Here is a 65,715-nt window from a genome sequence, read left to right on the forward strand (position 1 = left end):
CAAGAAGGTATCATCAAATCAACCTCAGTAAAGCTGATCCTTGAACAAAATCGAATGGAAATCGAGGGTTAATTGAAGAAAATCGGCATTTCGGTACTGTTCAAGGGTGTGCGGCCGTAGACTTCCATTTTTTCCGTAAAATGAATTTTTTTTTTTTTAAAAATCAAAATTAAAAGCTTAATAAATTGTTAAATGGGAAAAAGTCGATGTTTATTGAATAAAATTTTGTGTTTTCTTACTTAGCTTGGTTTGTGAAGAACAAAGTGGTTGGACTTAAGTTTGCAGATGTTCATAACTTGGCCATCTTTCTGGTTGATCCTCCAGAAGCTCACTCTAAATTCAAATCCATGATCCATGGATTGAGAAGATGTTGTCTGTCTACTGCTTTTACTACAAGTCTTGTTATTTATTGGCAATTGATAAGGGAATTCTGGAGCAATGCAGTTGTACGAAAAGATGAGAAGAGGACAAAGTCCCTTGAAGGAATCTTCAAAGGAAAGAAAATCTTGGTAACTGAGCAGATCCTTCGTGAGGTTTTGCAGATTAATGACGTGTCAGAATTCCCAACCAAGATTGATACGGATCAGGTTCAAGAAGTATTGAATTAATTGGGATGCGAAGGGGTGTTTCCTACAACACTTAAGAAGTTGTTCCCTTCTTATTGGAGATTTTTAGCTCATGTATTTGTGAGTTGTATCTCTGGTCGAAAATCAGGAGCTGATGAAATTTCTCTACTCAACACTGGCGCTATCACAGCATTTGCTTCAGGAATGGATTTCAACTATTCAAGGTTTATTTTGAATGAGATGATTGTGAACATTGAAGGAAAATCAAGGGATACGTTTCTTATGTATCCAAGGTTTCTTCAATTAATCTTCAACTTCAAACATCCAGAGATTGAGAGAAGTGGAGAAGCTTTAGACATCAAATCCATTGGTTCTAGCGCTTTTGGTCTTATGAACCAGATCCGGAAAGGAAAATTTACATTTGAAGGAAAATATCCATTAGTAAAGTTTGGTAATTTTGCTGAATTAGGTGATGGTTCTGGTTCTGACGATTTCTCAAGCCCTACAAGCCCTACATAAACTGAGGATATTGTCATCTCAGCCTCAGAGCGTGAATATGAGGAAGATAGAGCTCCTACGGTCACAATCGTGACCGAGGTACATGATTTGACATCCGTTCAAGTTCAAAGTGATTTTAGTGAAAGCTTGATGGAAGATGTTGAGGATGATGAGAGTGATTCTTTTAATGATATTGATCTTTCAGGTTTCGATAATGATGACATTCCTTTGAATCTTAACAATGAGAATTTCCTATCAGCTGCAGACCTCGATACTTTCTTTGACAATATCAATGATGTTGTTCAACAAGCAAGGGAGATAAGGGACCCTGAAGACGTTCAAGAAATTCTGTCTCCTACTTCAAAGCAGATGGTTGATACATCAAGTCATATGGATGCAACTTCAGGGATTCATCCCCTTGCTGGTGCAATTCCAACTACTGTGCCATCTGTGAGTGACATTTTAACAACTCAAACCTCCCTGCCTCCGCTAAAAAGGAGAAGAATGACCCAAGGCCGAGAGTACTGATAGTGGAACAAGCTCCACCAACTCAATCAACCACCACAACAACTATTGACGCATCACACATTCCAATCCAGGAAGGCCCAAGCACGGTATTTGAAATGGGTGGTTCATCTACTGCTCAAGGATCGTCTCCACCAAGGTATTTGCATGAAGCTGCCTCTGAGAGGCTTGTAATGCACTGGGCACAACAACAAAGTTCAGAGCCTTCCTCTCATGCAAAATGAATATTTATTGAGGAAGGCCATTCAAAGGATGACAACCCTTTAGTGTCCAAGCTCAGAGAAGCAATTTGTATTCTAAATCAGAAAAACATTAAGAAGGACATCCTAATAGGACATCATGATTCTCGAATCACTGATCTTGAGGCAAATAATTCTCAGAAGTCAAAACAAATTTCAAATCTACAAACACATCTCGGGACTCTGAATGCATGTTACTATGATTTGAAAAGAAAATTAGCAGAGGAACTTGGAGACAAGTTCAAGTCATCAGTTGAAGAGTTCTAAGTTGGTCAGTCCTCTCAAGAACCCCCCCCCCCCCCCTATTGACCCGCCCGTTGTGAGAAGAACTCAAGTAGTCAATCGATTTGAAACATAACCAATTCAAGCTCCTCACATTGTCTCGTTAAAACATGCTAAATTGGCTAAATCCGCTAAGAAACGGAAACTGCTATTCAAAAGGAGTTCAGACCAAAATGCTCCTGGAAATCAACCCAAAATCAATGTAACGGGTCTTAAATAGAAACGATTTGGACACAAGTACGGTGATTGATCAGGGATTGTCTCATGGGGTTTTCATGACAAACTAAATATGTGGATTATGAAGCGTAAAAGTTCAAGTGTGGAGTATTACAAAGACTTTCATGATTTCAGCTCATGGACAAGGGTTAACCTTTTTAAGCTTGCTAATGATCCATTTGATAATCCATCAAATGATCCACGAGCAACTCACTTTAAGCTTTATCTGGAAAATCAAGTAAAGAAGGGATTTACTGTCATGAAGACTGCTAAGTCCATCCTCAAGCAATTCCCTGATATACTTGATCCAAAAACTAACAAACCTTTCAAGACGGTAATGTGGCCACCTACAAATCAAGTGAGACAGATTCCTATTTTACATAATTTTTGCGATGGGTCTCTAAGAAATAAGCTCTACTAGGTTTATGATGAAACCATAGCTTCCGTTGTCATCAAATTTCCAGATGGTTCTTCGCTTATTTGACAAAAAAGATCTATTTCAATTTGGAAAGTGGGATATTCACCAGCTGGCTCAACATCAAATCAAAGTTGCTGAAGATATTTTTGAGAATACAACTAAAGAATACATTGTAATGGTTGTTGAGATCATACAGAAGGATATGTGGCTTGGTGCCAGGGGATCTGATGTGCTTATCATTGAAAAAGACTGAGTCAATGCTAGCCTCAAACCAGGGGGGCTGAAAGGTCTTGCCTTTGTGGTTTGGGCTAGGCAATCATCTGTATAGGTCTTAGTGGGTTAATGGTCATGTTTTGTGTGTACGGTCAGGGTTGTATGTATGGTTAGGGTTGTTTGTATGGTCAAATATCATGTGTACGGTCGTACACAGGTTTATGGTCGTAAACCCATGTACGACCAAACTCCCTTATATATAGAGTCTTTCAGTGTCAGTCTATGGTTGACGTATGTGAGTGTTATCAAGGTATACTAGACGGTTTGCGGCCCAGCTTATAAAATCGTGTGCATTGCTTGAGTTAATTTCTTTCTTCTTCACTATTCTTTTTTCTAATTGTTTGATCACTAGTTGGTTCCTAGATATGAGACTTTACAAGAAGTATAGCACTCTACTATTATTCACACCTACTCATACTTGTCCCAAGTATTATCTTGCAGTTTTCCAAGTCACCATTCAAAAGTTTTCACAAAACGACTTATCACACATGAATATGTTCAAACAAGTACATACGACAGTTTCTCCTAAACTCAACTAGGGATTTCACATTTCTATCAAACATATCTTGGATTGTGTGTACTCGTCTTCTAGAATCCTTTTAATGAATATGCTCAATCTAGCATATTCTAATACTTTTTCATAGGTCGATAGAAATTTTACTTCCAATTCTTCATATAAATTCTTTCTTGGGTAGTGTCTATTCTGCAAGACACACTACACCAAAATTTATTCCAGCAGTGTGGAGACAAACGGTTTCCATCTACCTGCATCATCTTCTAACTCATGCAAGTCATCATGTATATTTGTTCATTTTATTACCCTTCCATGATATCGTCATTCCTGTATATGAGTAATTCTTCTTCTCATGTTTGTATTCCTTCTTCAACTAAGCATTCTACCTTACTTAGACAAGTAAGTTACTTAGCCTTTTTTTTTTCACTAAATGACTTAATTCACCATCCTAATCATGTATGTTAAAGTCGGCTTAACACACAATGGAACCTCCATAAGTATGTGATAGAAGTCAATCGTCACTCGGTATCATTAAATACTAAGTCTGAACATCATGTATAAGTTTACTACTTGAACTACATACTACATCACAATGTTTAGGCAAAGTCTTGGCCTATTGAGTCTGAAAACTTCATTAGCCTTTCCTTTTATCTTCATTTAATTCTTCTAAATTTTGCATGACATCAATTGCGACACTGCAAAGTATTGATCACCAACTTCGGTCCTTCTGACTCTATAACTAATCACTGCTTCAATCTGGATAGCAGTGGAACAACTTCATAGATTCCACCAACACATTTATCTCACCCAAATGTGTTTCAAATGCACATCATTCTTCTAAAGATGTTATTATTTCATCAAACATACTTTCAATGTACAATACCACTCTATAGGTATTAATACAATATTTACGATATCACTTGATAAATATTATTTTACGATATCCCTCGATCGTTTATTTTATGAAGTTATCAACGTTAATTATCGTAAGTCTTCTTATCACTTCAAAAGTTTTGAATCAATTAAAATACGAAAATTCTTAGAATACTGAACATAAAATTTTCTCTTCTAAACCAAGGTCGGCAATAGACCTTAAACTTTCTCAAATAATAGCAATATAGTTAAGCAACCTAAAGCATGCTATATTTATTTATCATTTAACACATATTAGAATATAAGACATATCTCCTCTTAATATTCTAGTGCTTGTGTCCATTAGGTATTCAACCTAAAGTATACCAGATACATATCGTATCATCATCACTTAACAATCCATGTTTAAGTCTAGAAATTCTCAAAATTCCTAGTTCAATTAAACTAATTTTCTGAAAATTTTGGAGTAACTTAATATTTTAGAATATAAGGGTTTATCACTACCCAATAACCCACTTAAGTCTTTCCTATGGTTTGTATCCATATACTTACTATGAATCCATTCATATTTGAACTTCCCACAGTTTAAGTCTAAATACCAATCTGTGGTATTTAGTTCACTTAAACTATTGCTCTGATACCATGATTGGAAGAACCCTAAATTTCATATTTCTGAAAGGCCCAAACTTTCATACTTCACAATATTGTTACTCTAAAACATGCTACATGCATATTCATAAATCATATTTTACATTGATAATTTGATTACAAAAGACTGGATACAAACCGACTAACTTTTAGTATATTACATAACTACCCAAGAATCTATTATTTATATACATACATAAACCCAAGTACAAAAGTAATAGTATAAACAATTCTAAAATCTTCCAACAATATATGACTATACTAGATTCTTATTACCTGCAATTGTTAAACACTGAGAGGGGTAACTGGTAACGCTTAGTAAGTTCAATAATAGATACAATATAATGTTATGCCATATATATACTTCAATATGGCAGAAGCAAAGAGGAACAAGGAACAACAAAGGCATATGTGAATCAAGCGGCAAGCTTTCCATATCAATAAATGATTTGATTCAAAGATATACAATCAATGAGACTTAACAATTTTCATACTTGATATACATCAATAAAGATTCGGCCCAAATGGCACAGAAGACATACACTTTCTGATTAAACATTTTGGTAGATTTCAGGCTATCAACCCTATGTAACCTTCTACCAATGCCATTGGGGTAGAAGTCATTCTCTTGCAAGACATGCTCTACACGGCCAGAGGCTACATACCAATACCACAGTGAATCTTAGTCCTTTCACTCATCACATGGCCAAAGGTACAACTTTGCTATCAAAATAGCATAAATAATAACACGAGATGATAACATGGAAAAGCACATAGCATATGCAACACATAACATATAATTGTTCCTATATATTGAACTCACTGTGAAATAACCGGGGATTAATTTGGGCAACACTTCGACTCTAAATATGACTTTCTGTTATAATACCGGGAATTTTAGTTGAAAACCGGCCTTACTCGGGCAGAGTTTCGGCTAGAAAATACGATTTTCTCAGGAACTTTGTAGCGTCGAGACTTGCTTCCGGCGTTGGGGATGATACTGGGACTTCACGGGGTTAAAAGTGGGCTAGAGAAGAAGTAAAGACTAAGAGAGAATAGATTTTGTAACATAAATCTGTAAGTCTTCGGTTTCTATTTATAGTAGGAGGCTTGGCCCTCGTACGCTGGGCGTACCTGCGAGAACGTGGGGCGTTCGCTAAGCAGGGCATACCCCTCGTACGCGGGGCATACCTGTGAGGTGTCGACAGTTCGGAACCCGAGCCTCAGACGTGTCATGAATGTATGATACGTGTTCATCAGGTCTAATTCGTTGGGCGTACTTTTCGGACCATTCTCGTAATTTATGCCATAAACTTCAAAAATCCGTATCTTTCGTATACAAACTCCATTTTTGACGTTCTTTATATCCATGCGTGAGTGAGATTATGCTCTACAACTTTTGTTTAGACTCTGTCGGCTAATTTTGAATTTATTTTTAAAGTTATATATTTTTAACAGGCCGGAACAGGAAAAGTCCGTTAAAAATTCATCACTTCTTCATCCGACGTTTGTATTGGTATGTCTTTTTACCGTTATATTACTATTCACGAGACCTTCGATTCTTGTTTAGGTTGTGTCGGTTAAAAATCACTCAATCTTTATTTCAAGTTTTTAGTTGTCTACTGTTATACCGAAACTTAGAAAAATCATAACGTCCTCATACGAAGTCAAATTTTGACGTTCGTTTTATGAAAATTATCGGTTTAACGAGCACTACAATTTTCATTTAGATCATAAGGGCTAAAAAGTAGTTTATCGAAAACTCACTTTCTATGTCATACGACTTCGTGTCGGTTCTGTCGCGAAACTTCAATAAGCCATAAATTCCTCGTTATAACTCGGATTCCGATGAGGTTTTTACCTAAATGTTTCTAATGAGATTCTTTACAACTTTCATTAACATTATTTTCACTTATTTCCAACTTCATATTTTCATTAATTTCAATAACTGACATTTGAGTGGAATCTCATAAGACTTCCAATACATTTCAAATGATTCTAAACATAGTTTTACTTTAATTCTTGTAAAAAATATATTGTTAGAACTCAAAGCTCGAATTCATATAATATTTCATTATATTATTCACTTTTAAAATTTTATAACACGATAACTGAATGTGTATGTTACACAAATTCCACATATTTTTATCGTAGAGATTACTCTGATTTTATTTCAAAGGAATAAACTAAATCGGTCTTTTGTGACCGAGAAATTGGGGGATGTCACACCCGTCCATCTCTCCCTGTCATCGATATGTTGCCAAAAGGAGCAAGAAACCTGCCAGGACACTATCGGAGTTCACGGTCACCCACCGCCACCCTTCATTGCTAGCTGCCACCACCTCATGTTGTAGATGTCGCTGCTTTGTGAATACTCCACCACTACCATTTAATTTTATTTGTGTGTTACTTTTTTTCATAATGCAAGCCAAAAAATCGTTTATTTATTCTTTTGTGGGATTTACATGAACGACGAGCAAACAGGAGATGATTACCTCTGGTTCAAACTTCATTTTAAGATGTCCAAAACCTACCCTCTCTCGAAAACATTTTACAAAAAAAAAAAATCCAAAAGACCCCAAACTTCATTACAAAATAATTAGTTTGGCCCCTCCCTTAAAATTTCTTCACAAAAAAATTCCTATTCGCATCCATGCAACTTTCGCATTTATATGGTTTCACATCCATGAAACCAACTTTCACACTCATTCACACCCAACTCCCGTTTACACTCACTAACACTTAAAGACTTACACTTCACATCGAGCTCCCTTTCGCACCCACTAACACTTACAGAATTATACTAGGATGCGAACCATTGTGATCATTCGCATCTGATCACATCGATTTGCAGCCAACTCCCTTTCGCACTCACTCACAGTTAAAGTCTTACACCAGGCTATGAGCCATTATGATCATTTGCATCTGATCGCACTCATTAGCATCCAACACCCATTCCCACCCAATCACATCCATTCGCGTCCAATCACATTCACATTCAGTAACATCCCAGGGCTTGAATTCTCATCCCAAACATCCAAATGTTTTCAAAACAGATCCCGAAGTCTCAACTTCCATTATATGTTAACCATTTACAGAAAATGTCGATAGATGTGACATCCTCATTTCACGGCCAGAAAAGACCGATTTTGTTCATGCTTTATAAAAATCAGAGTACCTCTTTTAACAAAAATGTTGCGGAATTTGTTCCCAGTAAAACATGATAATTACGTTATCAATGCATTTCCGAAGAAAAGTATTTTTATTAATTTTAAAATCTTGGGATGTCATCGTCAATACAGGGACATAAGCATAAATAGAACTTACATTTATTTACACTAGTGATCTACATATCTTTTAAATCTCTCAGTACAAAGTAGCTTTGTATCGACACCTATGATACAAATAAGCTGGAGTGGGTCAGGTTGGGAAACCTAGTGAGTACATAGGGTTTTCAACCCACAATAATATAATTATTATGTTTAATCATTAAACAGTTAACCCAATTACCCATCTCCATTATCTTCTTTACTCTTAAGGATTTACCCTAAGAATTAGCTATTCCTCGTTCATTATTTCCTAAGGATTATCCTAAGGAATAGGCACAAAATCTATCGTTGTCAGGGTTTGCTCAATAGGCACTAAATCCATAGTTGTCATGGTAATCTCGTTTATCGACGGTATTGTTTTCGAGAATCCACTCGCAATACATGTCAATGGGTTTTTAGAGTACACCGGTGAACACATCGTTCACAACACCTAGAGGTTACGAGCCTGCTAATGTTCCACTGGACTGTCTAGAATAGTCCATGGTTGTCATCCATACTCCGCTAGATGACGAGGCCATCGCTTAGGTCATCGTTTTGGCTCATCGCTTAGGTCATCGCTTCTCACCATATGTTACCACTTATATATCATCCCTCATCATTCATATTATCTCTCATCGCTCATTATTTATCTTATCTTTAATCTACCCATGTTTTACCCAACACATTTTGTAGATATAAAATACGTATACAATTTAAATCATTTAAAACATATATAAAATCGTTCATTCAGCATAAATAACAAGTATTCAAGTAATATGAACACATAGCACGTAGTTCATATAAAATACTTCATATTTATGTGTAAGATGAAAGTAACTATGCACTCACAATACGTATTATATATTAAATACTTCATATCTATGTGTAAGATGAAAGTAACTATGCACTCACTTGAAAAAGTGGTGAATCGATACTTGGACAACACTTCGTTATCTCAAAACAATTTTCCTTTGACAAAACCTAGTATCATTACCACTAGAGTTTAGTCTAATATTCGTTGAGACTAATTAATAGTCTAACTATTATTACTATTATATAAGCGTTTAAACAATACTCTTCACCCACTATGTACAGACAGGGGCCAGACATAAAACACCAGAGGGCAAGACCATTTTGGCGTATAACACTTCTAAAATCCAACAACCCTATGCGGCCCTTTAAACCAAATTCCCCGTACCACTAGTGGTTAAAAATATATTATAACGACACACTTATATAACTCATAATAATAGCCCAAATATTTATTATAAGGTCCTAATAACATTACTATATTGAATCATAAGCTATACTAAAGATAGGTTGGGCTAGCTCACTTACAGCGGGTTTTTCTCAAAACTGAGCTCCGTCGAAGCAGAGTTTTTGAGCCGCAGGCTCTTCTTTTCGTAGCCATCGGGTGCTCCGGGGCTTCCGCCTCGTGCTAGGGGATTCCCTAGGCTTTTTTTTTTTTTTTTTTTTTTTTTTGGGGGGGGGGGGGGGGGGGGGATGGGGTTCTTTTTATGGACGCTCTCAGGTTAACATATTCTACGACTTTCATTTAGATCACTAAGGCTAAAAGTCGCTCTATCGTAAATTCACTATTTACTTTTTCTCGGTGTTGTGCCGGTTTCGTCGCGAAACTTCGACGGGTCATAACTTCTTCATTATAACTCGAATTTTGGCGCTCTTTATATGTACGAAACCCTTGAGATATATTCTACAACTTGGCGTTACAACAGATAAGTATTTTGCCGAAAAGTCATTTTCGACCCCTGTTATCTCTAAATTGACTAGCCCGGATGTACGGGCGTTACAACATATAAGTCTAAAACTCAAACCTGGAATTTAAATAAACCATTTTTGTCACTTTCTTGGAATATGATTATAATTTAAATCCTAACTATTGCTTATTTTACCAAACCAACCCCATACTTAATAATTAATACCAAATATATCATTTGGTTAAATAGGTAACTAAATTAGTCCCGACGGTTCGTTTAGAAGCAACACACCTCGGTTTCTCGCATCAAAAATTCGAAACAAATCGATAACCACACGTTAAGGTGAGTGTTACGAACCCCTTTTATATATTTTTGGGAAGAATACATGTACTACTTATAAATATGTTTTTTACAAAAGAAACGTATACATTTACTATGAAATAGGTTTTTTTTTTTACATTTTTTTTATATAAATATGTGTTTGCATACAAATGTTATTTATAATAAAATAGGTGTTTGTATACATTTTTTTTGTAAAATACATGTTTGTATATTTTTTTTATAAAAACGGATGTGTATATATTTATGTACTTAATAAATACTTATTTTTATAAATAATTATTATGTATACAAAAAAGTTTTTTTTAAAAAGTTTTTATATAGAAAATATAAGACATTTTATATAAAAATATGTTCTTTTTTGTATAAATATGATTTTATAAAGAAAAAACATATTCGAAATAAATTTTGAGAAAAAAAGTTGTAAAAACAACTAAAGTTATGATGAATTCATAACAAAATTTTAAAATTTGGGCCAAAAGGGTAAATTTTGGATTAAATTTGTAATAAAATTTAAAATTTGGGTCAAAAGTATAAATTTTGGAGCAAATTTGTAATAAATTTTGTAAATTGATCCAAAAATGTTATTTTGAAAGTTAGATAACATGCTGACCGGGTAAAATGGTTAAATTCAGTACAATTATCGGTTTTGGGACTTAATTGAATAAAAAAAGATACAATGATTAAATTGATTATTAGACCATATGTAAGGATTTTATTCTAGTTTTCACATCTCAAATTAGAGATTCATATAGGTAGCCAAACCTTGTCTATGTGAGTTTGATTGATACCATTAGCAAAATCAATACTTCAATCATTTCCCCTAATACAACTTATGTTGCTCTTCTTATGTTCAAAAGAGCATCGAAAGCTTATGGGTTTGAGTGCCAACCAGAGTTGAGTTTAGTATGGCGGAGGTGAACAAAGTTGAGTGTGGTGGAGGTGAACGGAGGGATTGGAAGACTGGTCTTGTTATTCAAGGTTTCGAGTTTAAGCTCACTAACGATGACAAATTTAGGGTTTTTCTTTCAAGAGTTACAGAATTGATCCATAGGTAATAGGTTATATCAATGGCAATAAAACAATGAAACTAAAACAAGTTATATTGATCTTTTCACTCGCGTTTAACGGTAGAAATAAACGAAAGTTAAGTTGAGGGGCGTCCAATGCAACGTCATGAAACCACATGACCTGCTAAGTTCTGAAAACCAAAGTATGACAAATAGTGTGAATTAGGATATATCATATTAGACCAAACGTTTAATTTCCTCTTTAAAATATTATTATTTATACAATGTATGTTTCTATACTCGATACCTATTGGCCTAAGTGTTTTATATTTAATAGTCATATTATCTTTAGATGTGTGACGTCGGTAATACAAATAATGAGATGGTCTATTCAATATGATGTAAGCGCTAGGTGAGCGCAATACGGTTCGGTGCGATTATTGGTCAAAACATCATCACTAACCGCAAATGCGGTTAATCTATTTTCAAAACCACTTGGTGTGGTTATTTTTGCGGTACAGTTAGACAGTTATTTTTGCGGTGTGGTTTTTTTTAGTTTCGGTTATTAACCGCATATATTTGATGCGGTTATTTTGTGTGGTTTTTAACCACAGTTTAGAGTTCAAACGGTTTTAAGAGTTCAAACATATTACTTGTAATAATAATAAAAAAAGAATATGATAAAGACAATTAACTTAAATCATAAACAGATAATATCTTAAAAACGTGAAATCACTAGTAATTAACAATAAATATCTTAAAATTATAAAATTTCACCATTTTCTATAGTTAAAAATAACAAAAAATCAACACTTTTGTCTTCTAGAATTTTATTTTTCTTTCATCCATGAAACTTATTTTATTTTTAATATTTAATATATTAATAATTAATAAAAAAATTGTATATAATATATGCGGTACGGTGCGGTTTTTTTGTGGTTTTTGAAAACTAAAAACCACATCACATCACAAATTTGCGGTTTTTGAAAAATAGAAAACCTCACAATCTGTTTTTATTGCGGTTGTGGTTTATCAGTTGCGGTATATGAGATTTTTACGGTTAATTTTAATTGCAGTGCGGTTTTTACTCACCTCTAATAACCGGTTACCCATTGCGTTAATGGGCTGATTTTAAATACAATAGTATGATAAGTAAATAATTTACAAGTACTGTCATATACTAATAAAAATGTAAAAAAACAATGCTATAAAAAGGTAAACAAGAAAAGAAAAAAAAATACATTATTGCTACATGTATTTAACCCAAAAAGTGACCAAATGAACTTTCTATAAATATTTTTTGATAATTATTATTATATATATATTATGGAAATTGTTTCTTATGAATAGTAAAATTTCATAATTTTTGTCTATTTAGTTCCTGGATTTTATGTTTTTTTTGCAGAATTGGTCCATATACTTTAGTAACTTTGATCCTCACTTTTTAGTCATTTTGACACTTTTGTTCCTTGTAATCGATATTTTTACATTTTTTACGAACCTTTTAATATTTAAAGTTTGGCCACAAAACTTTAACGGTTTGACAACTTTGATCCCTTTTCTATTTAGGAACCTTTTAATATTTAAAGTTTGGCAACAAAATTTTAACGGTTTGACAACTTTGGTCCTCATTTTTTAGCCATTTGACACTTTTGGTCATTGTAATTGATAATTTTACATTTTTTAGGAACCTTTTAATATTTAAAGTTTGGCCACAAAACTTTAACGGTTTGACAACTTTAATCCCTTTTCTATTTAAGAACTTTTTAATATTTAAAGTTTGGTCACAAAAATTTAACAGTCTGACAACTTTGGTCCTCATTTTTTAGTCATTTTGACACTTTTGATCCTAATAATCGATATTTTTATATTATTTTAGGAACCTTTTAATATTTAAAGTATGGCCACAAAACTTTAGCGGTTTGACAACTTTGATCCCTTTCCTATTTAGGAACCTTTTAATATTTAAAGTTTGACCACATAACTTTAACGGTTCGACAACTTTGATCCCTTTTCTAAAAACTTGCTAATTCCTACCTTTTTAATTCTTTAGCCATTTTGACACTTCTGGTTCTTGCAGTCAAAACTTTTATATTTTTTCATAAAAACATGAACAAAACGGTCTGGGGCAAAGCCCGGGCTTGTCATCCTTGCACTTTCTACGTCTGTCATATTTATCGATTCGGAAACAACATTGAAAGCTTCTGGCCCCCGCGTAGTGGGGGTAACCTATCTAGTTTAAATTATGACAATTTATTTTATTATGCATAGTATCTTTTGTAGTATATTTTTTAAATATCATTTATAATATCATAAATTATTATTTCTTGTAATAAAACTATTTAAAATTGGAAATGTAAATCATGTGATGAATATCAAAGAATGGGTAAAATAACTGATGAACAAGTAATTTTTTTTCAATAAATAATCTGTTACATCTAGTATGAAATTGAGTGTCTTATTGATATATCCAATCAAATCAAAATGGACATCAATAGATGAAGTTTGAATTCACATTTGAAATGACAAAAGAATTCAACAAACAAACTAGAAAAAACAAATCGAAAAATTCCAAACTCCAATCCATCCAATTTTGTTCTTCATCATCTTTACATAAATTGACAGGGATTTGACTAATGAACAAATAATATCTACTTTAAGTTGACAATGATATAACCCTCACCTATTGATATTTCGGTGAACTCATAATATCTACTTGAAGGCGACAATTATGATATGCCTCTCACCAATTGACGACCGAAGAGAATGCATAATAATAATAATAATAATAATAATAATAATAATAATAATAATTAAAAAATTAAAAATTAAAATATCAAATAAGCAATCAATAAATGTCCACGGCATACAGTATTTCCATAAAGATATGTGGCACACTAAAAGTTAGGTACAAGAAAATGTTACATACATTTTGTGTTAAGTATCTTAGGGCATTTACAGTGTATTTAATTTAATGAAATCTAATAGATTGTCAAAAAAAGAGGGTATTCAATTCAATAAACTTTAATGGATTATGAAAACCCACATTCCACTTTTCTTGTAACTATTAATTTTTTTGAACAACATATCATTTCAAAAGTTTCTAGAATTCGAACTTGGATCAATTTCATTTTGAAGGATTTCATAACAAACGATCAACACTATGTCAGACTCCTTAGAGTGATATATAACTCTACAATTTAATTCACATACTATATATTAAATTTTATAAAGTTCAATAAAACTGTTTTCTTTCATTTTGAAATCTTTTATATAACAATATGACATCTCATCATAGTTGAGTTCAATCGATTGAATGTCAATTAGATGTATCAAGATTTTTTAAACTAAAAATTTCTATTTAACTTACTTGACTCTTGTTATTCAATCATCTATTGGGCGTGTTTGGCACGGAGCTTTTGGAAGCGTTTGGGAACTTCTAGCTTTTAGCTTTTGACAAAACGCTCTAATTTAAACAAAAAGCTTCGTTTGGCAGTACGAGCGTTTAGCTTTTAGTTTTAACAAAACGCTTCGATTCTAAAAGCTACTTCATGTAGCTTTTAACAAAACGCTCCGGAGCTTTTGAAATCAATTTCCATAATTACCCTTAAAAATATATTTATATATATTTTTTATTTTTAATAAATTGTCCTTTTATGTAATTTTATATATTTCAAAAACTTCCAGCTACTTTTACCAAACATTCATATAACAAATAAAAGCTACAGCTTCCCGCTACCAGCTACCAGCTACACGCTACCAGCTATCCGCTACCAGCTAACCGCTACCCGCTTTCAGCTAACAACTACTTTTACCAAACACACCCATTATATTTGGTTTTGGATTCTAAATATGTTATAATTTTGATTTTGCTTTTGTTTTGAGTGTCAAATAATGTTGGACATTCTATTTTGGTGTTTTATGACACTCTCTTTCGGTTTCATGTCTCCTAAGCATCATATTTATGACTCATGTCCCTTGCCAAGGGTTATGGCCCTTGTTCTACTTCGTGTCCTAATTGGAACCAATACCCTGTATTCACGCTTTTAAAACGTTTCCTAAAAGAAATGGTGAATCTTATTTTATGTAAAGAAGTTTAATGGAATGCCCAAAGTCACTGAATTTACAAATAAAAAATGATAAAGATTCATAAAAATAATGATTTAAATATCAAGAAAATGATGAAAACCTAATTTTAATCAAATCATTGTGTAGTTGTTATTCCGGAGTGGAGTTGTCTTCTTTACGCAACCACCGATAATCATATTATTCGTTCCCCACACACAGACGCTCTCTCACACACAAACACCTTGAACACACACTATCCTCCTTTCGTTTTCTACAAAATCGGTGCCTAAATTTTAATACTTTCTTATATAATTCTTTACCCATTTGATCATTTTTCCCTTTGCTTTATATCAAGCCCTTAATCTTGCTATTATTAGGTGTTTCTTGATTATTTGAAGAACAGTCCAAACAGAGTTTATTGTTTCCACAGTTTTCAATTTCATCCCATTTTAAGAAATTGGGTTATCTGAGATTTTAATCACACGAATTTGCTAACAATTTGATCATTGGTTCTCAATTTTGTCGTGATTGGAAGATTTTCAATTTAATTTCCACCATGGGTAACGTTGGAAGTAACAGTTCCAATGGACGGAGGAGGCACGGCGGCGGAAGCAGCAGCAGGCGGGGGAATCATCATCCCCACCACCACCAGCAACCACCCCAACCGGAAATCGCCAATCGATACGTATACGCCGCAGCCACACCTTACACTTCCCAATACCCTAACCCTCCTCCACCCTATTACCAGTATCCAACCGGAGCATACTACCCACCACCACCACTTCCAGCGTCGCCGTTGCCACCACCACACCACCAACACCAACGTATGCCCATGGACCCCGCCGCCACGGCGTGGGTCGGTGGGAGATACCCATGTACGCCTGTGATGCACCTTCCTACACCTTATGTCGATCATCAAAAAGCTGTCACCATAAGAAACGATGTCAACCTCAAGAAAGAAACTTTAAAAATCGAAGCCGATGAAGAAAACCCTGGCAAATTCCTTGTCTCCTTCACCTTCGACGCCACTGTTCCATGCAACATCACCCTATACTTCTTCGCGAAAGAGGGCGAAGACTGTAACTTGACGACTACAAAAGAAGACTCGCTTCCGCCATTAACAGTAAGCTTCCAACAAGGTTTAGGTCAGAAATTTAGGCAAAAAACAGGAACAGGAATAGACCTATCAACGTATGAGGAATCAGAACTATCTAAAGGAAACGAAACAACTGTATACCCTCTAGCAGTGAAAGCAGAAGCGACACAGACACTGACTTCTTCTTCTTCTTCTTCTTCGTCGTCGGAAAACACGAATCCAGATTCCGGTGTTACTAATTCCCAAATAACCGATGCCGTATTTGAGAACGATAAAGGTGAATACAAAGTAAAAGTGTTGAAACAAATCTTATGGGTGAATGGAATCAGATACGAGTTACAAGAGATCTATGGAATTGGGAATTCCGCCGATGGTGGTGAATACGATGGGAATGATCCTTGTAAAGAATGTGTTATCTGTTTATCAGAACCTCGTGACACCACAGTTCTTCCATGTCGACATATGGTATTGTTGATAAAAATCGAATTTTTATATCTAAAAACAACTTATTAAGTAAAATCGTTCATAATTTATACACATTTTGATTCTGTTTCAGTGTATGTGCAATGGGTGTGCGAAAGTTTTGAGGTTCCAAACAAATCGATGCCCAATATGCAGGCAACCAGTTGAGAGGCTTTTGGAAATTAAGGTCAACAATGGAGTTGAAGATTGAGGTTTCACACCATTGATGATCGATATTTAATACCATAAGACACAAGAAAGAGAAGAAAAAGGAAAGCAAAGAGGGGAGTTTTCAAAATGTAATGTAAGTGTGTTGATTGTATAAAATTCATCTGCGACTTTTATATGGTTGGGTTTGATGATTAATCTTTGTTTCCTGTTCTTATGGTTTTATGACTGCTTTTGTCGAGATGTTGATTTATGGGTGTATGGGGTAATTGGATTACATTGTGTATATGTATCTACTTATATACACATACATTCTATATGTGTATACATTTCAATTCTTTCTTCATTTTGTGGAGATTTTATTTTGATGGAATGTTGTGCAAATGATTAATGAATGCAACGAAAGAATTTGTATAAAAGATTTTGTTATTTAGTGTTTCTATTTTATGTTCTAATTTTTTCCTAAGTGGTCCTATTACCAAATTTCCCGATCATGATACAGTTCGATATTTGGTCCTACCATTAGTCTACTAATTGTGTAGGCACCAATAATGGATCAATCTTATCCCTAGGCAAAATTCGTATCTTATAAGTCTAACAAAATTTGTTTCAATAGTATACCTTTTGACAACATGTTTATTGGACTTTGTTAGATTTTTTTTGTTGTGTTTACATGCTTGGTAGCTATATCTACGCATAGCTTTTGATAATCTATATTGGATTTGTATGGAAAATTTATTGTATTATGTTCAAGGAAGTTGCATGATATGCTCAAGGAAATTGCACCAGCATAAGCTTGTAAACATATTGAATGTTCGACGAAACATTTATGAAATGTTTGATGTGAAGTTCATTTATGTTCATTTATTTGATATGAATGAGTGTGAACAAGATTTTTCTTTCGTTTAGTTAAACAAACGAACATAAAATAGTGTTCTCATATTCTTTCGTAGGCATTTGCGAGAAGTGTTGGATCTTCTCCTTCTTCTCATTATATTCTTCTTCTTAAGCTCAAAAAGTCACGCTAGCTCACAATATGAAAGAAAATGGAGATAATGGTTTAGCACAGACGTTCTTAGGGTTTGGAGGCTAATGGAAGGTCAACCTCAAGTTGGGGCCTTCCAACTCGTCGATTAGGACCTTAATTTCGTGTCCCATAAATGATCTTCACTCGACGAGTTAGAGCTCCCCAATTCGCCGAGTTCTAGTCTAAAACCCTAAAATTCGAAAAGTAATTTGATACCTGAAACAAGCATTACAAATCTCCCCTACTTGAGCTAGACTTCGTCCTCGAAGTCTGCTGATGCAAATAAATCCGGGTAGTGATCTCCCATCTCATCCTCCGGCTCCCATGTCCATTCAGAGCCCCTTTGGTGCTGCCATTGCACCTTCACTAGATTCACCTCTTTATTATGACGGACCTTGACTTTCCTATCCAAAACCACCACGGGCCACTCAATGTAGTTCATTCTCTCATCCACCTGAATGTCATCCAAAGATATAACCACAGCCTCATCAGTAACACACTTCCAAAGCTGAGACACATGGAAGGTGTTGTGAATCTGGCTAAGCTCATCCGACAAATCCGGACACTAAGCCATCTTGCCCACCCGGTCGATAATCCTGAACGGACCAATACATCGGGGCCCTAACTTGCCCCTCTTCCAGAACCTGATGACTCCCTTCCATGGCGAAACTTTCAGTAACACAAAGTCCCCCACCTGGAACTCAAGATCCAATCGATGCCGGTTAGTATAACTTTTCTGACGACTCTATGCGACTCGCGGTAGGTCGCGCACCTGCCGAATCAACCCGGTAGTCTTGAGCACTACCTCAGTGTCCAACCTCGCTCCAACAAACCAGGGTCCTACATCTCCGACCATACAACATCTCAAACGGAGGTCGGTTGATACTAGCATGATAACTATTGTTATATGAAAACTCTGCGAGTAGGAGGTATGTATCCCAACTTCCTCCAAAATCTAACACGCAAGCCCGAAGAATATCCTCGAGTGTCTGGATCGTCCTCTCGCTCTGGCCATCTGTATGGGGATGGTATGTCGTGCTGAAATGCAACTAAGTGCCCAGCTCCACATGGAACTTCTTTAAAAATCTAGATGTGAATCGAACATCCCGCTCGGAGACTAATGACACTGGCACCCCGTACCTAACCACCACCTCCTACACGTAAATATCTACTAGTTTCTCCGTGGAGATTCTCTTGGAGATCGGAATAAATTAGGAACTCTTCGTCAATATATCCACAATAACCCATATGGCATCAACACCCTTTGTCGTCCTCGGTAACTTCGTAATGAAGTCCATGGTGATCTCTTCCCACTTCCACATGGGAATAGGTAGCGGTTGAACCTTGCCATGAGGCCGCTAATGCTCGACCTTGACCTCCCGGAAGGTCAAGCACCGCTCCACAAACCAGGCGATCTCCCGCTTCATGCAGGGCCACCGGTAACTCAGTCATAGGTCTCTATACATTTTTTTAGCCCTTGGATGTATAGAGAACCTAGATTTATCTCACTCCTCCAGATGCTAGAACCCACACTCAGCCACATTGGGTCAAGAGACCTTAACCATCCTGGACAAACAAAGGAATCTGATCCTGTATCCGCTCTAACTTCCAATTTTATTTCTTCAGACCCTCCACTTGAGCCTCCTTGATCATATCCAACATGGAGTGATCACTTTCCTCCTCATACAAACGTTCCTAATTGGGGAACCTATCGTCTTGCGGCTCAAATCATCGGCCACCACATTGGCTTTCCTTAGGTGGTATAAGATCTCACAGTCATAATACTTTAGTACATCCAACCACCTCCTTTGTCGCATGCTGAGGTTCTGCTAATCCATCAAATACTTTAAACCTTTATGGTCAGTAAAGATGGTACATCGCACTCCATAGAAGTAATGCCTCCAGATTTTCAGGGCAAACACCACCTTCCCCAATTCCAGGTCGTGAGTGGTGTAATTCGCCTCATGAGGCTTCAACTACCTCGAGGTGTACGCGATCACATGCCCCCTCTGCATTAGTACCGCCCCTAACCATGAGATCGATGCATCACAGTATACTACCAAATCGTCCAGCCCCTCAGGTAGTACTAGAATCGGGGACTCATATAACCTCTACCTCAAGGTCTCAAAAGTTGACTGCTGGTCTGGGCCCCACCGGAAAGTCACATTCTTCTTAGTCAAATGGGTCAATGGCACAATGATCTTGGATAAATCCTGGATGAATCTCCAATAATAACCTTCTAAACCCAAAAAGCTATGAATCTCATATGCATTCTTCGGTACTTCCCACCGCATAACTGCCTCAACCTTGGCTGGATCAACCAAAATACCTTCCTGGTTGATGATGTGCCCAAAAAAATGCACATCTCGCAACCAGAAATCACACTTTGAGAACTTGGCATATAGCCTTTACGTCCTCAGTGTCTCCAGTACCTCCCTCAGATCATGCTCGTGCTACTCCTTGGTCTTAGAATATACCAGGGTATCATCAATGAAAACGATTAGCGACCGATCCAGCATCGGTCTACACACCCTGTTCATGAGATCCATGAATTCTGTTGGGGCATTGGTGAGCCTGAATTGTTGGATTAGTGTCTAAGCCTGTAACTATATTTGGTAAGTACTTGACCTGGTTGTGCATGGTCCTTTTGGGTTGCCTTCACCGAAAGCAACTTGATAGAGTGATTTATGAATATAGAGGTTAATATGGTTTATTAATATACTATATGAATTATATATTAAAAAGGAGAAATCATATAGTTTAATTAATATTATCCAATAATTAATTAAGAATTAATTTTGTGGCAAAAAGACATTAATTAAATATCGGGGACTTAAATTGTCAAATGTGTTATAGTTGAATATTGGGCTGAGGAGCCTCATGGACTAGGCATGGACGAAATTAGGGATGTGTCCATCCTAATTTCGGCCATACGGGCCTTATTCCAGAAGCTTCCTTGGAGTGCTTAAGGCCTAAGCTATCCATTAGGGTTTTAGCTGAAACCCTAGCACCACCAGTATAAATAAGACCCCAAGGCATCCAATTTTCGGCCACTTGAACCCTAAGAGTCTTCATAGCCGAAATTGTGCCTCTCCCCTCTCTCCAATATCATCCTCTTCTTGTGTGGTGTTTGTAAGCCATTAGAGGAGTGACATTTGTGACTCTAAGCTCCAAGATAAGAAGATTCAAGCCATTGTTGAAGAGGTAATCATCTAGATCTGTTTTATATGATAAATTTCAACATATGTATGTTAGATCTAGAGTTCTTAAGTCTTGGATGAATTGCATGTACAATAGAGAATCCTAGATCCAAGCTTTAAGGTTTGCATGAGCACATAGGATGTTATTTCGTGTAAAACCCATCACGAATGGCATCACCACAAACTCATAGTGCCTGTACCGTGTCCTGAAAGTTGAAAGTTGTATTCGGTATATCCTCATCCTGAATCCTAATCTGATGGTACCTCAAACAAAGATCAATCTTGGAAAACCAAGATCCACCTTGTAGCTGATCGAACAAATCATCAATCCTCGGGAGCGGATAACGGTTTTTCACCGTTAACTTGTCCAGCTCCCGATAATAATATACATCTTGTATGAACCGTCCTTCTTTTTCATGAACACGATCAGTGCTCCCGATGGGGAACTACTCGGACGGATAAACCCTCGGTCTAGCAGCTCCTAAAGCTGCGTAGACAGCTCCTGTATCTCGGGCGAAGCTAGTCAGTACGGTGCTTTGGCTATCAAAGCAGCACCCGATACCAAATCAATGTGAAACTCTACCTGCCTCTCCGGAGGCACCCCTGGAAACTCTTCGGGAAATACATCCTGAAAATCTCGTACAACTGGCACACTACCCAAATCTGTTGTAATCTCAACCCTCGTATCTGAGATGTACGCCAAAAATACCAAACAACCCTGATGGAGAAGTCTCCTAACCCTCTCTGTTGAACAGAGGGTTGGCCCCTACGAGGCCTTCTCTCCATGAATAACCAGTTCTCCCCCACTTAGAGTTCGAACCATCACCATCTGGCGCTCACAATCTATCATGGCCCTATTGGCCCCTAACCAGTCCATCCCGACGATCACCTTCAGCCCTCGCAACTGTATCAAGACTAGATTAGCACGAAACCTCTCCCCAATCACATTCAAGACACAGTCTCGATACACCATCGCAACACTCACAATGCGGTCATCCGTAATCTCAACCTCAAGTGGGAAATCCAAAGTCCTCGGTGCATCCCAAAACTTCTTGCTAAGCGCAAGAGATACAAACGATTGGGTAGTACCCGAGTTGAATAGAATGTAAGTCGACATACCATTGACCAAAAAGGTCCCTATACATGAGCACAAAAAGCTCATACACATAAGCAATGCAAATCAATATAGAGTAGGAAGATAAATATGTACCAGCCACAACAGCTGGCACTGCCCGAGCCTCCTCGGTAGCCAACCGAAACGCGCGACTCTTCACCGCTGGAGCTTCCGCCTTAGTAGGGCGGCCATCAGTGATCCTCATTATGGCAGGCGCAGGCACCATGATTGCTCCTCCTCCTCCCTGCAACCTCGTACAATGGGCACGTTTATGGCCGGTCTGGCAATGAAAACAAAACAAGCCCTTCTTGGGGCAATCCTTGATCACGTGGTCTAACTAGCCACATGCTTAGCATCCTGAGCATGCCGCTCGACAATCCCCACTGTGCGGTTTACCGCACTTGGCACACCGGTCACGGCCCTGCTGGCCCCTACTGGAAGAATCCAAGGTCTTAGGTTTTTTAGCCTGACCTACTGTTGTATGTGCCTGCTCATGCTTCCGCTTAGTGCGGAAGTCCAACTCCATCTCCCGCTCACGGGCCTTCTCCACCATCTCATTCAGGGTTTTGCACCCTTTAAATCTCACAAACTCTTGGATATCACCCTCAGCATGGAATAATACCTCATCCTCTTCATATCCTCGTCTATAGCATACTGTGGAATCAACAGTGTTCGTTACTGAAACTTGGCGGTGATCTCCGCCACAGTCTCGGTGGTCTGTTGAAGCTCATGAAACTCCCTCACTAGTCGTTGCACCTCAATGGGTGGTGAAAACTCCAAATTGAAATGTCTGAAGAACTCTGCCCACGACATCTCAACTACACCGGCTTCTCCCACCTGGCTACTCACCTTTCCCCACCAATCCCGAGCTTGATCCCTCAGCATACACGAAGAAAAACCCACCATTACCACATCAGGGCAAGAACTCGTGCATTGGGCGTTCTTTATATCCGCCACCCAACATTGTCTAACTATGGGGTCCCTAACCCCAAAGAACTCTGACACCTCGCATGCCTTGAACTCCCGAAACGAGGGAGTTCGGGCCCCGACCTAGCCCACAACTAACTTGGCTCTGAATGACCTGAGCCTCTCCTCCAAAATCTCCATCATCCCTTCCTTGGCCGTCATAAAAATCATTGGGGTAGCATCAAGGATGCCCCTCGTAACCTCGGCTACAATAAGCTCGCACAACCTCTCATAAATGGGCTCGGTAGTGTCACCCGACCCAGACCCGGATCCTGATCCCCCTGCTCCAAACTATGTCACCACCATACTTTACTGCAATACCATAAAACATAATGATCAGGATGTCAAAATAGGAAATCCTCCCACACCGGTTTTCCTTAGAGCTTCCAGATCTAACATTGGTTTGGGTACAGGTCCTGTGCTTTCAGTAGTACTGGACCAATACTGCATTCCACACCTACCGGTACCTTCCCCGATGCTCTACCTAATAACTCTAATTCATCCTATAACAACTCATATCTCACAGGCTACCGTATAGCTCAAATCCTAGGCTATCCTAAGATTTCCTCCATCCATATCAAACTAGAAATCAATCATAACAGGTTGCCTTATGCATGCAAATTATACACAGAACAGGATCAAATAGAATTTCGAATAAAAAACTTTACCCTAAGACCACAACCAAACAAGGAACAGTAAATAAAGTCATTTCGATCATTCTGTGGCTATAAGACCCTAACCGTATACAATTTTGAAAGCATACACATAGAAAGATTCATGCGGTTATCATAACCCAAATATCAGTATAACATGTCTAACCATATTGGGGAACTACTTAATTAGCTCAGTTGATCATGCATTCACTCTCCTCTTTTCCATTTTAAGAAGTTTTTAACTTTTTCTTTTGAACATAATTTAACCATTTCCATGGTTTGAGTCCTGACACACCCGAGAGTGCGCCCAAATCCCTCAAACCAAGGCTCTGCAACAAACTTGTAATGACCCAAATTTTTAAATAAAATTTTCATTTTTAATTATCCAAAACATTTATCATAAGGCTTAGGGCGTTTAGAAAAGAGAGATCTATAACCGTTTGGGTACAAATAATGTATTAGAGGTAATCCGAGAGTTTGGGTTATGCATTGGAGCCAAGGGGTATATCACTAAAGTGGCAGTTTGAGCTCTTTATGAATTTTGGATTTTAGTTCAGATGGTTTTGAGGTGAGGATGAGTTGATAGATGTGTAGAGCTTCTCACTACCTTTCCGTGGATAAAGAACGTCAAAAATATAGTTGAAACGAGAAAGTTATGGCCGTTTGAAGTTGGAGTAGTTCGGGTGAGTGATCGTTGACTTGTTGACCAAGTTCATTTAAGGCTCACAACGTGAGCATGAAGAGCTCACGATGTGAGGAGCGTCTGATGTACTAAAACCCTAATCTTCGGGCATTTAAAGGTATGAAATGATTAGGGTTGCTCCTCCGTAGCCTCTTTCACTCCCAAGACCTCTGGAAACCCTAATCTCAGCCCCTATTGAAGTTCTTGGTCATTTTGGTGTTATTCAAGAGATTTTGGAGGCTTTGAATCTCATTAAGGAGAAGAAGATCATTAGTGGTGCATTAGTTAGCTTTTGGGTTTCATCATCAGCTAGTTCAAGAGCTTTTGGACCTTTGTAAGTCCTCAAGTTCATGCCTTTCTTTTCCTTGCTTGCTAGATCTAAGTTTCCATGCAATTTATGGCTTGTAATGTTGGTTAGCATGCATGAAATCCATAAAGTTATCAACTTTATGTATTATGATGGCATCTTAAGTCTTATATGTTCTAGATCTGGACTTTGGTCTAGGTTATGGCCCCCAAGCTTGAATATTTATGATTATATCAACTTTAAACCTAGCTAGTGATTAAGTCATGCATTGGCCATGCATGGCTGAAAAGATATGATTTTCATGGTCTTTTAGACTAAATAAGGTATTCTGGAAAGTCTCAACGCTCATCTTAAAAGATTAAGAGCTTAATGCTCATAGAACAGTTCTCACGACGTGAGCACGATGATTTCCCTAGTTTGAGACCCTGAGACGAGTGAACCGGGTTGACTCACTGTGTTGACCCAAGCGAAGTTGACTCTCACGACGTCAGACGATGAAGCTCACGATGTGAGGACAGAAGGATAAGGAAGTTTGGGCCTTTTGGGCCAAATTGGTCCATTCGAATTATTTATTTTGTGACTAAGGATTTATTGGGTTTGTGAAAAAGGTCATTTGAAGAGTTGGTCCCAATTTAGAAAAATTGGCCATTAGTGGGCCTTTAGTGGGCTAATAGTGGGTTGGGAGAGATAAGATGGAACTGGGCCTTGGGTACAGTCCAAAATTAGACTAATGGGTAAAATGGTCATTTTACCCTAAGAAGTATTATGGATTTTGACTGAGTGTTTATTGTGGTCATGATAGTCGGGGAGTTGTTGGAGCATCCATCAGAGATACCCTCGCACGATTTTTTAGCAGTCAACTTGAGAGGTGAGTTTTCTACAGTAAGAACAGGTCGAAGGCACCAATGTCGACTTGTTTATGTATGTTAGTGTATACCGGATTTGGATCCAATGTTGGGGTTATCCCGATGTAATTTATCTTCCGGATTACGATTCGATGTCGAGCGAGACCCGAGGAAGGTTTATATGTATGTTTCCAAACTACGGTTTGATATCGGGTGGTACCCGAGGAAGGATTGCATGTTTAGTTATACTTGTTGTCTTTGTGATACTTGTATGTGACTGGTAGGGAGATGAGTGTGGGCAGGGGCCCGTATCTCATCACTAGCTGAGTGTGGATGGGGTTTCATATTTCATTAGTAGCAGAGTAGGGGCAGGGCCCAAGACAGGCGGGGCCTTGAGACTAGCAGTTATAGTGTTGTGTTTGGCTGTTATGTACTAGCTTGATTTTGATTATATGTTTTTATGTGTATAGCTGGCAGGGTCTAGTAGCAACAGATCTGTATACCAAGCGGGAATCGATGTTAGGCGGGGCCTGATGTCGGATTCGTCTGATGCCGGGCGGGGCCCGATGTAGCGGTCTAGGCCCAATGTATGTGGTTATGTGATTATGTGTGTTGGTAGTTTGGGGAGACTCACTAAGCTTCGTGCTTACAGTTTTCAGTTTTGGTTTCAGGTACTTCCACTAGCTAGGGGAAGAGCTCGGGATGACTGCATAGCACACACCATAGCTATTAGCCTGGGATGATTTACTCTGATAATTTGATAAATGTTTTTTATACAGTATTTTGTTATGATGATTTGAAATACATGAATTATGATCTTTATTGTGATGTTATATGAATTATGGTTTTCTTAAATGAATTTAAAACAAAAAATTTTGACCGTATTTTTGGGTTGTTACAACATTCCCATAAGACATGAAGTAACAATGACAATTATTTTCAAAATCCATAACATTAACATTTTATTTAAAATATTAGAGTGTCCCATAGAATCAAATGTCGGAGAGTGCATGCTGCTCCATCAAGCATTGCCATTTCCCTTAGGCTCAGATGTACCTAAAGCAATCAACAAACTGTAAGCTAATGCTTAGTGAGTTTCCTCAGAGCATACCCCATACAATCCACATAATCACATAATCCATATTAGCTACAAAAGCTACATAAACCACATGAGCCATACATACAAACATATAAGGATGTCATTGGCTCCCCCATGGTATAACTCTCGGATGCCACAGGCTCCCCATATGGTCTTACACCTAAGTACCATGAGCTCCCCCATGGTCTTTAACTGGAAAGCCATGGGCTCCCCACATGGTCTTACATCCAGGTGCCATGGGCTCCCCCCATGTTCTTTAATATGAAAGTCATGGGCTCTCCACATGGTCTTAGATCCAAATGTCATGGGCTCCCCCATGGTCTTTCATACATCTACCCATATATACAACTAGCATACCTCCTAACATATAACCAACAATCATGCCACATAACATGACGTCAACTAGTGTACCACATATCATAAAATGGGTTGGCCTTGGTGCCTTCGAGCCATTGGTATGGTGAGGAGACTCACCTTCTCAAGAATGCTAAACTGATAAGATAAGATCGAATAAGTCCCAACGCACAGCTCCAACTCAACTGCCTACAATCATCATATGACTAGTCTTGTCAAAATTCCAGAATACCAAAAATACCCTCAAGGTCAAACTTGGTCAACCCTGGTCAAAGTCCAAGTCAACAATCAAGGTCAACAGCCCTTGTTGACCCCAACTCGTCAATTTCCTTCAGAGTCCAGAGTGCATCTAGCAACTCGTCAATTTCCTTCAGAGTACAGAAAAATGGGACAAATCCTAGCCAACTCGCTGATTTGTCTCATCAACTCGTCGAGTTCATTCATATCTAGTAGACGGGGAAACCCGATCTAACTCGTTGAGTTTCCAGAGCAACTCGTCAATTTTTCCCCTTGTTTGCACATTCAGATGATACATGGATTGTAGGGACCCTAGGGCTTTGATCTGAAATTTAAAGGTGTCTATAAGGATAAAGTTTCCAACTTTATCCTCTAGAACCACTCCGAATGGTCTAAAGCCCTTAACAAAGATTGGAAAGCTCAAGAGCTTAACCATATGGTTCAAGGCTCTAGGGATCTGGAATCCCTCCTTTCCAGAAGAGGTTCTAATCCTCAAAACATTCCAAAGTTGGATACTTTATGGACATGCATGTCGAATGCATGTCTTGAAGTTAAAATGGCCAAAGAGGGAAAATATACCCTAAAATCCATGCATGGCATCCATGCTTGACCAAAAGCTAGATCTAGCCCACTATGGGACCATTTTTCCCTGGAGATTCATAAAGTTGCAAACTTTATGAACCCCATGCATGCAATCAACAAGAATAATAGGAAATAAAGAGTAAACTCAAGATCTAGCCATACTCTAAGATAAAAATCGAATCTTGAATGCTTACAATAGTCCACAAGATGGTCTAGCTCAAGAGTGAGGGCTTTGTTTGTTGGATCTTCTCCTTCTTCTCATGATCTTCTTCTTCTTAAGCTCCAAAAGTCACTCTAGCTCACAATATGAAAGAAAATGGAGATTAGGGCTTAGCACAGACGTTCTTAGGGTTTGGAGGCCGATGGAAGGTCAACCTCAAGGTTTTAAAGAGATTATATATGGTGCAAACCCTAAAAATTAGGGTTTTACTTTACAACACATACTCGTCGAGTTGGGCCTTCCAACTCATCGAGTAGGTCCTAAATTCCACATCCTACAAATGATATCTACTCGACGAGTTGGAGCTCCCTAACTCGTCGAGTTCTAGTCCAAAACCCTAAAATTCGAAAAAGTAATGTAGTACATGAAATGAGCGTTACAATTTCATAACAATACGCTTTTAGAACGGTAAAGCACAAGTGTGACAGTTTTAATGATACTTTGTCTTTTTCGTATTTTTAGATTAGAAATAGGCGTAAGAATGTTGAGATTAATTTAATTTCCTTATTTTTCTGTTTCTTGTTGTACAAGGGTTAGGATAATTATTAACCTTTATGATAATTATTAACCTTTATTCTTATCTTTAGCTTTTACTTCTATATAAGGAGCTCCCTGTATTCGTTTTTTATCATTAAGAAAAAAGCAATTTCATTCCTCTAAATTTATTATGGTATCAGAGCGAAACCTGGGAATATAATCCTAGTATTCATATGTGATGACAGGCTCGGATACATCAAGACCGTCCAAAGGAGACAAGCCTGCACTCGATGTATCTTCTCCTTATTTTCTTGCAAGTTCGGACCATCCAGGGCAGAACTTTGTGGGAGAAAATCTCTTACGTGATGGAAACTATGGTGACTGGGAAAATGAGATGTCGAATGCCCTCTATGCCAAAAACAAATTCGGGTTCGTTGACGGAACTCTACCCATGCCACAAGAAGATTCAGCCAATTTAAGCAACTGGAAGAGATGTAACGCCATGGTGCGTGGATGGCTTGTGAGCGCCATGGAGAAGGAGATAAAAGGAAGTGTGAAATATGCTGTCACTGCCCATGAGATCTGGCTTGATCTCAAAGAAAGGTTTGGAAAAGAGAACGCTCCACGAGCGTATGCATTGCGAAGAATTATCACCACCATACAACAAGGCAACATGACTGTGTCCTCATACTACACAAAATTAATAGGTGTGTGGGATGAGATCCGGTCCATAAGTCAGATTCCCACGTGTTCTTGTAAAGGATGTAAATGCGAAACCAATAAAGAGATTGCTAGACTCCATGACAAAGAACATCTTTACGATTTTCTTATGGGGCTGAATGAAGAATTTAATGCTGTAAGAACCCAGATCCTTAGCAGCAGCCCTTTGCCCACTTTAAATGCGGCTTATCACCTTGTTAGCCAAGATGAACAACAACGCCATATTGGAACTGCACGAAATTACAACTCCAAATCGTCTGCATTCCAAACAACAGGAAGATCCGCACCACGCCAAAATAATAAAGCTGGAGCACAATCAAGTATCAGACAAGAAAATCGAAGAAGAACCGAGGATAAATGGTGTACGCATTGTCAGAAAACCGGCCACATGGTTGAAGGCTGTTTTGAATTAATCGGCTACCCGGAGTGGTGGAACTCGAAATCCACAAATGCAAAGACCCAGGCTGGAAAACCAAAGGCGCAAGCCAAGGCAGCTGTAGTTGTAGAAGAAACATGCTCTTCTACAATTACAAAAGAAGAGTACGAGGATCTTATGAGACTGCTTAGGGCATCGAAAATTGGTGATAACCTTCCTAAGGCTAACATGAGTGGTAAGAATAACCCAAAAGCTTACATGACTGGTAAGATCACAACTCCAAATTCTTGGATCATTGATTCTGGGGCTAGTGAGCATATAACCCCACATAAAGAATGGTTAAAAAATCCCAAAACTAGTAAAGATAGTAGTTCTGTGACCATACCTAATGGTACATCTATCCCTATTGAAAATATTGGTGATATACATCTCTCAGATAACTTTGAGTTAAGAGATGTGTTGAATGTTCCAAATTTCAACTGTAATCTACTTTCAGTGAGTCGTCTTTTGAATGACTTAAATTGCTCACTAACCTTTCTTCCAAAAACATGTTATATACATGACTTGCGTTCGAGGAACCTGATTGGGACGGGTAAGGAACGTGGTGGATTGTACTATTTAGAGTCGTTCAAAGAATGTAGGGTGGCAATGGCAACTTTAAATAAAGAGATGATTTGGCATAGAAGATTGGGACACGCTTCAGAGGGAGTATTGAAAAGGTTACAACAAATAGATGTAGGTAATTGTAATCAGTTTTGTGATTCATGTCTTAGAGCAAAGCAAACCAAACTACCTTTTCCCATTAGTTTTTCTAAAACAATAAAGAGTTTTGATTTAATACAGGTTGATATATGGGGTCCGTACCAAAATGCTACTATAAATGGAGAACACTATTTTTTGTCAATTGTTGATGATTATAGTAGAGGAGTTTGGGTTTATTTAATGAGGTATAAATCTGAGGGTGGGTGTTTACTCACATATTTTTGTAATATGACTAAGACACAATTTGACACAAGAGTTAAAAGAATTAGAACAGACAATGGCTCAGAATTCAAGTCTAGATATAAGATAGAATTCTATAGAGAGCAAGGAATCATTTTAGAAACCTCATGTCCTTATACGCCACAGCAAAATGGCGTAGTTGAAAGAAAACACAGACATCTTTTGGAAATGGGTAGGGCGCTACGTTTTCAAGCATCATTACCAATAGAATTTTGGAGAGATTGCATTTTAACGGCAGCATATATCATCAATAAGTTACCCACAAAAGTTCTTGAGAATAGAACCCCACATGAAATTCTGCTTGGAAAAACCCCATCTTACAATCATCTAAAGGTGTTTGGATGCTTGGTCTACGTCCATGACAACGTTAGAAAGAAAGATAAGTTTGGTGAAAGAGGAAAACCATGTGTATTCTTAGGCTACCCAATGGGACAAAAAGGATATAAATTTTTCGATTTAAAGGAAGAAAAATTATATGTTAGTCGTAATGCCACTTTTGTAGAAAATATTTTTCCGTTTGGAAAGGATTATGAGAGTCATAAGGACTTAAATGAAAAAAGTTTTGATGAAGATTTAAACAAGATTCAAAGAGAATTGGATGAGTGGGATGACCAGCAAAATGCCTTTCAAGAAGAACCGATCATAGATCAGACTGAAACTAGAAATGAGTCCTCAGAAAACGAACATAACGAGCAAAGTCACGGTGACAATATTGTTGAAGATCATGAAGAGATTGGACCGTTGACTATCAATGAGACTCCACAAAAAGAAAATTGGCGAAGTACAAGGATGAAAACAAAACCTAAGCATTTAAATGACTTTGTCATTGATTTGCCACCCTCACTCGAGCATTCCACCGTTGTTCCCGCCAATGTTCCTGAATCAGAATCCTCAACGGTACATCCTATATCTCAATTTGTTTCTTATAATAAATTTTCTAAGTCTCACAAAGCCTTCCTTGCGGCCATCACTTCACATGATGAGCCTAAAAACTTTTCTCAAGCAGTTGTTGACCCAAATTGGAGAGAGGCAATGAGTAAAGAAATTCAAGCTCTTGAAGATAATGGAACTTGGGTTCTTACCTCTCTTCCTCCAGGAAAGAAACCAATTGATTCAAAATGGGTGTACAAGATAAAATACAATCTGGATGGTAAAGTTGAGCGATACAAAGCTCGTCTTGTAGCAAAAGGGTATACACAAGTCGAAGGCGTAGATTTTCACGAGACATTTGCTCCGGTAGCGAAATTAGTTACAGTTCGATGTGCATTGGCGGTAGCATCCAAGAAACAGTGGTTAGTTCATCAAATGGATGTAAACAACGCATTCTTACATGGAGATTTGGAAGAGGAAGTATATATGACAATCCCTCAAGGTTTTTCTAGGCCAAGTGAAGATCGAGTTTGTAAACTTCAAAAATCAATATATGGTCTGCGCCACGCGTCTAGAAACTGGTACCAAAAATTTACCAATGCACTTGTTGGAACTGGTTTTCGGCAGTCTAAGGCAGATCACTCTATGTTCACCTTTCGAAACGGGTCCATTCACCTCGTAGCTCTCATTTACGTGGATGATCTTCTTTTAATGGGAAACGACGAGAAAAGGTTGGAAGAAGTAAAAACATACCTGCAGTCGCAATTTAGCATCAAGGACTTGGGACCACTAAAATATTTCCTTGGGATTGAAGTAGCTCGTTCTTCTGAAGGTTTTGTTATCAGTCAACAAAAATATACGCTTGATATACTAAAGGATTGTGGTGTTCAAGGAAGTCGTCCCAGCTTATTCCCCATGGAACAAAACTTACGTCTCCATAAAGAAGATGGAAGTCCAGAAATTGATGCAGCACAGTATAGGAGATTGGTGGGCAGGTTACTTTATCTCACGGTTACTCGACCAGATATAACCTTTTCAGTGAACCAGTTAAGTCAGTTTTTGAGCAAACCAAGAAAAACACATTTAGATGCTGCACACAGGGTGTTACGTTACCTGAAAACCACTCCAGGACAAGGTTTGTTTTTACCTTCATCTGGTAATCTCAACTTAGTGGCGTATTGCGATGCTAGCTGGTTGAGTTGTCCATCTACAAGAAAGTCTTGTACAGGTTATTTTATTAGTTTGGGTGGATCTCCTGTTTCATGGCGAACGAAGAAACAAAGTGTTGTGGCTAGATCTTCAGCTGAAGCAGAATATAGGTCTAATGCTAGCACGGTGTGCGAGGTGATTTGGTTACGATGGCTTTTAGAAGATTTTGATGCATCACAAGTAGGAGCAACTCCCTTAATGTGTGACAATGAAGCTGCTAGACATATTGCTGTCAATCCAGTATATCACGAGCGGACAAAACACGTGGAAATGGATTGCTATTTTGTTAGAGAACGAGTAACTAATGGCGAAATTAAACCTTGTGCTATACGTTCTGAATTTCAAACTGCAGACATATTTACTAAAGCTTTGGGAGCGGATCGTTTTCGGTTTCTTTGCAGCAAGTTGAGTGTTCGTGATTTACACAGTCCAACTTGAGAGGGAGTGTTGAGATTAATTTAATTTCCTTCTTTTTCTGTTTCTTGCTGTACAAGGGTTAGGATAATTATTAACCTTTATGATAATTATTAACCTTTATTCTTATCTTTAGCTTTTACTTCTATATAAGGAGCTCCCTGTATTCGTTTTTTATCATTAAGAAAAAAGCAATTTCATTCCTCTAAATTTATTAAAGAATTTAATTTGTTTTGGATTGGATTGGTGTAAAATCTTCCAACTGCTTGTATGACTTTGTAATTTGGTTTTACTAGGTCTTTGTTAGTTTTTTATTATATTTATACCCTTCCAAAAATAAAAGCTCTTAAATTCTTAGAACACACCAAAAGCTATAGCTTTAAGTTTCCAGGTTTCAGCTACGGAGTAGTTTTGCAAAACATTCCATAAGAGTAACCAAAATCAACTCTAAAAATCATATTAAAGTTACAATAATTATTTAACAAAATATTCTCTTTGTTATGTAATTTGAATAATATTTGGATGTAAGACTCGAAATGCAACTTAAATCATAATACTTGATTTAGTGTTAGAATATAAAGATCATAAATTTGACTATCTTGGTTATTTAGGATCAATAACAATTTATTAGTCGGTTTATGACTAGTTTACTTTTTCTATTAGCAACCCAATAATAAGAATAATCAACAACAATATCAAAAATTGTCTCCGTTTTTTGCTTGTCACTTCCAAAAACTATGGAATTCCAAATCCACCCCAACACCCACAAAGTACTTATCACCATAGCTTTCAACTTTGCTTTTTTTTTTTTCTTCATGTTTGGCATTTATAACGAATCAACCCAAGCAAATATCTCAAGACCGAATTCCATGAGAGAAAACCAATATCCACCCACCTTGAAATGGCATTTCAAATTTTCGTTTCCACTTCACATACCACAAAAAAATGCTCTAAATTTTATTCATGATTCGAGCACCCATGACACAAATTCAAAGAAACATCCACTCCTCAATCAAGCAAGTTATTGAGTTAGGTCTAGTTGGAAGTTGATTTAACAAAACTCTTCACACTAGAATATTTACCTTTCTAGGTATGATTCCACCTTGTAGCAAATAATACAATCTATCGAATCGGTTCTATCTTATGAATGGAAGCTACAATAGTTATCAATTCAATAGTTCTATACTAGTTGCAATAAATATTTATCAAATGGTAAAATACACTTACATACTCTCATTTCAGAGGATGGCCCTTCGTTTTTTATAAGAATGTCTATATGTTCATTGTATCTAGGAAAGAAAAAGAATTTATCAAACACAACCAATTATTGTTATTTTGAATAGCAAAATCGCATGTGAACACTCTTATATAGCTTATTTGATTATTGTTGGTTATCTATTATGGTCTTTCAATATCATATAAACATAAAATGAAAACTAATAAAATAATTAAAATCAGCATTTTTTATATAGAAAGCAAACAAATCATCACCTTGAATCCATCGTTTCATATTATGAAATACACAACATATGACAGCAACTATGGTCGAAAAAAATCAATTTATCACCAAAAAGAAAAACAGATTTTGGTATCAAATTTTTATTGTTATCGATAATAGCAAATTCAGCTTTCAATGTTGAAGAAGAATAAAGCTTTAGGATATAGTAAATAAATAAATAATATGAGCTCATTCCTTTGACCCTCTAAATTTTTTTTTTCGTGTTTTGTCTTAAACCCGAAAACTAATAAATGACTGTGTTTTTGGCACCAATTTTTTTTGGAAGTTTTATCTTCTAGATTTTAAGTAAAACTTAAAAAAAATAACTTTTATTTTAAAGAAAAAAATCATAATCCAAAAGCTAGTTCAAATAGCATTTCAACGACTTTAGCTTTTGGTTTTTATGAATTTTACATTTTTAAAAACTAAAAGTTACTTTTGTTGAACACTTCTACACAAATGAAAACTATAACTGTCAGCTTCCAGCTTGCGATTGCTTCCAACTACCAATAACCATCTTCAAGCTTCTACTTTACAGCTACCAACTAGTTTTGCTAAACACGTTTTGAATATTTTCAAACTCATTGTGTAAGAGAAAAATCATATATTAGACACTGAAAAACTGTCTGATTAGAAAAGAGCTCTCCCATGGAAACACAACTATGATTTATCCTAAACATGTTACTCTAGACCAACTCAGTTACACCCTAAAAGCATTAATAACTTATTTTCATTGATTTATTCATATAATATCATATTTTTAATTTATGCCTATTAAACTATTATATTTGGAAAAAAGTTACTCGATTATACTAACGATATTTGGATACAAACAAAAAACTTCATTATAATAATTGGTTAGAGGATCTTCATTCCACTTTCATTCTCTATTTTTTTTCCCCATTTTTTTTCTCATTTTTCTCCAACCCTCCTCCATTTATTCCCCTATTTTGGGGGATATGAATAGTATTACACCAAATATGGTGGTATACTATTTATTTTCTCCAAAATGGGAATGAATTTTGCGTTGTCGGTTTTAATCCCTCTGTTTATATATTTATACATTTCTAGTTCGTTTTTACCTACTAAATATAATTTAAATATAATATTTAATAATTATAATATTTTGTTATATATTAAATTATATTAATTAATTATAAATATAAAATTTGTTTTTTTCATCAAATTCATATAAAAAATTAAATACATATTGAAATTTTAAAAAATGATCAGTATTTTACAAAAACTTATAATTAAAATATATATTACAAATATGCTAGAGGTTGAATTGGCGACAGACGAAGACAGTCAATTCCAACAATTTCTTGCTCGATATAAACGTATTAAAGATAAAGAAGCACACTTCAGTCTACGAAATTAGTTAGTTGATCATTTGTGGGAAATTTATTCCAACGCATAAATATGTTATCTATGCATGTATAATATTTATTTAAAAATATGTATGTCTAATATTTATATAAATATGTGTATAATATTTATTTAAAAGTGTGTATGTGTAATACTTTTATAAATTCGTGTATAATATTTATTTATAAGTGTATTATAAATATAATATTGTTTATTTAATATTAATGTAATGAAAAAAAAATATAAATTATATATTTGTTAAAACTAAATAAGTAGATGGGTGTGTTTGCAAATATATGTAAGTTGGAATAATAGAATATACTTGGAATATATTTTTGGGGGTTAAAAATGGGGGGAAAAATAGAGTAGGATTGGAGATAAAATACTATTTACCCCATTTTTTACTACATTTTTAAGGAAAAAAAAATGGGGATGGGTTGGAGATGATCTTAGATATTTTTAAAGAATATTGTCTTAAAAATAAAAGAAAATGAAAGTAAAATCCTTAATGAGAAAAAAAATTGAAAATACCATATTGTTATAAAAATAAATACATGTGTTATATTTACTTACCGGTGTCATGTTAGAATTGTTTTCATATGTGCAAATTGATTTGTTTGCTTTTGTTATAGTACAACTTTTTGACACTAACAAAAGGCGATATTTCAAGTAGTCAAATCTTCATCTCTCAAACATACTTATGGCCAGTCGGATATAATGGATTAAAATCATAAAAGGAAATAAATCATTCAAATACGCTATTAAATTAGTATTTCTTGATTCTTATTATATCCGACATTAATTTGTTATATATAATAATTAGACTCTATAACCAAATTAAATTAGTATTTCTTGATTCTTATTATATCCGACATTATGTCCTTTGCTGGAATGTACGAGTTGTACTTTAGGTGTTTCAAACATCTAAAATCTATGTCCCGATATTCTAAGTCAAAGAATGTAATACGTAATCTTCGCTTCGCGACATAAACGTTCTTTTCGTACACCTTTGTTGAAAATCAATTTCGATAAATAATTAATATAAGTTTGTCTACACAAGCATTGCATATACACACTAGTCGTGTATATATCTACAGCTTATGAGAGTATGCTTAGTAGTCTCCTCCACCAACAAGAAGAATACAAAGTGAAAAACAAAATCTTGATTTCCATGGAGAAAATCAAGAACCCCTCAAATTTTGACATACAACTTCCTCCCGGTTTCAGATTCCACCCAACCGACGAAGAACTTATTGTTCACTATTTACAGAAGAAAGTTACTTCATCCCCCCTCCCCGCTTCCATCTTTGCCGAAATCGAGCTTTACAAATTTGATCCATGGGAACTTCCTTGTTAGTATCAGTATCAGTATCAGTATCAATATCAATATCAATATCAATATCAGTTTCAGTCCCAATATCTCTCTAACATGCTCATTTTATGTTGTTTGGTTGTAGATAGAGCTTTGTTTGGAGAAGATGAATGGTATTTCTTTAGTCCAAGAGATAGGAAGTACCCGAATGGAGTGAGGCCGAATCGGATGGCAGGGTCGGGATACTGGAAAGCAACGGGAACAGACAGACCGATTATGGGGTCATTAGGGAAGAAGATAGTTGGGGTTAAGAAAGGTTTGGTGTTCTATAAAGGTAGGCCTCCAAGAGGGATTAAGACCGATTGGATCATGCATGAGTATAGACTACTTGATACGGTTTCTTGCAACTCAAGCAAGCGAAAAGAATCAATGAGGGTAAGCCTACAATGAAACCTAAATTTTCTTTTTATAAACTTACTAAAAAGATGTACATTATTTTGGTGGTTGTTGTTTATGGTTATAGTTGGATGATTGGGTGCTTTGTAGAGTGAGACACAAGACTTGTACGCCAAGAAACTCTTGTGAAGATTATGGTCAAAAGGTTTTGGAACCTGAAAAGTCAATGATTTTTTCTACTGACAAAAACCCTAATCTTGAAATTTTGAAGGAAAGCCTATTCAAAGATTGTCCAATGTTGCCTTTCATGTTTGGTTCTCACTTAGATTTCCCTTCCATTGACACGATGTGTTCTATATCAGAAAAAAGCGATAACTTCAAAGCATCATCCGTGAATTATGATAGAAATCACAGAGAAGAAGAAGGTGTTATTGAGTCCAACAAGAAGCTTAGAACATTAATGGAAGGTCAAAATGAGGATATATGGTCTTCGGGGATTGATACAAATGACATGAGTTTCTATGGGGGAGAGGAATATGATATATGGGATTATATGATGTAAATAGATTGGTATAAATGGATGCTATGTATATAGGTGTGTTGAACACTGTTTATAGTAAAAGTTAGAACATATGAACATGAAATAAATGTGTGATCAAGTTATGAAGTACGTACATATATCTATTTTAGGACAATTGAGCATCTTACTCTATAATATGAATTTTCTTTTGAGATGGATAAGAAAACAGGATACGGGGTATTTGATTTGACTTTGATTTTATAAAAAAAACTAAATAAATTTTATTTGTGGTGTTTAATTTGGAGATATCTCGAACTATAATTAATTTGAGTTTAAAAGATAGATTTTCCAACATCATGTCCTTTTTTGGACAGTACAATTGTTGTACTTAGTTGTTTCAAACAAAAAAATTACATCTGGAGTTTATGTTTGAATATTCCAAGTTAGAGAAAGTATAAGTTCTTTAAGTTCAATTAATGATAAAGAATTAATATAACAACATTTCACATATATGGTATTCGTGTATATATCTACAGCTCATGAGTATGCTTAGTAGCGTCAACAAGAGGAAAACAAAGCGAATAACAAAATCTTGATTTCCATGTAGAAAATCAAGAACACCTCAAATTTATGTATTGTTTAGTATGTGGTAATCGAAGAGAAAGGAAATAGTGCATCATGGCTGAAACAAAAAAAAAAAAAAAAAAAAAAAAAAACATTTGATTTACACCAAGGAATGAAATGGAGAATTTCTTCACTAAATGTGATTCTTTTTGTAGATTAATTTTTATTTTATAGGGGATGAGCGTTTTTTATTATCTTTTAAAAATTTTAAAACATTAATTAAATGATTTTTTAAATTTTAAAATAAATAAAAATATTTCTATTATAATTATATTTTAAAAGATTTCAATGTTGTCTAGTTCCTTTTATTTTGTAAACGTTTTAGATCATGGATAATTTTTTTATTTGCAAAACATATAGCATGTAAAAGGAATTATGTTTATATGCAACTTATTTATCAATATATATTTATTTAATTAAAGTTTATTATTATGAAATATTTTTTATTTTATTTATCAATTTTACTATATTTAGATTTCTATTTATTGATAACAAATAATATATTTGAATGACTTGTTACATTCCTTCAAACCAACCAAACATTGGCAATGTATTGTAATTGATCTATTTCATTTCCTTTGATCATTTCATTACCTTATCCATTCTATTTCTTGGTTTTTCCATTCCATCATCATACCAAACCTACCTTATAACTTCTTCTGAATTTTAAATTTCACCCGCTCAACAAAACACTTATCATTCACTATTTACAGAAGAAAGTTACTCCCACCACTTTCCAAGCTTCCATCTTTCCCAAATAGGGTTTACAAGTTCGATCCATTGGAGTTTCCATGTTTCTATCTCATGGATTAAAGTAGTACCATTTATCTTTTCCGAACAAAGCTTCATCTACGACCAAGCAAAACAAAATCATGTTAACGAGAGATTGAGACTGTTAAAATTGAAAAGTGATACTTACATGAATAGAATGAGGCCAATTATAGGGTTATTAAGGGAGAATATGGTTGTGATGAAGATAGGTTTTGTGTTTTATAAAGGTCAGTGGTCAAGACTAAACTAACTAGATCATGCATGAGAATAGATTGCTTGATACGGTTAATTGCAACTCAAACAATCCAAAAGAATCAATGAGTTTGAGATTATTTGTTAAAAATTATAAAGTGATTATTGATTTGTTAATGATACCATTTTGAAAGATTATTAACATTGCAATGGTGTGCAAGATAAATGCAAAAGTTTACATATCGTATTTGAAAGAGTAATGATCTTTTCCTAATGTGGATGGTGCTAGGAATCAAGGATACAAACCCTAATTTTGAGATTCCAAATGAGAGTTTGTTCAAAGATCTTTCAATGTTTGCTTGCATGTTTAATTCATAATTAGACTATATTTGGCGTACTAGCCGATAAAAAATAGCGTTTGGTAAAACTAATAGATAAGCTAACTGAAAGATATAAAATAATAAAGAAAAACATTTAGAATAATATATTTTCTATAATTAATTAAGAGGTACACTTGAAAAAAAAAAAAAAAAAAGCTCCTGAAAAGCTAGTCTAACTAAATGCTTGTTTGATAGTTGTCTTCAAAATATGTTACTCCTTTCATTCTAAACTAATAATCCATGTTTCATTTTTGGTTTGTCTTAAAATAATAGTCCACTTCTAAAAATAAATATCAATTTTACCAAAATATCATTTATTATTAGTTAAACTATCATGGAATTAAATGCAACTACCATAAAATTAAATACAGTAAAAAAGTATAATTATCATTTCATTTAATAAAATTAATGGTAATTAATGTTTTCTTAATCTACTTTTGGACAATAATATTAAGACGGAGAAAATATCTAAAAAAGTTTATTAACTAGAAAAGAAATCATATTGTTTAATTGTACATCTGATTACTAACTATAATGAATGATGAAAAATAACCATTCAGCCATAAATAGATGATTTTAGGGTTCACCGGGAAAAAAACTTTTTTTTTGTGCAAATCAAACAGTCTTTCTGGCTCATTCAATCAAAAATATATGTTTAAACTTGAAAAGATGTCAATCAAACAAAACCTAACTTTTTAAAAATCTTAACTTATAAGCTACTTTTTAGCTTCCAAACATAACAATTTAAAAAAAAAAACTCAAAAATTAACTAATTTATCAGCTTATCGGCTAGTTTTGATGCGCCAAACATACCACAGCCTTAGATTTTTCTCATACAGACATGTGTTCTATGTCGGAAAAAGGAGACAACGTTGAAGCATCATTAGTGAGTTATGATAGAAAATATTTAGAAAAAGAGTGTTATTAACTCCAACAAGAAGTTCAAACCATGGAAGGGCAAAATTGTCAAAATGAGAAAGTGTGGCCTTAGGGGATCGATACAAATGACATGAGTTTCTTCAAGGTAGAGCATCATTCAGATGGTTTATCGGTTTATCTAGTTTAGAAAAGAAACAAACCTTATGTCATGCAGCAGTTTATCCAGACATACATCATTACCCATTAAACCACTATACCAATACATTCAAAGCTTCTCAAGATGCTAACGAGATAATAATAATAAAATGCAAAACAAATATATTCATTCATATATTTATAGAAACATAGAAATGCTTCACATGATTCAACACATAAAGCATAAAATGAAAAATAATAAAGAGGTTCAAATATTAGATGCAAAAACATACAGCACACCACAAGTAGAGCAAACCAGATAGGATATTCCATTATGTGCACAAACTTTTACTTCAATACACTGCAAAATTAAAAATTAAAAAGTTTTTTTTTTTTTTAAATAACTTACTTGTATAAAGTTACAACTTTATATAAGATTAAGGGAAAAAAAAACTTACTTGTATAAGTAGGCTGCAATTCCCAGAATTACACATAGCAATATAATATCAATACAGAAATTTCGACTAGATCTCAGCTGTCAACACAAAAAAAAAAATTTTAAAAATGTTAAATTTTTAATCATGAAAAACACAATAAGAAGAAAATTATTAATTTGTTCTTAATCACCTGATTAACAGTGTGCTTAAGTCTAACATTGGTATTCCTAAGATCTGAAGTTGCCTTATCCACCTGAAAAAATATATATAAAAATTAAAATTAAAATACTTTCATCAACCTTAATTTTCTCCATTTATTTTATTTATTTATTTATTTACCTTGTCATCTATTTCATCCATCAAAGGAACCTGTCTGTCTACTTCCTGCATACATTTTTATTTAAAAAAAAAAAATCAAAATCTTTATTTGTAATCATATAATTTCAAGAATTAAGTATAAGAATATAAGATAACAAACCTCATTCATATCTTGTGCCATGTTTTTCAATGTATCTAAACCTTCTGATATCAATTCCAATCCTTGATCCTATATAAAATATCAACAATAAAAAAAAAAGTAACAAATATAATTTAAAAAAAAAATCAAGATTACATTTACTGATTTACATACCTGTTTAACTTTTCTCATTTCATACTCGCTCCTGAATTGGCTTGACTCTTCAGTTTGTTGGAAGTATTCATCATCAAATCGTCCATCTATGAAGAAAAAAATTATAATAATGTAAAAACAAGAAGTTAATTACATAAATAAAAATGATAATGGAGTTAATTAATGACCTGATGAATCAAACTTGATTTGTGGACGAGAAGCAGAAGCAGAAGCTGTCCAGCCTCCTCCAGATGGTTTGGGTGGAGGAGCACCACCATCAGGGATTGCCTGAATCCTGTCAGGAAGTGCAAGGACTAAATCATTGCGAGCTGCAAATTCTTCAGGAGCAAGTCCTTTTACCTGTTAATTGTAATCAAATTGGGTTAAATCAGCAATGTGTGTTTCTATTATGTTTGCTGGATTTCACAATTGTGTAACAATGATATCAGTCACATCATTTGAAAGAACAGTATTTTATCGAGAAGAAAGAAGATGTAGACAAGTAATATCATGTGTCTTTTGCGATGAAGTCAAATCGATTTATACTGATTTTCCGTTCATTTATAGTGTACAAGAACATATAATTTGTAGGTGATCAAAGAAAAGGAGCGAGATCGAGATCGAACCTTTTTCATAGCCAATCGCTGCAACTTAGGGATTTCTTCCAGTAACTTGGCCTTGGTTCGTCGTATCTCAGCGTTAATCGCCACCACCGAAGCCCTGTTTTTCTCATTGCTAGCTGTCTCAGCTTTCTGAAAACGATAACAAACCAACATTACTCATTATCAATGAATTAACAGTTTGAAAGGGAAAACCTAAAACCCTAGATATCAAAGGAATTGATACAGATCTAAACATAAATCACCTGAAGAGCAGTCTCGATGTCAGATTCTACTGCGGCGTAGAGCCGAGCAAAGGCGTCGTCGCCAGATACATTCAGATCTCTCTGCTTTTCCACGTCGTACTTGTCGTACTTCTTGCAAATTGCATCAACTCGAGTTAAAATTTCAATGACGCTCATCTTTCCTGCGTTTAATCCTTACTTCAATTTCAAAATTCACGACTTCGATTCTGCAGAAACCACGGAAAACTGTTTGAATTTGAGAAGAATGATGGTATCTTCTCCTTTATCGAAGAACTGGACCAGCCTGTCACAGAACCAGTTTTATTTGGTTCATTTTTTAACTTCACAAAAGCTCAAAAACCACCCCTCATGTTTTCTATAAGTGTGTTTATATTGATCAAGTTGGAAATTTTGTTTCATCCTTTTCAAGTAGCACATTTTATTCTAAGTACATTTTTTTGGGATTTGAGTGTTCACTTTGATAGGTTTTATATGTTAAACAAAATATGTGGCGGAAAAACTTAACCCTAAGTTCACATGCAACCTATTGGATCTAAGTTTTTTCTATTGATTGCAACAAACAATTGAACATCAAGAACCTTAAAAGTGTCCTGCTATTTTTGAAAAAAAAAAAACACACACACACACACACACAAAAGGTTTTAGGCTTTACATAGATCTCGATTATTGTTGTAAATAATCAAACACTTCCTTGTTGAATAAGCTTTAGAAAGCAAGCACCAGAAATCCCGTGTCTTTAATGGTTTGTACCCAAACCCTAACAATAGAATACTTGAGACCAGATAGGGGGAGGAAGGAAATTTTCAGATCTAAGGCTCTTAGAGTGGTGGTTGAAATTATGAACCCCATAAGGGTTTTATATAGGTGAGTAAGGAGTCTAGGATAAGGCAGGTTCCCTTAGATAACCTTTATCCCTTTTCTTGCTCCTTAAGGCTTCCAAGAAGCCCTACGAACCTCCTCCAAAACCGTCCTATAACACTCCGACTCTTAGGTATAAATTTTACAGCACTATGTACAAGTTTATGGACCTACTCGACGAGTTGGTTGCCCCAATTCGTCATGTAGAGGCGGGTTAGTCCACATGGATTAATGGATCTACTCGACGAGTCGGAGGACCCTGACCCGACAAGTAGGAGCTGGAAAATGAAACCTTAATTTTTAGGGTTTGCACCCTATTTAAAGGACCTTAGGTCCTTACCTCCAGCCCCTTACCACCTTTTGATGGCCAGAAGAAACCCTAATCACTCTAACCTTGTTCTTGAGTGTTTGAGAGGCTAAAGTGTGCTTTTGGTTCTTTTGATTGAAGAAGCTTAGAGTTCTAAAAGCTTGGAACGAGAAGAAGAGGGTAGACCCGGTATCTACATTGTCTTGGCTTGAATTTAAAGGTAAAAAGCCTCTACCTTAAGTGAGACTACGGGCATTTTGGTGCAAAAAAGGAGTTATGTTCGGATTTGAGCTTGTCACTGTTGGATTAGTGTCTAAGTCCATAACTATTTTGGTATGTACTTGACCCGATGGTGCATGGTCCTTTTGGGTTGCCTTCACCAAAGCAACTTGATTGGAGAAATGAATAAAGAGAAAGAGGATAATATGATTTATTAATATGTTATAAGAATAATATATTAAAGGAGAAATCATATTTGTTTAATTAATATTGGTCAATAATTAATTAAGAATTAGTTTTGTGATCAAATGTAATTAATTAAACTAGAGGGGCTGATTTGTAATTATGTGATAGTTACAAAATAAGGTAAGAATTATCTTATATATATGGTGAACGAATTTGAGGTGTAAATCCCTTAGAATTAGAGTATGATAAGGATTCAAGGATTATCTTATTGGTTGCTTAATGGATAATCAACTAGATAAGGATAATGACTGAAACCCTATCTCTACACCTATATAAACACCCCTAGGGCCATGAATTCGTGTATCCCTTCCCAAGAGGTCCTAGATACGAATTCTAACCTCTCACCTCTCTCTTTATACCTTCTCCACTTGCTTATGGTGTTTGTGAGCCATTAGAGGAGTGACACTTGTGACTCTAAGCATTCCAAAGTCAATTCAAGGAGATTTGTGATTGTTATTGCTACATAACAATCAAGGTAACACTATAAACTTATTCTCATGTTAATATGATTATATGTATGCTAGAATTAGGGTTTATAGTCTTGGATTCAAAGCATGTACAATAGAGAAACCTAGATCCAAGCATTAGGGTTTGTATGAGCACATAGGATGTCTTATGACCAAAACCCATCAGTGGTATCAGAGCCTTGGTTGGTTTCAATTGTATTGATGCATATTTAATCGTAATAAGCACTGAAAATCGATTTTTTTGAGTTTTGAAGGTTTGACTCGCCGAGTCACTTGGTGAACTCGCCGAGTCAGCTGGACTCGACGAGTCCAAGCCCAGACTCGACGAGTCAAAGTGTCTGACAGCTCGTTTTCGCGATTTTCTTCCTATTTTGGCTTTGGATAATTACCATAAACTCGTTTTTGTGATAAAATCCGAATTTTTTCATTATTATGTGATTATCCTTACCTAAATAGAAGATAATTGTCAAAATTTAGATAATCACTTGTTTTATTAGATAAAGTTTGATTATTTGTAATTTAGATTTGAATTATCTTGTGAAATAGTTTCAATTTATCCCTTTAGGTTTTATAGTTTAAATTTGAACCCCAAAAGTTTTGTTGTTTTGAAATTTAAATAGTTAAAACCCTAATGTTTTGAAAAAGGTTTCAAAACTTGCCCTCAAGTTTTGGAATTTAAAAGTTGATTAAAAGTTTAATTAGAAATGTTAAATTCTAAAACTCTAGTAATGTTTTGAAAAGTTCAAATCACACCCTTATGGTTTTATTAATTAATTAAGGAGTATAATTAAAAGAGGTTTAATAAATCCATAAAAGTTTAGGTTAACCTTTTAATTGAATTAAAAGTGTAATTGTTAAAGTTAACCATATAGTATTTTAAAAGTATAAAATACACCCTATACTATATATAACATTAAAAGTCTAACATTATATATATGTATGAGTAAAAGTCAGTCTTACCGTTAGTAGGCCTCATTCACGAAGCTGGTCTATAAGGGGTGTTTAAGGAAATTGCCTATAAAATGGCGATTGAATGGGTATCCACTCTTACCCACCGCACTCTTGACTAGTGGAGGTTCGTTAGCCGAACGGGTAGGATAGGACGAAACCTTCCATTATAAGTATAATAAAATACAAAGTAACTAAATGTTTTTCAAATTCCCAATCTTAGTTACTTAGGCAAAAGTGAATTGATGCAATTCCATGAAATTACACTTTGTGCCCTTGCGAAGACGTTAGTGGAGCGTGTGTGGTTTACCGGCACACTAAATGGTTCTAAGCAAAGGTAGCAAAGGGTGACTCAATGTTTGTCATAGTTCGGTGGAGCGTGTGTGGTTTACCGGCACATCGAATAGGTGATTGTAACATGTGAGGGCACCATGTAGTTTACATGGTTATTCACACCCGCTTTGTGATCCTCGGCATCCCAGTCACAAACAAGAGGGGCATATCGAGATTTAAACATGCCATTGAAATGTTCAATGAATCTCAAAGGATCTAGGAGTTTTCATAGATTTAAAACTTAAATTTCTTTTTCGTTTTTCATGGTGGAAATTAGTGAATCGTCATTCACTTACCTTCAAATGTTCTGCAATTTGGGTTACGGCATCCCTCTCCCGAGTTGTAGGATATTGTGTTGGGTCCTAGCCTTGGAATTTCATTTGGGTGATTTACCAAGGACTCAATCAATCAACTAACTTGAATTCGTTTTTCTCCCGATGTCAAAGTTCGACAACTATGGTCTTCTCAAATCCCGTGGAACAAGCATTCCACGTATTCCACGATTCGATCGAGGAACAAGAAATCATGCTTCACTTCCTCCTCCTCCTCTAATTATTCTCCCTAACCCACAAGATTGTAAAATTGAAAGGTTCAATATCACTCAAGCCCTTTTGGCAAGTAAACATAAAGAGGGCAAGTCGGTGTGTGCACACGTCTTAGCGATGAAGTCACACATTGATAGATTAAGAATGATGGGATTCGTTGTCGGTGAAGCGATGGCTGTTGATTGGCTTCTTTAGTCACTTCCTAACTCATATAGTGAGTTCGTAAGAGAGTACTATATGATGAACCGCGACGTGACCCTTATGGATCTCACCAATATGCTTATTGCTGCTGAATCAGCAATGGTTTGGCGCAATAGAAAAGCAAAGTTGATTGGTGAATCTACCTTCAAGACCTCTATGGATATAGACAATGGCGATGAAAAATACATGCAATGATCAAAAGGTTTGATCATAAGAGAAAGGCGATGTCTGAGGTAGTTCCATGTGTTGTTCCAAAGGAGTCAGTTTGCTTTTATTGCCAAGAGAAGGGGCATTGGAAACGAAGTTACCCTATTTACCTAAGAGATCTAAGAGATGGGAGAGTCAAAAGTATGACTATGCTTTAAGTAAGAATCCACTATCTAACTCCATTAAGTTCCTATTCATTGATTCTTAATACATGATGTGATAAGATTGCATTTGAATGTTTTGAAGGATCGGTGAAAAAGAAGGGAAGCTTGATAAGAGAGCAAGATGAATCTAATCACAAGTGATGGATCTCGATCGCATGAACTTGAAGATTGGATTTTGAGCTTAGATAGTTATGATAGAGTTGTTAGAAATTTTCTTTTACATAGTTTTCAATGGATTTTGCATTGTAAGGACAAATTTTTCCGCTGCTTTTATAAATAAAATAAATTTTGTTTGACTTATTTATTTGTTTACGTCCTTGCAATGAAATCATTATGAAAATTGATGTTTACATATTTCTACAACGAATGGATATGATTCTTAGTTATGTTATTTATGGAAATGTCAAGTGAAGGACTAGGAGATCGAGTACACAAAGTTGTGTTGATCGAGTTCACCATAAGAGTAACAAAGATATTCGTCATGATTTACTAAAGGCTTAGTAAATATGATTACACTTACAAGATTAAGTGTAATTTTGAATTGATTAAAGGGTTTAGATCAATAGCAAAACGAATAAGAAGAATCAAGTAGGCAGAAAGATAAGAGTTTCTCCATTCTAAGAAGAAGGGAGAGTAGCTTTTATGCTTTATGATAGGTCTTAATGATTAAGAACCATATCTCAATTGATCCTCTAAGTGAGTCTTGGTACAATTGTATGTCCAAGAAGAGGAATCAAAGATTGATGAAATGGTCAAATCAAGAAGACAATCATACTTCGTTCCAATAACAAGTCTTAAAGTTAAGATTGTGACAATGAGTGAAAAGTATCAAAGGTTTATAACATTCATCAAATGTGGAAAGTTGTGATGTCTTGGATAAGACAAAGACCAACTAAGACCAAAATTATGAAGTGTTTTGTTTTGATATAAGCTACACTAACTCTTGAATATTTGTTTATCAAAAAATGTTTTGATAAGAGAATCGTATATGTCAAGGAGTCAGTGGGAGTCTTAATAGTTTTGAAAAGTTTCAAGAACAAATCAAATAAGCCTTATAGATCATCACTAGCACACGAGTTGAGATTTACAACCTATCGTGAAGACATTATTTTGTTTCTGTGCCAATCCAATCGAGTTAATTATGCATGTGAGTCCTATGAGTTCTCATTTGAATGCATAAAAGGCAAGGACCTTGATCAATGGAAAGTACATTGATAGGAAAAGGTGAGCTACTTAACTACTTGGAAAACGTGGTGGGCAGCTGTGCTACCATAAGGCAAGAAATCAAGATTAAGAAAGTTCGATCCATATGAGTTTGAATTTGTCGTAAACTTTGGTTTTAACAAATTCACATGGATAGGAACACATACACCGTTTAAATCTAAGTGTCATAAGATTTCCTCCTTCATGAAAATGATTGTGAGAAAATGCTTTCACTAAGAAAGATTTTAAAAGATAGTGATTGTAAAATTTCATTCTCGAATTTGATCATGGTTACGACATCCCTTTCCATAATTTGAATTGTGAGGTTTGGCAATTAGTCTTAATTGTTAAGACACACATATGAACTATCTAAGGCAAAGGTGTATAAGTTCAAGAAGCCTTGATAAAAGATTATCAAAGCACTAAGTATTAGAAACATGGACTTAAGAAATTCAATAGGTATTGTTCTTTCTGAAAGTTAAGATGTTTATGAATACATGTCGAAGCTAGTGGGAGCATAAGTGTTATGTTTTATAATAATCATCATGATAGTGGGAGCATAAATGTTATGATTGTATGATTATTAAGGCAAGTATTGCATAGTTGGCAATATTAATTATAGAAAACAAGAGTCATACTTTGCAAAGTTGTAAGAGTTGAAAGGTTGTTTTGCTATAATTAAGGGAGAGAATATTATGCTTCATTTCAAATCTAAAGGATTAGGTTGTGGAATGTTAATAAATTTAGTCAAGGGTACATAGTGTGTTCTTAAATTTTCGATTATGATTACGACATTCCTCTTCACAATTCGAATTTTGAGAACATAGCAAATAAAACATTGTGCATCGTGTCCCATACGCTTCGGGTATAGGATGGATTGCAAATGCTTTAATGTTTAACCATTCCAAAATTTTCCAAATGTCTAGCGCATTTAGAGGGAAAAGGGACTAGAATCGGTTTTGACTAAAATAATTAAACAACTATCAAAGGACAATCCAAAGTTCGATGAGGATTGGTCGCTTGTGAGTAGTTGGTAGTATAGTATTGGAAATTATGGAAATGTTTCCATATTGGATGGACAATATCGACATCATTACGAATAGATAAGATTTTATTAAGAAATTAGTTGTCATATGGAAAATATGGAAGCGTGTCCATATTGGGAAGTAAATATTGAAAATCTATGACTGGATTAGAAACCTTTATGCAAAAGGATGTTCAAAGGAATGTACTTTGAGAGAGAGACATCATATCTAAGGAATTGTCTTGTAACAATCTACGTTAGAGGAATTTGTAATATCATTGGCAATAGTCTTTGAGACTTTGGTGTAGTGACATTACAAAAGGATCATTGCATAAAGTGTTAGAATCTAGTATATTCTATAAGTAACAAGAATTTGATATTCTTACACTTAAGAAAATGGATTTGGAGTTGTAAAATGAGAATGATTGGAAATGTGTTCAATTTGTCTATTTCACAAAAGTAAGAACCATAGGTAAACATTGTGTGCATGCTAGGAGCATGGGACAAGTGTTGGAATTCAAGTAAGAAGTTGATTACCCGAAACGACAAATAATGAGTAATCGATATGGTGATAAATAAAACGTGTTTTGTTTATACTCAAAGGTTTGAGGCCATATGGGATTAGTATTATTCTTGTGTTTCACCTTGCATGTTTTGACTTCCAGAATAATTGAGTTTATTAAGAATAATCGAATTATTCAAACGGGCCACAGTCGTTCATATGTTGGAAGTAGATATGAATGAAGACTGTCGTGAATTGGTGTGTGGATTGTCTAGAAGAGTATTAGACATAAGCAAATGTTTGCTGCAACGTTCATGAGTGCTTATGAATATGATTTGAGCATTGGATTAAACCCACGCTCACTTGGATCACTCCATGAATTGTATTACGAGTGATTAGTGAGACGATAACATCTTATATTCTTGAAACCAAGATGTGTGAGTTGTATCTTGCGAATCGGTTGCACATTGATAATATGTAAACGCACTAGTAACTTGGTGTTATAAAACATATTGTTGTGTGTAATTCGGTGAGTGAGTGCAAGCAAGCATTGTATCAAAGTTTATCCGTTCCTTTTATCCAAAGTAGGATAAAAGCGAGATCTTTGGGCCCCTCGATGGTTTAGTGATGACATACGTAAATGCTCGGCCGGGCTAGGGCTAATTTGATTTGTTCAATTAGTCTGTCGTCATAAATCGGAAATCGAGATATAGTACAAAGAGAATGATTTGAAATCATATCTCATACGATATCTAGAACGGAGGAATATATGATCCCTTATCTAAGGACACGCGTATCTGATATGATCAGAGTTGACAGCGGCTTTGGAAAGCTACGATTGCAGATCAGGATCTAAAGTCATACGCAGAATAGTTGTTAGACTTATCCAAGTGGGAGACTGTTGGATTAGTGTCTAAGTCCATAACTATTTTGGTATGTACTTGACCCGATGGTTCATGGTCCTTTTGGGTTGCCTTCACCAAAGCAACTTGATTGGAGAAATGAATAAAGAGAGAGAGGATAATATGATTTATTAATATGTTATAAGAATAATATATTAAAGGAGAAATCATATTTGTTTAATTAATATTGGTCAATAATTAATTAAGAATTAGTTTTGTGATCAAATGTAATTAATTAAACTAGAGGGGCTGATTTGTAATTATGTGATAGTTACAAAATAAGGTAAGAATTATCTTATATATATGGTGAACGAATTTGAGGTGTAAATCCCTTAGAATTAGAGTATGATAAGGATTCAAGGATTATCTTATTGGTTGCTTAATGGATAATCAACTAGATAAGGATAATGACTGAAACCCTATCTCTACACCTATATAAACACCCCTAGGGCCATGAATTCGTGTATCCCTTCCCAAGAGGTCCTAGATACGAATTCTAACCTCTCACCTCTCTCTTTATACCTTCTCCACTTGCTTATGGTGTTTGTGAGCCATTAGAGGAGTGACACTTGTGACTCTAAGCATTCCAAAGTCAATTCAAGGAGATTTGTGATTGTTATTGCTACATAACAATCAAGGTAACACTATAAACTTATTCTCATGTTAATATGATTATATGTATGCTAGAATTAGGGTTTATAGTCTTGGATTCAAAGCATGTACAATAGAGAAACCTAGATCCAAGCATTAGGGTTTGTATGAGCACATAGGATGTCTTATGACCAAAACCCATCAGTCACAAGGGCATAGTTCCAGATCTGGACTCCTTTAGGCCTTTATGGACATAAAGCCTCAAGCTTTATGAGGCTTTGGCTCTCCTTCATGTCCAAAACCTTCTTATAAGGTTAGTTATAAGTGTTTTAGCTTCATGGAGCTTTGCATGCACGTAAAGTTGGCAACTTTACGTGATAATCACACCCTAAAAGCCTAGATCTACAGCTTGGAGCTTTGGGTAACACGAAAAATCCTATGTATGAGAAATATACTGAAGGTACTTGACAGGTTGCATGGTCAACTCGACGAGTCCGAAGAAGATTGGTCGTGGTTAGCTTCTACATGGACTCTGGAAGTCAGTGAGATGACTTGACGAGTCAGTTAGGGTCTTTCCCGACTTTGGACACGCATGGACTCGATGAGTTGTCTAGAAACTCGATGAGTCAACTAGGGTTTTCGCGATTTTCGAGTTCTGAAAGGACTCGACAAGTCGGTGAATTGCACTCGACGAGTTGGGTTAACATGGACTGTTGACCTTGACCGTTGACTTTGACTTTGACCGAGGGTTGACTAGTTTGACTTCTAGGGGTATTTTAGTAAATTAGGAATTTATGGAAGTGCTTTTATGGTGAATATAGGTGGTGGAGTTTGTGGTTGTGATTCAAGAGTTTGATCTTATCACTACAGCTTGACATTTTTTATGTGAATTTTCCTCAATATACTCAAGGGTCGAAGGCACCAAGGTCGGCTCTTTTTGGATTGTCATCCTGATATGTTATATATGTTAGAGTATCGTATGATCTGTTAGATCGGTATCCTAGTAGATAGGATGTTATTATGCTATTATGATATGTTAAATCGGTATCTTGGTAGATAGGATGTTATTATGCTATTAGGATCTGTTAGATCGGTATCCTGTTAGATAGGATGTTATTATGTTGTTATGATCTGTTAGATCGGTTTGTCTATCTATAGACTGTTATGTGATTATCTGATATATATGTGCACATGTTTGATTAGTGGTTAAGGCTTATCTGCTTTGTGCGAGAGCCAATAGACCTAGGCATTCCAACCCGATGGTTGTGGGTCGTGAGTATTCCATCCCGAGGATGATTGGACTCATAGTATATGGGCATTCCAACCTGATGGTTGTGGGCTGAGGGTATTCCATCCCGAGGATGATTGGACCCATAATATGTTAGCATTCCAACCCGATGGTTGAGGGCCTGGGGTATTCCATCTCGATGGTTGATTGGACCTATAGTATGATGTTTGTGATTATATGTGTATTATTGTATGTATGGGTATTTTGGGGGAAACTCACTAAGATTTGTGCTTACGGTTTCAGTTTATTGTTTTAGGTGTTTCAGATGTCTCAGCAAGGCGAAGGCGTAACCGTACACATCCTTGCGTTTTGGACTTATGGTTTCTGGGATACTCTGATATTAAATTATTTTGAAAACATTTTGTAATAACTAATGGTTTTTGGATGTTTTAAAAAGTTTTAAATTGGCTTGATTTTTATGGGTGTTACAAGTTAGTATCAGAGCCTTAGTTTGAGTGAACTGGAGGAACAATTGTATGAATCCAGTCTCAAACTAAGGGAAAGATTTTCAAAATGATTTTCAAATGGTTTTCAAAATACAAAGGAGGATGCGATGTGTACGATCAGTCAAAGCTAGTAAGTAGACCCCAAATTACCACACAATTATTTGAGCTTATGATTTTTTATGATGTGTTAGAACAACATGCTAGCAGTAGGCTAGGGATCACTTCCGGATCTTCTACATATCTTAACTTAGTATCCAATTTCACCTCGGATAATTGAACTGTATCATCATTGATGCTCAAGCATTTGCGCAGATAGCCCACATGAAACACATCATGAATACCTGCCAAATCTTCAAGAAATTCTAAGCGTTATGCTTGCTTTCCAATTCTATGGATGATTTTGAAAGGACCAACAAATCTAGGGCTTAGTTTTCCTTTCTTCCCAAATCGCATAATACCTTTCCACGGGGGTACTTTTAGCATGACGAAATCACCCACGTGGAATTCAATGGGTCATCTCCTCTTTTCTGTATAGGACTTCTGTCGATCCTGGGCCGCTTTCATTCTTTCTCATACAATTTGAATCTTGTCGGTGGTGTCTTGAATCATTTCAGGGCCTCCAAGGATCTTCTGTCCTATGTCTCGCCAACATAATGGAGTGCGACACTTGCGACCATACAATGCTTAATATGGTGGCATTTTGATTGAAGCGTGGTAACTATTATTATACGAGAATTCGACAAGAGGTAAGTATTTATCCCAATTACCACCGAACTCCAAGACACATGCACGAAGCATATCTTCTACTGTTTGGATTGTTCTCTCCGTGACCATCTGTTTGGGGATGATAAGGTGTGCTGAGAGCAACTCGAGATCCTAATTCACGTTGCATACTCGCCCAAAAGTGAGAAGTGAAGCGAGTATCACGATCGGAAATGAACTTTAGTGACACACCATGTCTTGCAACAATTTCATCCAAGTATACTTGTGCATATTTCTCCATTGGAGCCGTTTCACGCATGGCAAGAAAATGAGCGCTTTTAGTCAAACGGTCGACGATTACCCAAATGCTATCATGCTGTCTAGCAGTCTTTGGCAATTTGGTAATGAAATCCATGGAAATTTCCATACAGGAACACTAAGACTTTCTGGGGTTCCATAAGGCTTTTGATGCTCTGCTTTGACTTGTAAGCATACTAAGCATTCCTGTACATATCTTCCAATGTCTCTCTTTAATCCAAGCCACCAATAATCAGCTCTTACATCATAGTAAATTTTACTTGTATCAGGATGGATTGACAGTTTAGATTTATGGGCTTCATCTAAAATCTTCTGTCTCAATCCACCAATCTTTGGAATCCACAGCCGATTCTTGAATACTTTTAATTCTCGCGGATCATCAAGTAAAGCATCATTATAATGTATCATCCCTTCTTTCTTCACATTTTCTGGCTTTAGGGCCTCTTCTTTCCATTTCTCCAATTCATCTAAAATAGTGAATTTTACTGTAGTATGAGTAATAGCATAACACATACTATTACGATAAATCTTTTTGCTAAGTGCATCGGCAACTACGTTGGCTTTTCCAAGATGATATAGGATTTCACAATCATAATCTTTGATCAGCTCCATGACTCGTTGTTGTCTCATATTAAAGTTTGCTGACTAAATATGTACTTGAGACTTTTGTGGTCGGTAAATAATTGGCATTTTGTACCAAAAAGATAATGCCTCCAAAGTTTTAGGGCAAATACCAATGCAGCGAGTTCGAGATCATGAGTGGGATAATTCTTTTCATAATCTTTTAGTTGTCTTGAGGCATAGGCTATCACTTTTCCACGTTTCATCAACAGACAACCGAGTCCTAATCTTGAAGCATCGCTATATACGGAGAAATCATCATCACCTTTTGGGAGTGATAAGATTGGAGCATGAGTCAAAAGATCTTTTAGAGTTGATAAAGCTTTTTCTTGGGCTTCACTCCATTCGAACTTCACTTCCTTTCGTGTAAGACTCGTGAGAGGTACGGCTATACGAGAAAAGTCTTTAATGAATCTCCGGTAATATCCCGCGAGACCCAAGAAACTGTGAATTTCGGAAGCATTACGAGGCACTTCCCAATTTTGAATGGCTTCGATTTTGATAGGATCTACGGATACACCATCACTAGAAATAACATGGCCGAGAAATTGAACTTGGCGAAGCCAAAATTCACATTTCGAGAATTTAGCATATAGTTTCTCCTTTCGAAGAAGTTCTAATACCGCACGAAGATGAATGGCATGATCAACTTTAGACTTGGAATAAATTAGAATATCGTCAATGAATACGATGACTGATTTATCGAGCATTGGGCGGCATACCCGATTCATCATATCCATGAATATAACAGTAGCATTTGTTAAACCAAACAGCATAACAAGGAATTCATAATGCCCATATCAAGTACGAAAAGCAGTCTTCGGTACATCCTGCTCGTGAACTTTCAACTGATGATAGCCAGATCTTAGATTAATCTTTGAGAAATAGCTAACACCCTGAAGTTGATCGAACAAATCGTCGATGCGAGGTAGTGGGTACTTGTTCTTGATAGTCACCTTATTCAGCTCACGATAATCAATGCATATTCGCATCGATCCATCTTTCTTCTTGACAAATAGTACCGGAGCACCCCAGGGAGAGGTACTCAGTCGAATGAAACGCTTGTCAAGTAGTTCCTGCAGTTGGATCATCATTTCTTTCATTTAAGTTGGTGCAAGACTATAAGGAGTCTTTGCAATCGGAGCAGCACCAGGCACAAGGTCAATTCGAAATTCTACTTGCCTATCCCGAGGAAGGCCAGGCAAGTCATCGGGGAAAACATCAGGATATTCGTTAACAGCGAGAACATCATTTACAAATTTCTTCTCCTCGACTCCTCTTTTGAGACATCAACTGTGTAGGCCATATATATAGAACACCCTTTCGATATGAATTTACGAGCTTTAAGGAAAGAGATTATTTTTAAGAGTCTTTGTTCACCGTAGACATAGATAGGATTCTCCCCTTCAATAGGAATGTGTACTATCTTTTCATAGCACAAGAGTTCTGCGTGGTTCTTTGATAACCAATCCATACCGAGAATAATATCAAAGTTGGGCAAGGAGATAGGGATCAGGTTAGCAAGAAAAGTATAGCCTTCAATTTCTATAACACAATCCCTATAGACTTTATCAACAAGTAATGATATACTTCCCGCTGTATCTACGTGAAATGGTTGCGCGAGTACAAAGCAAGCAATTTGAAAGGAATGCGCAAATTCATAATACACAAAAGAATCTGAGGCACCAGAATCAAATAAGATGTGAGCAGGTCTAGAGTTGACAAGAAATGTACCTGTCACATCATTCGGGTCCTCGCGTGCCTCCTCTGAGGTAATTTAAAATGCACGACCCTTAGCTTTTGGCACCTCCCCCTTTTTAGTTGGAGTACCCTTTGATTGTTGAACAGGGACTTGACTTCTTGCCGGTTGTTGAACAGAAGCTTGACTTCCCGTCATTTGACTAGTAAGAGTAGGGAAAAAACGCTTCTTGTGGCCAGTAACACCACATGTATAGCAAGTAACATCCTTTCTTGGGCAAGCTGACTTTATATGACCCTTTTCTCCACATCCATAACAGACAATGGATTCCTTGTCTATTTTGCATTGGCACGGATGATTTCTTCCACAAATACGACATGAAGGCGATTGAATAGAAAAAGATTGTGATCTATCGCGTCCACGAGAGGCATTTTGAGTTTGAACTTGATTACCAGGTTCAGTCCAAACGAATTGAGCTGGTAGAAAAGAAGGAACGTGAACAGTTCTTTCAGTACGTGGATGCTTCGGAGCAGTAAAAGTGCCACCACGTATTTCTAAGTCATGCTCACGTCTTCGAGCATATTCAACGGCTTTATCAAATGACAGAATTTCTCGATTGGCAACGAAATCATGGATTTCGTGTCGTAGTCCCTCCATGAATAACTGAATTTTCTCGTCTTCAGTTGGAATATACTTTGTAGCAAACCTTGCTCTTTGATTAAACTAGGTTTCATACTCATTCACAATCATTCCTCCTCGTTTAAGCTCGAGGAATTCCTTTTCTAATATCCTCCTCATGTCTAGAGGACAATACTTCTCTAGAAAACGAGTTTTAAACATTTCTCAGGCTAAATTCTCCTGGTCAAACCCGTTGAGAGCTTCATATGTTGCTTCGCACCAGACCAAGGCTTCTCCGATGAGCATTGCAGAAGAATAATTAACCTTATCTTCATTATCCACATGAGAAATACGAAACACTTTCTCTGTGTTCTGGATCCAAGTAAGAACAATAATGGGATTGAGAACACCGGGAAACTCTATAGCAATCTTTGAACGAGGGACGCTTCACCTCTCCTTTTGAAGATTCTCCAGTGGCTTTCTCTTTTCCCTTGTCACCATTCTTTTTGTGTTCTTCGAGAGTCTGTCGAATAACACCGGTAAGTTTTGTCACACCCCCGAACCAGACGGCGGAAACGTCCGGGGGCTGTCGTGACTCAATTGAATACCATCACAATGAATATACATGAAACATAACATTATACATCACCAACATTTGGAATGATACAACTGGTAGCGTTTACATCTGTTACATTGTTCCAAAATATTACATTCCAAAATACATTGTTCGTTGTTACTTAAACAACCGCAAAACAATCATACAGTACAGTCCTCTCTTCACTTATCTGTTACCTGAGAATACAAGTATTTTGAAAAACATCAACATGTGAAATGTTGGTGAGTTCATAAGTAATGTTTGAAATCCCATGTTTGTAATGTTTTAAAAAAAACCACCAGAAAATCCGATATTTTCTGAAAATAGAATAGCATAAAAATATGTGAAGATCCGTGAGTATGCTTGTTTGAATTCTATAGATGTAAGCGTAAGAGTTGTGAAATTTGACATGTAGTTCGTAAGTGTACTAGTTGAAAACCCTAGGAAAACCCGACGTTTTCCTATCGCTTTGCTTTAATTAGTTTATGTGTTGTGGTTTCGTTATGTTAGAGGTAATTGTTGAGCTCCGGAGGCATTGAGTATACAGTGGGTGGTGAATTGTTGTAACGTCCGTTAATGAAAACGTCCAGTCGACAACCGTACTAATGATCCCTTAGGTGTCACTCGCACTTATTCACACAACTCAATCCTCCCGGACTTGTGTAGTCCCACGATCGGAGGGAAAAAGAGAAGGTGCGAATCCCTCGGAATTTCCCCGCGTCGTTCAAGACCATTGCAATTGCGAAGGGCCCGAAGCCCAACCCGCAATCGTGAGTTCCCGAATTTACTAGCAGCACTGAAGGGCCCTTGGGGACCAGCAGCATGTTTGCCATTGAAAGTCCTTTTACACGCGGTCGAGTCGCATTAGACCCAACTACATGTAAGCAAGTGTCCTTTGGGCCTAAAGATCATGTCATCGGGCTAGCTAGGCTCGACAAACATGATTTGCAACTTTTGGGCCTAAGGAGTGTACGTCGATGTATTGAGTAATTCCACGAGAGTAAAGAGTTCCAAGAGTTTCATATGTGTATTGAGCGTTATAGTGTTAGTAGTTTTGGATTTGTTATTGATTCGAGACCGAATCAATTCGTTTGGTAACGATTGTTGGTGATATTGTGTATCGTAATTCATCGAGAGTCGTAGTGTCAATCTTTGTTCACAACGAGTGTATTGAATTACAATTGAAAATTTTCTGTTTACAACCCCTCTTTATTTTGTAAATTTACTTTTTCACCCCTTTAGGTAAAATAATTTCCGGTTTAGTCCTTAAACCATTTTTCTTGACATTTTAACACCCAAAAATTATTGAAATTAATATTTTTCAGCATATTTTTCATTTTAAACAGTTTAAGTCCCTGAAACTGCAGTTTTCTCGGTTATAACCCCTCTTTTTCGCAATTTTTACATTTTTGGCCCAAATTGGAAATTTTTTGCAACTTTGGTCCTTTTTAAATTTGAAAAGCATTTTAAACCTTTGAAAAGTACTTATAACACTAGTAACCAACTGTTTTACAGAAAAACACAGTTTTGGCCCTCCAAAACAGAAAATTTCGCATAATGGGCCCTATTGGGCCGAAATTGTCATTTTTAGCCCATTAAGCTTGAAATTTATGTTTTTAATCTTCCAAAAGAGTATATTTTCAGAAAATACATTATGGAATCTTTTTTGACTCATCTCACCCATCAGATTTCGAGATATTTCATTTTGGGCCCTTTAACTTTGTATTTTTAACATTTATGTCAAAAAAAATGAGTTTTTAGCCCAAAGTATGTGTTGTTAAGCCACTTAGCTATTTTTCTTGGTATATTTTGTATGTAGTAGTATATTTTATGCTAGTATAAGACATATCTCGGTTTTTAGCAATTCATAACTAGATCTAGCATCAAAATCATACAAAACATACATGTAAGCATAGAAATCAACCAAAACATACACATAATGATGGATCTACACCTTTGCTTGTATTCTCCCCCACAAAAACTTATAAAAACCGAAAATAAGGGGGTATGAAGCTCACCTTGTGTGTTGATTCGGTTTTTGAAGAAAGGATGGAAGAAATGAAGTGATTTTTCGGCCTTAGCACCTTTCCTTGGTAGATCTCGAGTTTGGTGACTTCTAAGGTGTATGATCACAAGTTGGAATAAATTTAGAAGAGGTTTTTGATGGAATGAAATAGCTAGATCATGGATATAATTAAATACTTACCTAAGATGATGATTAGCTTGAAAGTTCCTCTTGGAAGCTTCTAAATTTCGAGATTTTTGAGTGGGGAGGGAGGAGTTTTCTTGAGAGAGTTGAGAGATTTTTGTGAATATGTGTGTGTTTGAGTATGGCCGAGAGTGAGAGAGAGGAGAGAAGAGAAGTGATTTTGAAGTGATATGTGCATGGAAGAATGAGAAATAATGCATGGATGTCCAATGGATAAAAATGAGGTGGCAATGGTGAAGTCAACTCTCCTCTTGGGCTTGATTTGGGCCGAGAATGATGGGGGAAAAGAGGATGTTTGGGCCTTAAATACTTAAGCCCAATTTTCATGGTTAAGTTGAGTGATTTTTGGTCCAAATAAATTTAAAGGTGATTTTTATGACTTGTTAGGGTCAAATTAGGTTAATTATGGTTCATAGTCATTAATTTATTTCATTCTAGGCCCAACGTGGTCCAAAATGTTGAAATAAATTAGTGTGGGTCCAATTAGAGCCCAATTAGGGTTATAAGCCCATGATAGTCTTATTGGAAGCTTATTGGTCCATTTGGATCCAATAAGGGAGTCCTAGTCCAAAATGGACTTAAGCAAGGACTTCTAGGGTCTCCAATTGTTTGATGACTATTTGTAGTACTTTGTATGATGTATTTGATTGAAGTTTTTGAAGTCATAATCATAGGTGTTACACATGTTCTTAAGCTTTTGATTCACTTTAGCTTGAGTGTATAGTTTACATGACACAAAATTTCCAGTTGTGACATCATCCCCCCGTTAGAGGGAATTTCGTCCCGAAATTCTGTTTGAAAGCTAGATTTGAGAATGCTAGAATAGGTGAGGGTACTTTTGCTTCATTTGATCTTCGCGTTCCCAAGTGAATTCTGGCCCACGCTTTGCGTTCCACCGTACCTTCACGATCGGGATGCGACTCTATTTAGTACGCTTCACCTCCCTGTCCATGATTTCGATTGGTTCTTCGACGAACAGGAGATTCTTATTGATTTCGATTTCGTCAAGAGGAATGACAAGGGTTTCGTCTAATAGGCACTTCTTTAGGTTAGAGACATGAAACACGGGGTGTACACCATTTAGCTCTGCGGGTAGTTGTAGTCTGTATGCTACTGGACCAATTCGGGCGACGATTTCGAAAGGTCCAATGTATCGTGGATTTAGTTTTCCCCGCTTCCCAAAACGAATGACTCCTTTCCAGGGCGAGACTTTTAACAGTACTCGATCACCGACCTGAAATTCTAAGGGCTTTCGCCGTTTGTCAGCGTAGCTCTTTTGTCGGTCACGCGATGCTTGCAATTGAGCTCTGATTTGAACGATCTTTTCCGTGGTTTCATGGATGATCTCCGGTCCCGTTAGTGCTTTGTCCGACGTATGTGTTTTTGCTAGCTGGGTGTCACCTACTTCAGCCCAACATAACGGTGATCTACATTTACGCCCGTACAGTGCTTCGAAAGGAGCCACCTTGATGCTCGAATGGTAACTATTGTTGTATGAGAACTCAATTAAGGGTAGGTGGGTATCCCAAGACTTTCCAAAGTCTATCACGCATGCGCGGAGCATATCTTCGAGCGTTTGGATGGTTCGCTCGCTTTGACCATCCGTTTGTGGATGATAAGCGGTGCTCATATCGAGGTTTGTTCCCATCGCCTTATGAAGTGATTGCCAAAATCGGGACGTGAACCTACTGTCCCTATTCGAGATGATAGATGTTGGTATTCCGTGGAGTCTCACGATCTCTCGAATGTATAAACGCGTCAATCTCTCCATCTTGTACGATTCTTTAATTGGCAGGAAATGGGCAGATTTCGTCAGTCGGTCGATTATTACCCATATGGTGTCTAATCCATCCGACGTTTTGGGTAGCTTGGTCACGAAGTCCATAGAAATCCCCTCCCATTTCCACTCAGGGATTGCCGGTTGCTGTAACAATCCTGAGGGTTTTTGGTATTCCACCTTTACTTTGGCGCACGTAAGGCACTTACTGACATAGGTCGCGATTTTCGCCTTCATGTTAGGCCACCAATAGTGTTGTTTAATATCCAAATACATCTTATCGGAACCGGGATGAATGGAGTATCGCGTCTTGTGGGCTTCCTTCATGACAACATCTCTAAACCCTCCAAATTTAGGGACCCAAATACGGTTCATGAAATAGTATACTCCATTCTCCTTTGCCTCCAGGTTCTTTTCCATTCCGCGCAATACTTCGCTTGCTCTATTTTCCGTCTTCATGGCCTCTGACTGGGCTACTGCAATTTGAGTGGCCAGGTGAGATTGAATGGTTATCGAGAGAGTTTTCGTACAACGATTAGAGTACTCCTTCCGACTTAATGCATCAGCTACCACGTTGGCCTTGCCTGGGTGGTACTTAATCTCACACTCATAATCGTCTAGCAATTCAACCCATCTTCATTGCCTCATGTTCAGCTCCTTTTGGTTTAAGATGTGTTGGAGACTCTTGTGATCCGTGAAGACGGTGCACTTTGTACCGTCAAGGTAATGCCTCCAAATTTTTAGGGCAAAGACTACAGCTCCCAACTCTAGGTCATGGGTCGTATAGTTTACTTCATGCGTCTTTAGTTGGCGGGATGCGTAGGCTATCACTCTCCCGCGTTGCATGAGAACGCAACCTAAGCCCTGATTTGACGCGTCGCAGTAGACTACAAAATCTTCCGTTCCTTCAGGCAGAGATAGTACAGGTGTGCTACAGAGAGCTTGTTTCAAGGTTCGAAACGCAACCTCTTGTTTGTCTGTCCATTTGAATGGTACGCCCTTTTGCGTAAGCGAGATAAGTGGCTTGGCGATCTTAGAGAAGTTTTGAATGAATCTCCTATAGTAGCCTGCTAAACCCAAGAATTGACGAATTTCTGTGGGCGTTGTCGGGATTGCCCATCCTTCTACAGTTTTGACCTTAGAGGGATCCACATGGATTCTATCTTGGCTGACTACATGACCTAGGAAGTTCACACTTCGCAGCCAGAACTCACACTTAGAGAGTTTGGTGTAAAGTTTTTCTGATCGCAGAGTTTCTAAGACTTGTCGAAGATGTTGGCCATGCTCTTCCTTGCTTCGAGAATAGACGAGGATGTCATCGATAAAAACAATGACAAAGTTGTCGAGGAACGGTCGACAAATTCGATTCATTAGGTCCATAAATGCGGCAGGGGCATTCGTTAGACCAAAGGGCATTACGAAAAATTCATAATGTCCGTAGCGAGTTCGGAAAGCGGTTTTTGGAATATCCTCTTCCCGGACTTTGAGTTGGTGGTATCCGGACCGTAGATCTATTTTAGAAAAATAACTAGCTCCTTGGAGCTGGTCAAATAGGTCATCGATTCGTGGGAGTGGGTAACGGTTCTTGATTGTGAGTTTATTTAATTCTTTGTAATCGATGCACATTCTAAAAGATCCGTCCTTCTTTTTGACGAAGAGCACCGGAGCTCCCCATGGCGAGTAACTAGGTCGAATAAATCCCTTGTCCAAAAGTTCGCTGAGTTGGCTGGATAATTCCTGCATCTCGGAAGGAGTCAGCCGATAGGGTGATTTAGCGAGAGGAGTTGCTCCTGGTTAGGGAAGTAGGGGTCTCCAGGGTGATGAAAACCAGCCATGCAGTCTGCGAGAGTACATAATTATGCTAACGTTATTCCTAGGATGCTACAATTTTCGCATAGATCAAGTAGGCGTTTTCTTTTCGGTGGTAGGGGTATAGTTTTAGATTCCCTAGCTATCCTGATCTCATCAAGACGTGTGTTAGTTATACTTTGGAGAGAGTGTAGTTGATCAGGCTACATCCATTCCTTGGTACCACTAAGAGCAGTCCTGAATTTAACCGAGATACTAGTATTATTTTTGTTTGGTTCGGCGTTATGTTCCTACTCCTAATGCAAGCAAGGGTGTTTTATTTACTTGTTTTGTTCAGAGTTATGTTAGTCCCTCTTTTTGGTTTATAGTTGCATATCCATGTGTGGCTAGATATGCTAGTTCACTATAAACAAAGCTCTGATACCAACCTGTCACACCCCCGGACGTTTCCGCCTTCTGGTTCGGGGGTGTGACAAGTTTACCTAACAGTCGCTCTTCACGAGGAGATACTGGAGTATTCACTTCCTCGGGTTGAGGACCTCCACCAACCTTAGGGGTATGGCTACTCTCATATTCAGCCATTGCTCTGCAATACAGGGTAACATTGTATTTTAGAATATTAGGGTTTATTATTACCTAATACTTTTACTTATATGTATTTCCTATGGTTTGCATCCCTATACTTACAATGATTAAGTTCATATACTGAACTTCCAATAGTTGAAGTCTAAATACCAATCCGTGGAATTTAGTTCACTCAAACTACTGCTTTGATACCATGATTAAAAGACCTTCACTTTCGTATTTATAAAAGACCCAAACTTTCATACTTGATAATTTAGTTACTCCAAAACATGCTACTTGCATATTCATAAAAACAATATTTTACATTGATAAAGAGGTTACAAATTACTGGATACAAACCGACTATTTTAAAGTGTTATATATTACATAACTTCCTAGGATTCTATAGTTTTATACATATGGGAGTGCAAAATACAATAGTTTCAAATTATTCATAAGCTTCTATCGATACAACAGTTTCAAACTATTCAAAAATTTTCTACCAGTATATAACTATACTGGATGCTTATCTCCTGCAATTTGTTAAACATTGAGAGGGTAAGCGGTGATGCTTAGTGAGTTCAATAATAGATACAATATAACGTTATGCCATATATATACTTCAATATGGCATAAACAAAGAGGAAGAAGGAACAACAAGAGCATATGTGAATCATGTGAAAAACATTCCATATCAATCATTGATTTGATTTAAAGATATACAATCAATGAGACATAACAATTTCCATGCTTGATATACATCAATAAAGCTTTGGCCCAAACGGAACAG

General features: G+C 36.4%; 3 protein-coding genes across 3 annotated transcripts; 2 read left to right on the plus strand and 1 right to left on the minus strand.

Moving 5' to 3' along the window:
- Nucleotides 1–15,624: 15,624 nt before the first annotated feature.
- On the plus strand, nt 15,625–17,589 carry LOC145001021 (putative E3 ubiquitin-protein ligase LUL2). Its single transcript, XM_078960339.1, has 2 exons — nt 15,625–17,056; nt 17,148–17,589. The coding sequence occupies exons 1-2, from the start codon at nt 16,052–16,054 to the stop codon at nt 17,262–17,264; spliced, it is 1,122 nt and encodes a 373-aa protein (XP_078816465.1). The 5' UTR covers nt 15,625–16,051; the 3' UTR covers nt 17,265–17,589.
- Nucleotides 17,590–37,577: 19,988 nt separating this feature from the next.
- Nucleotides 37,578–38,773, plus strand: LOC145000307 (NAC transcription factor 32-like). Its single transcript, XM_078959506.1, has 3 exons — nt 37,578–37,793; nt 37,899–38,188; nt 38,277–38,773. Exons 1-3 carry the CDS (start codon nt 37,613–37,615, stop codon nt 38,709–38,711), a joined length of 906 nt encoding a protein of 301 aa, XP_078815632.1. The 5' UTR covers nt 37,578–37,612; the 3' UTR covers nt 38,712–38,773.
- Nucleotides 38,774–41,816: 3,043 nt separating this feature from the next.
- Nucleotides 41,817–43,853, minus strand: SYP71 (syntaxin of plants 71). Its single transcript, XM_078959507.1, has 9 exons — nt 43,563–43,853; nt 43,324–43,449; nt 42,886–43,057; nt 42,719–42,804; nt 42,566–42,634; nt 42,427–42,471; nt 42,278–42,340; nt 42,109–42,185; nt 41,817–42,011 (listed from the first exon to the last, which is right to left on the minus strand). Exons 1-9 carry the CDS (start codon nt 43,716–43,718, stop codon nt 41,999–42,001), a joined length of 807 nt encoding a protein of 268 aa, XP_078815633.1. The 5' UTR covers nt 43,719–43,853; the 3' UTR covers nt 41,817–41,998.
- Nucleotides 43,854–65,715: the final 21,862 nt, after the last annotated feature.

The sequence above is a fragment of the Lactuca saligna genome, chromosome 6 (genome assembly GCF_052625555.1).
Source record: "Lactuca saligna cultivar CGN05327 chromosome 6, ASM5262555v1, whole genome shotgun sequence".
Taxonomy (NCBI): domain Eukaryota; kingdom Viridiplantae; phylum Streptophyta; class Magnoliopsida; order Asterales; family Asteraceae; genus Lactuca; species Lactuca saligna.

Coding starts and splice junctions, on each gene's coding strand:
- LOC145001021 (XM_078960339.1), top strand. CDS start 16,052: ATGGGTAACGTTGGAAGTAACAGTTCCAATGGACGGAGGAGGCACGGC. Junction 17,057..17,147: donor TTCTTCCATGTCGACATATG/GTATTGTTGATA, acceptor ATTCTGTTTCAG/TGTATGTGCAATGGGTGTGC.
- LOC145000307 (XM_078959506.1), top strand. CDS start 37,613: ATGGAGAAAATCAAGAACCCCTCAAATTTTGACATACAACTTCCTCCC. Junction 37,794..37,898: donor TGATCCATGGGAACTTCCTT/GTTAGTATCAGT, acceptor GTTTGGTTGTAG/ATAGAGCTTTGTTTGGAGAA. Junction 38,189..38,276: donor AGCGAAAAGAATCAATGAGG/GTAAGCCTACAA, acceptor TTATGGTTATAG/TTGGATGATTGGGTGCTTTG.
- SYP71 (XM_078959507.1), bottom strand. CDS start 43,718: ATGAGCGTCATTGAAATTTTAACTCGAGTTGATGCAATTTGCAAGAAG. Junction 42,805..42,885: donor AATCAAGTTTGATTCATCAG/GTCATTAATTAA, acceptor TTTTCTTCATAG/ATGGACGATTTGATGATGAA. Junction 42,341..42,426: donor TGGATGAAATAGATGACAAG/GTAAATAAATAA, acceptor ATATTTTTTCAG/GTGGATAAGGCAACTTCAGA.